This window comes from Rhinatrema bivittatum, chromosome 3 (genome assembly GCF_901001135.1).
Source record: "Rhinatrema bivittatum chromosome 3, aRhiBiv1.1, whole genome shotgun sequence".
In the NCBI taxonomy this organism is placed as follows: Eukaryota; Metazoa; Chordata; class Amphibia; order Gymnophiona; family Rhinatrematidae; genus Rhinatrema; species Rhinatrema bivittatum.
The window spans coordinates 38383100-38454696 of NC_042617.1; the positions used below are offsets into that span (position 1 = coordinate 38383100).

At 45.9% G+C, this 71597-nt stretch overlaps 1 protein-coding gene across 4 annotated transcripts; it reads left to right on the plus strand.

Annotated features, from left to right (window-relative positions):
* The first annotated feature begins 24554 nt into the window (after positions 1–24554).
* DUSP10 (dual specificity phosphatase 10) lies at positions 24555–58588 on the plus strand. 4 transcript variants are annotated; one of them, XM_029593155.1, is made up of 6 exons: positions 24555–24865; positions 25624–26008; positions 27076–27221; positions 27986–28824; positions 55472–55840; positions 57730–58588. In XM_029593155.1, exons 4-6 carry the CDS (start codon positions 28032–28034, stop codon positions 57993–57995), a joined length of 1428 nt encoding a protein of 475 aa, XP_029449015.1. In that variant the 5' UTR covers positions 24555–24865; positions 25624–26008; positions 27076–27221; positions 27986–28031; the 3' UTR covers positions 57996–58588. The 4 variants fall into 4 exon arrangements, with proteins under 4 accessions (XP_029449015.1, XP_029449016.1, XP_029449012.1 ...); XM_029593152.1 differs by lacking the exon at positions 27076–27221 and having other exon boundaries at positions 24556–24865; XM_029593156.1 differs by lacking the exons at positions 25624–26008; positions 27076–27221.
* The last annotated feature ends 13009 nt before the right edge of the window (positions 58589–71597 follow it).

The following is a 71597-nucleotide window of genomic DNA, read 5'->3' on the forward strand; positions in this document are numbered from 1 at the left end:
TGAGACAGCTAATGGAACAGTTCAGCCAGTCACCCAGTCGTGCTGACACACGAGCGCGCACACACGATCGTACAGCACCCGGGGTGACTTTACAAGAAAGCGCACACGCAGTGCTGCGTGTTTCTTCACTACGTGTGACGCACAGCACACAAAGGCTGAGACAGATAAGGCTGACGCCGTGTTCCTGTCAGAGACTGAGTCACGGTGACACGCAGAATCTCACCAGCCTTGCTGCAGGGCAGACAGACACAGACACACTCACCGTATCGAGTCTGTCTGTGGCACATCAATCCCTGTTACAGAAACCCTGTGACACGGTGACAAGAGGCAATAGGCAGCCTACTTTTCTTCTCCCATCAAAACCTTTCTGTAAACCTTTTCTCTCTCGCTCACTAACAGGCCGATGCGATAAGACGCGCGTTAAAGCAGGAGCTCATGTTGCGCGCCCGTTTCCCTAACGCCTGCACATCTACATCGCCTGGGTGCTTGATGCAGTATTTAAACGAGGGGCTGCATGAAAAAGGACGCGCTAGGGAAAAGTTGTGCATCCCTAGCGCTCAAAAGCAGTGGGCGCCCAGAAGTGCAATGGGCGCGTGTCCGTTGTATCTTTCTTCAGACTGGTTCAGAGGCCTAGGCCATGCCCCCGGAATGCCCCCGGGCCGGTACCACGCCCACGGCCCCACCCCATAACGCCCCCCCGACACGCCTCCGACACGAACCCCAAGCAAAGCCCCGGGACTTACGCGCGTCCCGGGGCTTTGCGCGCGCCGGTGGCCTATGCAACATAGGCGCGCCGGCGCGCAAGTCCCCTGCGCACGTAAATTTGGCTGGATTTACGCATGCAGGGCTTTTAAAATCTGCCCCACCCTCATATAAAATAGACACATCCCACGTGCTGCTTTGAAAGTTACCATCTTATTGTTTAATATTATCTCCTGAAAAAGTGTGTTAGTAGTTTCTCTCTGAGAATTAGCTAATGTAACGTCTGCTTGTGCAAAGGGTGCATGTTGTTTACACCTGCGATTTTTGCAAGGTAAAAAAGTGTGTATACATTTGAAAATGCATGTATACATACATGCACGGTTTACTCCCCTAGTCTAAACACACCCCTGGGAATCCTGATTTTAACCCGGCTAAAAGTACATGCACAAAGGAAGCTCATGCATGCTTTTAGCTAGATAGAGAAGGACAGTTTTAAGACAGGCCAATTTACGCAAGTAAATTGCTTTAAATATTGTCCTCAAACTAAATAAACGTTATTGTACTAGCCTTGCAAAACTCCTTTGGGTCACTGGTAATAGAGTGCCTTTGCTCATGTTGTCTTTTTGATTAAACCTGGATATTGTTAACATTAGCTCTATGAAATTAAACAGAAGCTGATAACGAGCTACATCTGCTTCATCATTTTGTAGTCCTGTCTCATAATTCCGTAGGAGTTTTCTCTGGGGATTGCTTGCAGCAGTCCTGGAAGTTAACCTTTAATTCCTGGAGAATCAAGGATAGTCCTGGAGAGCTGGCAACCAGAAAAGGAACATTCAATGTCAAGTGGACCAATTTAGAAAATCATCCACGCTCGACCTCCTTCAAATTGAATAAGATTTTGTGTGCATGTTCGCTAGGGTCTCAAACAAAACTGTGCAAAATGTGTTGACTGGATCTCTATTGGTTCCAGAGCTAGAGGCAGCTGAATGAAGGCCACTCATAGAGTACTGTGCTCCCGCAGCGCAACACTGTCTGGGCACTGCAGCCAAACAACCCCTGTTAGGGGCCTGAAATTTTGTGGATTATTACAACATCTGGTGATAAGTTCCTATGCAAAGTTTGGAACACAGCGTGAGTTTACCTCCCTTTTTATGGGTCAGCAAAGCACGTGAAAAATTTTACAAAATAAATTTAAGGCCCACTTTGACTCCTCATTGCTCCTGATTGTAAACTTCGATTCAGGCCGTAACTGGATCAGTAGTCATGGCCCATGACGTACATCTAGGATTTTCACTAAGAGGCTTTGCAGCCAACTGGAAGCAAAGATATAGTTACATAAAAACATGATGTCACCTTTTTATGCAAATTTTTGCCATTTTTTGGGTGGAAATATCTCTCCTGTGTAGTTTTTAATATGTTTTCTTTATAATGACATTTGAAAGAGCACGTTTTATGCTACAAAAGTCACCCTGTTTCGCTTGGACTCAGCCTTGCTTTGGTCAGAATTACAGTCCCAAAGACAAGCTTCATTTGCATAAGTGAATGCACTATGTTAAAAAGAGCCATATTTGGCACCCAACTGTGAAACATGCAAATGAGCTAGAGATGTGAAATTTTACAATGCAGCTCAGTTTACTGTGCTTACTTTACTTTTAGCTTTTGACATATTTGTTTAGACATATTTTCAGAAATTACTCATCAAAGTCAGTGCAAAACTTTGTATGCGGATTAGTTACCATGCATTGCTCAGTGGAAGCTGAGCCACTGCCAATTCAGCAAAATTGACAACCCCATTGCCTGGGGTGACTCCAGACAGCCAGATAAGGTACCAGCCACAGATTTCCAAGCTTTCATTTAAGCACAAGAAAAGGCAGAAGGTTCACCTAGAGCACCTAATACCCTTTCACCAGCCCTGTGTCTCCTATGGGACAAAGAAAAATTTGATACCAAAAAAAGCACAGGCACAGGCCAGGGCATGTTCCCAAAATCTCGTCACAACACGCTGCTAACATGACATTACCATAATTCCTTGTGAAGTTGATACTTTTGTATGTTCAGGATTGCATGCAGTAAATAACAAAGCACAATAAAATGTCCATTTTGAGGGGTCATTTATAAAAGTATGTCAAAGCAAGATATGTCATAAGCTACAAGCATGGTAAGCACAACAAGCTTTGCCGCACTGTAGAATTTCACATCTGTAGCTCATTTGCGTGTTACTCAGCAGGGCACCAAAGATGTCTCTTTTTAATATAGCGCACCCACGCATGCAAATGATGCATATTGTTGGGGCCTTCATTCTGACCAAAGCGAGATCAGGTCCAAAATGAAACAGGGCGACTTTCGTAGAAAAAAAGATGTTTTTTCAAATGATATAAAAAAGAAAAAATTTAAAAACTACACAGTAGAGATATTTGCACTGGAAAATTGGCAAAATTTGCATAAAAAAGTGACATGTAATTATTTCTTTGCTTCTAGCTCCCTGTAAAGTCTCTTAATGTAAATCTTATATGTATGCACCATGGCCCATGACTTCTGGTCCAGTCAGGGACTGAATCAAAGTATGAGTCATAGTAGGCCTTATATTACTTTTGTAAAATTTTTCACATAATTTGCTGGCCCATAATAAGGGAGGGAAGCTCACATTATGTTCCAAACTTTGCACTGGGGCTTACCACTAGGGGTTGTACTAATCCACAAAATTTAAGGCCTCTGAGAGGTGTTGTTGGACTGCAGCACCTGGACAAAATGGCCATTTTAGGTTGCGTGGAGCATGATACTCAGAAGTTACCTCCATTCAACTGCCTCTAGCTCTCCAAACAATGGAGAGCCACGTGAAAAATTTAGTCTGGTTGTTTGAGACCCTAGAGAACATACGTGCATAATTTTGTGAGATTTGGAGGAGGATGAGCATGGACCCCTGGTCCACTTGATATGGAATGACCCAAAAGCAGGATTCTGTATTATTTATTTAGTTTTTTATTTTTTTAAACATGTTATATACCGTCATTACAAGTCAGCTTGTTGGGTATAAATGGGGCTTCTTTATTTACTGCCCAATAATATGGCAAAAAATAACAGATTAAGAGAAAAAATAGGGTAGTGAAAAATAAAGTAGTAAATCAGCAAACTACTTTTTAGCTGAGTATCCCAATCAAGAATTCTTCAGCTGGACCTCTGTATTGAGGCAGGCTTCTGAGATGTGCTAAAGTAAATCTATTGCATACTAAATCTAATTTGGGGGATCAAAATCTTAAGTTAGTCTTATAGTGCACCCCCTCTAATGGTCAGGGATAAGAACTGCAGCTTGTAGGATGACCTTGCAGCTGATTTGTAGAGATGACTGCCTATAAAGCACAGAATACTTTCTGGTTCCAGTTACATCATTCTTTATGGCAGTGAAGTCTAATAGTATATTTGAATGCCTGAGGCCCTCAGATGCTTGCTTTTTTTTTTTTTTAATAAATATATAAATAGTAAATAAATACTGAAAGAAAAAAAAAATAGAAGTAAATAAAGAGTAAATAACTTAACCATTATCTCACAGTGGAAGCTCTGGTAAAGTCATCCTTTATACCTCAGCACTAGATTTATCAATAGCTACCATGCTATACTCATGGATCACTGACTGCACAGAATGCTGCAGCTTCCTATTCCACAGTATTTCACAAAACAGGCTCAAGTGCCTTCAGCACTTACAGAACATGACTAGTCAGACTGTCTGTAGGGGGACAAATCCTCCAACCGCGTTAAACCAATTTTGCAGAAGCTCCATTGGGTTTCAGGTGAGAGTAGGGTAAAATTAAAAACATTATGCTTTGTCTTCAAATGCCTTCAAGAATCATCTCTGGAGTATCTTTCTTAACTGATGCTCATCTATACTTTCTGAAAGGAATTTTGGTCATCCTAAAATGTCCTTCTCTCTCCTCACCCCCCCCTCCCCCACCACTGCCATCAGCAAAACTAATTATGTATTCAGGTGCTTTGCACCCAACATATGGAACAAAAGACCTCTACAACAGGGATAGGGCAACTATGCTCCTTGAGTGCCACAAACAGGTCTGGTGGTCAGGATGTCCCCACTGAATGCATGAGATATAGTTGCATGCAATGGAGGCAGTGCATGCCAGTCTCTCTCGTCATATTCCTTGTGGATATCTGAAAACCTGACTGGTTTGTGGTGTTCGAGGACTGGAATTGCCTATCTGTGCTCTAGAGTTATGCATAGACATGTTACTCACCTTCCACAAAAAAAAAAAAAAGCAAAATTTGGCTGCTCAGCAAGGCCTTCTCTTAGCAGAGACTATGGATGTGCAAAGGCAAAATTGTCATTTTGGTTCATTTATTTATTTTGTATATCACAAACACGTTTGTTTCTTTTTTTTCCGATAAAAAATGTTTCTTTTATTCATTTCCCTTTACAGTCAATGGGGAAGCAATGCAGCCTATTTTGGGCACACGAATGGGTCTTTTTAATCATTTCTAGTGAAACTTGTGGGTTGACATCATCAGAAGGGCGATGGGCATTCCAATGCACCAAGACTTTGTTAATATGACATGAAAAGTGGCATGAACAGCCCACAGACCTATAATGGGGCAAACTGATACAGCAGTGGTAGAAGTTCTCCAAGGCACCATGAGAGAAGCAAAGCAGCAGCAAGAGTGGCCAAGGCTCCAAAAGAAGGAAAAAAGGCACCAAGAACCCCTCCCCCCTCAAGACAGTACAAGAAAGCATTCAGTGTGGCATGAGCAATTCAAGGTACCATGAAGGGGGAATGAAGCACCTAAAGTAGTAGTAAAAACCCCAAAGCAGTCATAGAGGACAAAGAGTCAGAAAGTGTGGCAAGAAGACCCCGAAAGCACCATGAGAGGCACAAAGCAAAAGCAACCATCCACAGTAGAAAGACTAAGGCTCCAAATGAGGGGCAAATGGCATCATCCAAATTTGTACAAAGCCCTAGGCAGGGAGAAGCCAGCAGAAATCCATGGAACAGGCCTGATGTAGTTTCCATACAACATCAATAGGGGAAGAAGTTAGTGGTTTAAGCTTGGAATTTGTCTTGCCCTTTGCTGTGGTATAATCCCAGCCTTGTCAGTATCATCTGCCTCCTCCATCTGCTACTGAGTAGAAGGCCAAAGGTCTCTTTAGCCATTAGCTGTTCAATATCTTATAATTCAGAGAATCCAGCACATGATTCTTCTGAATCAGATTTTGTAAATACTGCCTTCATTACCTCATGTTGCTGGTTTTGGGTGTTGCACTTCTGCTGCCACTGTCCTTGCCCTTGCCCTGCTAGCATCAGCCTCGTATGGCTCTCCTGCCTTTGCCTCTGCTTCAAAGTAAGCAGGAGAGGAATTAGCTTGGTGGCACATGCTCTCCCAATTTTAATTTCTTATGGCTTGAGCTGGTTTCCATTCCTGGCTTTCTGCAACTAAAATTTGATATTTTTAAGTTTAGGGGTAAGACTCCCTTTTTTCTCACTGATACTAGTACCGCTTGTACTTCTCACAGGCTGGGCTGGCTCTGCAGCAACACCCAATCCTCTGCCATTTCCTCCTCTCCCCATTTCTTCTAGTGGCATAATAGAATTGGAAGTGGCTTTTGAGGTTTTTGATGCGACAATATACATTGGGCTGGATTTTAAATGCCCTGCGCGCATAAATCCGGCCGGATTTATGCACGCAGGGCCCTCGTGTGCCTATTTTGCATAGGCCGCCGGCGCATGCAGAGTCCCGGGACACGCGTAAGTCCCGGGGCTTCGTAAAAGGGGCGTGTCGGGGGCGTGTAGGGGGCGTTCCGTAAATGACGCAGCATTTGGGGGCGGGCCCAGGGGTGTGGTGCCAGCCCGGCGGCGTGGTCAAGGCCTCCGGACCAGCCCCCAGGTCGGGTGATGGCGCGCCAGCAGCCCGCTGGCGTGCACAGATTTACATCTGATTTCAGCAGGCGTAAATCTGCCAACAAAGGTAAGGGGGGGTTTAGATAGGGCCGGGGGGGGGGTTAGGTAGGGGAAGGGAGGGGAAGGTGGGGGGAGGGCGAAGGAAAGTTCCCTCCGAGGCCGCTCCAAAATCGGAGCGGCCTTGGAGGGAACAGGCAGCGCGCACTGGGCTCGGGGCGCGCAGGTTGCACAAATGTGCACCCCCTTGCGCGCGCCGACCCCGGATTTTATAAGATACGCGCGGCTATGCGCGTATCTTATAAAATCCAGCGTACTTTTGTTCGCGCCTGGTGCACGAACAAAAGTACGTGCTCACGCAAAATTATAAAATCTACCCCTTTATTGATACCGTACCACTCACTGGTACCATTTTAATACTGTCTATCTTTCACACACACTCAATCAAGTTAACAAACTGAGTTCACTTCAGTGCTTAGCAAGCACAGTGCTAACCTGCTAAGCATAGTTAGCAGCTTATTAGTAGTATAAACTCATTCTCTGTTTGGCTAGGACTATCCCTAAGAATCAGGCCGATACAGTACAATGCGCTCGGGTGGAGTGCACTGTTAACCCGCATTTGGACACGCGTTTTCGACGCACTAACTTTACCCCTTATTCAGTAAGGAGTAATAGTGCGTCGAAAATGCACGTCCAACCCCCCCTCAAGACTAAAAGTGCCCGCAACATGCAAATGCATGTTGATGGCCCTATTAGTCATTCCCGTGCGATACAGTAAGTAAAATGTGCAGCCAAGCCACACATTTTACTTTAAGAAATTAGCGCCTACGCAAAGCTAGGCGTTAATTTCTGCCGGCGCCAGGGAAGTGCACAGAAAAGCAGTAAAAACTGCTTTTCTGAGCACCCTCCGACTTAATATCATGGCGATATTAAGTCGGAGGTACCAAAAGTTAAAAAAAGTTAAAAAAAAAATTTAAATGGGCCCGCGGCTCGCGGGTTGAAAACCGGATGCTCAATTTTGCCGGCGTCCGGTTTCCGAACCTGTGGCTGTCAGCGGGTTTGAGAACTGACGCCGGCAAAATTGAGCGTCGGCTGTCAAACTCACTGACAGCCGCCGCTCCTGTCCAAAAAGAGGCACTAGGGACGCGCTAGTGTCCCTAGCGCCTCTTTTTACCGCGGGCCCTAATTTGAATATTTTTATTTACTGAATCGCGCGCACAGGAGAGTGGCCTGTGCGCGTGCCAGGAGAGCGGGTGCTCGCCCACTCTCCTGCGATTTTTACTGTATTGACCGAATGTGTGCAAAAATGTCTCTCTCTTTTACACACTCTCTCACACACACAGTATGTATGTGCAGTGCTGATTAACTCTTTTTGCACACAAAAATATTATCAGACCGAGAATAAGCTGGCAAGGCTGCTCTTCTATTTTCTCTCTGCAGTTAAGCAGTACTCTGTGCAGCCAGATACAAAAAAGAAAATTGCTGTTTGAGTGCTCCAGTGAACTGATAGTATACAGCAGTTTGGGGTTTTTTTTAATATGCACTAAAAAAATAGTGCACACTGAATCAAAATAATGCACACTATTTCAATTTAGTGTGCACTACATTGAAACAAAAGTTAACGAAGAAAAAAATGAAAAAAAATGGAGAAAAAGCAAAACAAATACGAAGAGCACCAAAATTTTCTGACTGCAGATCTCTGGTTTCTAACGCTCTCAGTCTGGCACTTTTCAGAAGCAGTAGATTTGGTAAGAAAGTAAATTGTAAAAATACAAATGACAAAGCAGAATATAAACATCTAAAATAAATAAATAAAACTTGTAGAGTGAGAATAATCCTATAATTTTATTTCTAACTTTTGAATGAAAGTATTTTAACAATAATAATTTTGTATTTATATTCTGCCTTTCATGATACTTCAACATGGATTACATTCAGGTAACTTTACAGGTACATTCAGGTCCTGGTGGTAAAACACAGCTGGGAAAAATACTGCAGCAGTTAAAGGCCCCCAAAAAACCATGCAATGGTGGCTCTGGGAATGCTAACGTGTTAAAGGGGCCAATGGCCCTGAATAATGTCCTCCCCCCCCCCCCAACCAAGGTGCAGAAAACCCCCCAGGGGTTTTCATAGACCCCCGCCCCACCCGCCTCCCCACCTTAACCCACTGACTGCATCCCCACTGTATTTACAATTTCATTCCTTGTGGCGTAGTAGTGACCTGGAGCGCCTCCCCCCCCCCCCCCCCCCCACCTAGGCTCCAGGCCTTGCGAAAGCCATTTTTCAAAATTGCACCACAGCTGCCCCTTTCATGTGATAGGGGGCAAAGGCCCAGGTTGCTGGCGCCATTTTGAAAATTGGCCACTGCTGATCCCAGAGCCTAGGGGGTGAAATTGTAAGTACAGAGGGTATGCAAAGGATGGGAGGCCCAGCCTCCAAGGAAAGTGATTCAATGTTTAAGGGGAGTGGTTGGGGGGGTTAGGGATGTAGCTTGTCATAAACTTTAAAAATGTTAATTTCTTCTTTTTTTTCACACTATGGCCACCTACAGGGGCCGCAGGAGTGTGTGTTTGTGTGTGCATGGAATACGAGGGCTATGTAGAATCCTCGTAGATTTTTTTCTGCACTTTGGGAGGGGAGGGGGGGTTACTAAGGACCATTAGCCCCTTTAACATGGGGCCTTGGGAACATCAGGGCCTGAGTCAGCATCCTGATTCACCCAGGGTAAATTAGAATACTTGAATTGTAGATAATGTCAACTCAAAAAATGCGGTGTTGCATTCAGTGGCTCATGGGAGGGCCCTGCGAGCTACCTCATTCACCCCTGACGTGGACAGACCCAGCCCGTGGTCAACACACAGCCTCCTGCTCCAAACTTTGCCTAGCGCGGTTTGAGACGTTACCAGCTGCCGCTCCCACCGCCTCCCCTTATGCGCACACATATGTGTACATTATATCGGCCCCGCGGTGGGAAACACTGAGCAGCATCCTCCAATGACGTCAGGCCGACCGGCCTATTTAAGCAAGGGCCTTGCAGCATTACAAGCCTCAGCAGTGGGTCTCCTGCCTTAGCAGCGTGTGTTGCTTTTGAGTTCCTGGTTCCTGTGTCCTGCGTTCCTGATTCCTGATCCAGCCTTCCTTGTTCAGCTTTGCCTTTGGTACCCTTCTTGTCCAATGTCTTCTGTGTGTCTTCATCAACCCTTGGCATGACTTCCAGATTCTGATTTCTTGCTTGGATCTGACCACGATTGCCTCTCCCTGGACTTGAACACCCTTGTCTGCTACCTTCCCCAATCTTGATCTGTCTCTGACCTCATTAGTGTGCTGCCTGCCCTGAGCCTGGCATGACATTGGACTCTTGCTCTAATCACCACTCTAGGGATCTGCCTAAGTCCTGCTGGCCTCCAGAACCCAAGAGCTCCACCTGCGGGGGAGGCGGCTGGTATAGGTGAAGCTCCAGACTGTCCCGCTACAGGGCACATTCGCAGGCTGCCGGCGTAGGCCTTATAGGTTCACTTAGGAGGCTGTGTCAACTATGCTGCTATTATACTCTCCTCCTCCAGAGGGGAGGAGCTAGCAATCTGTTATCGCTCACCCCGCCAGGAGGGCGGAGTTAGCAATCTATTCTGCTTTTCTCCTGAAAGGAGGAGGAGTAAAAGAAAACCAGTGGGCTAGTCTGGTGCTTCAGCAGGACTGCTGGGCACTATTATGCGGAGGGTCCCTCGTCTGATTCCCAGATTGGGTTTTCCACACTCCGGGTTAATTGGGCAAGAAATGGTGTAGAGGCAACATTCACAGGCCCTGCAGGGGGAGAAGGAGGCATGGTCATCATTAAGGGAGGCGCCTAGAGGCTGGCTTTAAGAGTTTATGATGCACAGGGGTCCTGAAGGAGCTCTGGAGCATGGCCCCCAGCTTCAGGACTGCTGCTGCCTAGTTCCAAACCAGGAGCAGTGGAAGAGCGGGTCTATTAAAATGGGGGAAACCACCCTCCCCTCCGAATAGTTGCACATGGAAGCTCATAGCATGAGAATCCCAGCACTGGTTTTGCCCAAACTGGAAGAAAAAGAAGGGACTACTGGGGCTAATTTTAGATTAGGGAAAGAGGCAAGATTGCCATAAAGGCCCATATTAATTGCATGCAAATGAATTTGGGGGTGAGAAGTTCATGTGGCCATTATCGCAGAAAAACTTAACTACAGCTCTCTGAGGTGTTTACCTAGTTGTTTTCTTTTTTTTTTTCCAATAATGACTGTGTTGACATTTGCACATTAATTAGCAATGCAATCATAGATAATGAGCTGATTTGCATAATTATGCAGCTCACTACCTATCTTGACATAAATTTTGTGATCATTTTCTCAATAGCTAAATAACATGCAAAATTTAGCAAATAGAACAGTCCACATTGTTTGCCAATATAATGTGCGTTAACACATTCAGGGACACCACCGCACATTAATAAATTGATTTCTAGGAGAAAGAGAGAGATACACAGGCTGAAAAAAAAAACATACACACACACACACACACGAAAATAGGATTCAGGCTTGGGGGGAAAATGAACATCTATATCAGCGTTTCCCAGCCCTCGCCTGGAGGCACACCTAACCGGTCTGGTTTACAGGATAACCACAATTAATATTCATGAGGTAGATTTGCATACAATAATCTATCTCATGCGTATTCATTGTAGTTGTCCTGAAAACCAGATCGGTTAGGTGTGCCTCTAGGACAGGTTTGGGAAACACTGATGTAGATGCTGGGGGTGAGACACACTGATACGTGTACCAACCACAGGGCCATAGGGTCGGCTGCCCTCACCTCCCAATGCCAGCCCAAGGCGGCCCCAGGCTCCCTGGCCACAGCAGGGAGCCGGTATCTACGCTGCACCGCTCCGCTGCTTCCCGCCGCTCTCCTCGATGTGGCAGCCCTCCCTGGGCTGAGCCGTCTCGCCGACGCAGCCTTGCCCGCACCGCCGTCTCGGGCTGAGCGCCCCTCTATGCACACACGCGCGCACCTTCCCCGAAAATTTAAAGGGCCCACGGCCCTTACTGATGACATCACTTGCCTTCTCCTACATAGGGCAAGCTCTGACAGTCACAGCTTGCCTTGGCAACGAGACCCTTCGCTCTCCTGAGCTGCGTTCCCGTGTTCCTGTGTTCCGTTGCTCCTGACTCCGGACGCACCTTCGGCTTCTGACCTTCTGCTGTGACCTGACTGCGAGTGTCGCCGCCTGCCGCCCCGACCTTCAGCCTGGACCTGACCTCGAGTGCTATTGCCTGGCCCCCTCCTCACGGGATCATCCGCACAGAGGCCCACCTGAGTCCAGCCGGACCCCGGTATCCAAGGGCTCAACCTGCCAGGGGGGAGGGGGAACGAGGACTGGTACTGGCAAAGCTCCAGCCGGCCTCCGCTTCCCGACCGGCCTCGCCTACCGTACCGACGGAGGCGGCCTGTGGGGGGTTTCTCCCACAGGCAGCGCCAACTCCTCCTGGCTCCGAGGGTCCACTTCCCCCAACACACACACACATTCACAGGCTGGCTAAAAGAGACACATCCACTCAGTCACAGGTTGGGAGAGAGAGAGACGCTCACGCATGCTCTGGGGAGACAAGACACACACAGAAAATCTGGAAGAGAGAACAGGCACACACATAGGAGCTGTGGGAGTGACACGCCCACGGGCTAAGTTTCACAAACACACACACATGACGGGCAAGTGACACAGTGGGAGAGTGTCATGCACCAAGGGAAAGAGAGTCAATGACAGTACAGGCTGGAGGGAATGACACATGCACATACATGCAGGGAGTGACACCGCCGAGGCTGAGCGAGAGGCGCACCCACAGCTGAGGGAAGTGACACAAACTGGGAGAGCAGCACGCGCACACACATACACACACACACACACATCTACAACCTGGGGGGGGGGGGGAGCAGGGGTATGACTCACACCCCTCTATCCAGGATAAAGAATTTGGCGGGAGTGAGAGCCGGGCTGGGGAAAGGGAGAAACGTTCCGGATAATTAGAAAACACACTCAGGCTGCCGCAAAGACAGAGGAAGGCAGACGGCGACTCTGAGAGAAGAAGGGGCAATAAAAGATTACTAAAGAGAGTAAACACTGTAAGAGGAGAAAGAAAAAAACAGACAGGCAGATGGAAGGAAGAGAAAGAACCGAAAAGCAGGCAAAGAAAGAAAAAAAAAAAAGTCAAACTGAGTTGCTGAAGTTGAGAAAATAATTTTGTTTTCTGAAAACGTGGAAATGGAGATCAATAAAGGAAAGCCTGTAAAGGCGACACCTTTTTATTGGACTAAATACAATTCTTGATGAGCTTTCAGGAACAACAGAGCGAAGGCTGCATCACTGACTTTCATCCGGACAATCCTATTGGCGATCCCCCTCTCCTCCACAACCAGAGCCTTGCACTGAGCCCTGGCCTTTTATTCCATCTCAGAGGGAAACAGGAAAATTGCACCCATTGCACTTCAAAACCTGATGAGTCTAGGGGCTCAAGCAGTCCCTAGAGTCTCACTTCTTAACTTTCGCCCTTTATTCCATTTGTCATTCTTATTTTTGGTTGCAAACCATCTAGGTTTGTTTTTTTTAATTTTAACATTGAAGGGCGGGTAGAAAGCCCGCTTGCCTTGCGTTTGGGTTTCGCTGCAGCCCCAGATGTTTTCTGTTTGCAGATATAATGCTGCAGGGTGCTGAGAAGCGCCTGCCTGGCACAACTTAGTCTATTTAAGCCAATAGGGGGGAGGGGGGCTGCCTGTGGTAAGCCTTTCCCGTTTCAGATCTTCTGACACTTTTTAAGAATGATACCAGGCGGGTGGCACCATACACAGACAGTACACTAACTGATTTATTGAGCCTTGAGCTTTTGAGGATGGGGTCCACTTTGTCAGATGCGTGAAGTGAAGAAGAAGGTGGGTAAAATAAAGGAGGATGGAGGGAGATACAGAGCAAAGAGAAGAGAAGTAGGCAGGCAGGGTGTGGAAACAACGTGATAATAGCATTAGAGTCCAGACTACTGAGGTCAGTGTGAAAAGACAGAAGGAGCTGAGTACAGTTACTCTGGTAGAGAGTTGTGGTGAGTCATGAAGCCATTGTCTCTGTTCAGACCTTGGCTGATGGGGTTAAGTATTTTGATGAGCTCCAATTCAGCAGTTTCAGGCTGGAGTACTTCTTTGAAGTTTCTCTGTTGGAGTAGGGCAACCTTAAGGTCAGACAGAGAATCAGGCCGATACAGTAAAGTGAGGCCGCGGTTACCCTGCTTCTAACCCGCTTTCTACTCACAATTTGGCCGCGTTAGTCCAACCGTCGATTCACTATCCCTTTTAACCCATCCTTACCACTTCTTTAAATCAACGGGAAACCCTTTCCGCCCGCAGCATGTATATGAGATGTAAACGATCGGATTAGCTATTCCCTCCCATACAGTAACGCGTGCCCCAATTATCACCTTTTTAACCTGCAGTTTTGCCGCGTGTTTAACCTGCTAATTTACCGCCTACCTTTACCCCTGCGTTAGTGTGGAGTGTCAGGCAAGCCCCGGCAGAGAGAGAGCAATAGGCAGGCTCCGGTCAAAATCGACTTGACATGCTATTAAAGCAAATGTGAATAAAGTGCAACAAAAGTAAACTTACTGCATGTGAATGACAAACAGTCCTCTCTCCCCCCCCCCTCCCAAAGCAAGGCGCACGGCGAAAATCGACTCGACATGTTATTAAAGCAAATGTGAATAAAGTGCAACAAAAGTAAACTTACTGCATGTGAATGACAAACAGTCCTCTCTCCCCTCCTCCCGAGGCGCGCACCGCGGCTCCCCTCCCGGGGGCAGCCGGCGGCGAAAGCCGCTTCCAGCAGCCCCCGCCAGCGAAGGTGGATGAACGCACGCCTGTACGTGCAATGTGGGCGCTCAAGGCAGTGAAGGCGCATGAGCGCACGCCGTGACGTCACGGCGTGCGCTCATTTCGACCCTTTACTGAATAAGGGGTAATGCTAGCGCGTCGAAAACACGCGTGCAATCAAGAGTTACTTGTATCGGCCTGTCAGAAAGCTGTGGTGGTTGGTTTATGAGCTGCTACCCAACTCCTGTCATTTGTGCTACACCAGAGTAACTCGGCTATCCCTCTGAATATCTGACACATTTCAGTCTGGATACAGAGCTGGAGAAAAATATAAGACACCTAAAAACCCCTCTGAGGTCACTGAAAGTGGCTCAACTGAAGCCAGGCACCTAGTGTGCCAGGAAATCCCCCACATCTCCAGATAGTCAGCAGCTGGAGACAAAAAAAAACAAAAAGAGACAAAAGAAAAGAGGGAGATGGGGAGTGGAGGCTTCATTTACAGTTATTGAGATTTATGGATCGCCTAACTCAAAAATTGGTCTAGACAATGAAGATAAAAACATACATAATAACTGCAGTTAGACAGTTCAGATATAAAACCAATAAAATCAATACAAAAAAAAGCGTAATGAGATGAAAACTAAAATGTAATGAAATCAGCGGGATTGCTCTCACTTGCCCACGGCTCTCAGTCTGCTTGGTGGGGACACCTCACTACCCTCATGCAGGAGCCAGTGGGCTTGCCCGTTGCCCAATCACGGAGGGAAAGGGAAAACAACCTAACCACAAAGAGGGGGGGGGGGGGGAAACAGGGAGGCCACCCTAAATATACAGTGTTACTGACAAATGGGATGGGCGGAGGGGGGGGGGGGGGGGGGAGGAGAGCACTCTGCCCACCAGCAGGCAGACTCTTCCTCTTTGCTGGTAGACACTGCCCAGAGGTGTTCTAGTCTGCTCTGATACGGGGGACTATGCCTGGCCAGCTCTTCCCCCCCCCTGGTCCGCCGTATCACCTCCTTGGCCGTGGCCGGGAGGAAGCTGATCTGACTGTCCCTTGCTCATATCAGATAGTTAATCCAAACTGTATGAAAAGGAGGATAAAAAAAAAGAAAAGAAAGAAGTGAGTCGCTGACACCTCGACCCAACGTGAAAGACATCCTCCTCCTGTCTGGAGAAGTGACGGGAGGAGGCAATTGCGTCGGAGGTGGACCCTTGGGCTGAGGTGGGGGTTAACGCAACCCGTAGGTAGGGACCTACGGGTCCCCACCGTCGGCAGGTGGAGTGGGCCGATAGGCAGAGGCCGCTGGAGCTTCACCTATACCAGCCCTCGTTCCCCGCGGGTTGAGCCTTTGGGTGCCGGGGCCGGCAGGACTTAGGTGGGCCTCGAGAGAGAATAGGAAGGGAAGTTGGTTCAGCCCAGAGACAGCAGGCGAGGTATGGTGCACACCCACTCTGGACTGGGTAAGGTTCTGGAAACTCGGGTGCCAATGAAACAAAGGCAGACTGAGGGTGCTCGAGCGAAGGTAGGCCGAAGCCTAATAAGTCTACGTCCAAGGAGTAGGCAGAAGAGGCGTCCAATGGCAGGCTTGAGTCAGGGCCGGCAGCAATCCAGGGGCTGTGGCAAGCGATGCTGAGGTCTGATCACAGAGACACTCAATAGCGTAGACGGGCAAAGCGAAGGTCAGGGTCTGGAGATAGGCTGTAGCATAGTCAGACGAAGTGAAAAAGTCCATGTAATCAATCCGAAGCATAGACAGGATAGGAACGAGGAAACAGGAACCAGGAACAACGAGGATCAGAAACGTAGAGTAGAGACGAATCTCTAGTAGCAACGAGTACTCGTCCAGTGAGGAGACCTGTTGCAAAGGCAACGCTATGGAGCGGGGCCTGAGCTTAAATACTATGAAGAGGTTGACATCATCTGGGGCCGCGTCCAGGTTCCCGCCGTGGTCCCTTCATAAGAATCAGTGATGGGCACGCCGCAAGTGGGTGGCGTCTCTCCGCAAGCCACGTGGAGAGGCCCGACGAGCAGTGGCATCAGGACCGGGAATGCCGGGGACTATGGCAGGGCCGGAGGCACCGGGGGAGGCCCGAGGATGGAGCTGGAGGCCCACCGCCACTAGCGAGGAGGAACCAGAAGCTGAAATCCTTGTGGAAAGGTGAGAGGGCCGTGCCGCGGGTCTGCTGCGGACAGCATGCGTAACAGAGGCTACCTGGGTGAAACAGGCTAAAAGCTTGTTGGTGGCCACGGTGCCGTGTACCAGCCGATGTACCTGGGAATCAATTCCTCCCAGTACAACTCCCAGCAGGGACACTTCCTGTCAGGGCATATTGAGGTGGGAGGCGAGGCCGTGCGGACCACCAGCAGATGGAAGCTCCTTCCGCAACATGGATTGGAAGAGTGCTGGAAGAATTTCCCACTGCCTATGAAGGAGGGCTCAGGAGGCTTAGGCTGAGACTGAGAGGGCTCGTTCTGCAGCAACCTAGGCCTTATTCTCAGGACAAGAGGGGTGATGGGCATAGATGTGCGGGATCCCCTCAGCCTGCAAAGCTCTCTCTAGCAGAGCTAATCATTGACTGAAAGTGAGGCTCTGACCCGCCTTTTGATAGCAGGGGAAGTCTTCAGTAAATTGCCAACTTTAGTGATTTCGAACACGACCAGCTGGCAACCCACGGCTGGATCTCCTGGCTGCTCCACACACACACAGAGCAGAGTCCGTTACGGAGTTGGCTGGTTCTCTGGTCACACCCAGGATGCTCTAGGTTTTAAAATTTCTCGGTAGAAGACTGGCAGCTTGGAGAGGTGGTGGGCATGCCCTCTTGCTTCAATGTCAAACAGCTGCCAGTCATACCTCAGCCCACCCATTTGGCAGAAAAGATGGATGGCCAATGGGTGCCAAGCAGAGCGGGCTCTGCCTACAACAATCTCTGCAAGGTCTGTAAGCGAAAGGTATGTACCTGACTTTTCAGGCACGTTAATCCTTGTCCGCTCTCTCTTAAGGGGAGACTCAGGACACCCGCAAAAATCCGGTGCTATCTGCCTGCCCAGAAAAAGTTAAACAGCTGTTTCTGGGTACGGACCGAGAAATTCCAGAGTTGGGCTCGGAGCAGTGAGGCGATGCCACTGCATGTTGCTCACCAGCTGATTCACCACTAAGGCCTTTCCGTGGTAGGACACCAGTTAACTTTATGCACTCCGTGCTTGAGTACAGGAAGCGGAGGAGACCCCCAAGTTGATGAGCAAACCCGAATGCCTGCAGTGTTCCCATGAGCTAACCATCATCCATCCTGTCAAAGGCTTTCTTCTGTTGAGTGACAAAAAATCCACTGACAGGCCAGCCTTACAGCTGAACATGTCAAGTCCCAGACCAAAATAATGTTATCAAAGATGCTCCAGCCTGAGCCTGGATGGCTCAGCTCTGCCAAGATGGATGCCAGCCACAGGGAGAGCACTTTTGTCTAGAATCTAGGGGTGTGCAGAGGTAAAACATTTGTTTTGTTTTGTTTTGTTTTTGAGGAGGGTTTTCCCCACAAATTTCAATTCGTTAAATGTTTATTTTGTTTCTTTAGTTTCAAAAAATGAAAACAAACATTAAAAAAACAACAACCCAAAAATAGTAAAAAAAAACAAAAAACAAAAAAACGAGGCCTCCTGTCCCCACAACCCAGCCCTCCAACCTGGAAAAATACCAGAGCCAGGATCCTCTCTGGTCCCCACTTAGCCAGTCCTGGAGGGGATTCATTGCAGAAGCCTAGGCCCAGGCCGAATCCTCGGTCTTGCATAGGCCTAGGCTGCGGTAAGTTGCTGCAACCTTGGCCTAGGCCCTACTCAAGGCCCAGGCTTGGAAGCCTGATCCCGATGTCTGTCTAGACCACATGCTAGGGCCTAGGCCGGATGAATCTATACAGCAAAAAGGCAACCTCCACTGAGGAGGATGCACTGGAATTAATTTACTCCAGTACATCCCCAGTGAACAGTGCCATTTGAAGATGAAAGAAGACTCCTATGAGGCATGGGTTCTGGGCTTTGCACCTGTGTCGAGGCCCCAGTGTCGGGACCTGGCTTCAGGCCTGGGTCTGGCCAAGGCCCATGTGTTGGGACCTGGCCTCTGGGCCAAGCTCTGGCATTGGGCCTGGGCAGAGGCTCAGGCGTTGAGACTCGGCCTCAGGCCTGGGCCTAAGCCAGGTCCTTGGTCTAGGCCGAGGTCCATTTGTCGGGATCCAGTCCTTGGGTTGAGACCCAGTGACGGGCCTGGGTCCCGTCCTTGGCCTAAGCCAAGGCCCAGCATCAGGACCCAGCCTCCAGACCGTGGCTCACCACTGGGCCTGGACTCAGTCCTTGGTCTAGGCCAAGGCCCAGTCATCAGGACCTGGACTACTGGTTGGGCTCTTGCATTGAGTCTGGGCCTGGCTGTAGCGTCAGATCCCCGATGGATCAGGTAAATGGAAATTTCCCAACCCCAGTAAAATTTTTCAGGGGGATGGGTCCTGGGCCTTTGCTTGGGTCTCGGCCTAGGCAAAGACCCCGGCATCACGCTTGGGTGCAGGCCACAGCCTAGGCTTAGGTGAGACTCTGGCCTTGGCGCCAGCATTTGCTAGGGGATAGGCTGAGCCTTGCTGCTTTGGGCCTCGGTTTATTCCCTAGCAGGCCGATACAGTAAGGAGCGGTAGGAAGAGGTGCCTTACGGCCGGGCGCACCCGCGTTTGCCGCACGCACAGTTCGGATCACCTACCGCTCGATACTGTATTGAAATAGCTTGCAAATGCAAGCCGCGTCCGAGAAGCGTCCGTGAAGCGTTAGGCCCACGCAATCCATTTTACTGTATAGAGCACTATATAGCGCCTATACAGTAACCTGGGTGCGCTGGTACCTGTCATTTCAAATGACGTTTGAAATGACAGGTACCAGGGGGGATTGCGAGTCCTCTCCCCCCCCCCCTCCTGAAGCAAGGCAGGGCGAAAATTAAAACAAAAGTGAATAAAGTGTAATAAAAGTAAACTTACTGCATGTGAATTTTCTTTGAACAGTCCTCTCTCTCTCTCCTCCTCCCGAGGCGCGCACTGCGGCTCCCCTGCCTCCCGGGGGCAGCCGGCGGCGAAAGCGGCTTCCAGCAGCCCCCGCCGGCGGTGAATGAATGCACGCCTGTGCGTGCAATTTGGTCGCTCAAGGCGTGACGTCACGACGTTTGGCGTCACGGCGTGTGACGTCGGCGTTCGCTAATGCACTGCCTTGAGCGCCCAAATTGAATTCATTCACCTTCGCCGGGGGGGGGGGGGGGGGGGGGGCTGCTGGAAGCCGCTTTGGCTCCCCTGCCCCCGCCGGCGAAGGTGAATGAATGCTCGCCTGTGTGTGCAATTTGGGCGCTCAAGGCAGTGCATTAGCGAACGCCGACGTCACACGCCGTGACGTCAAACGTCGTGACGTCATGCCTTGAGCTCCCAAATTGCAGGCACAGGCGTACACAGGCGTGCATTCATTCACCGCCGGCAGGGGCTGCTGGAAGCCGCTTTCACCGCTGGCTCCCTCCGCCTGGATGAATCCACGCCCGCCGGCGAAGGTGAGTGAATGAATGCGCTCCCGCCGCGTACGGGCATGCATTCATTCACTTTCGCCCGTACGCTTTCGTCCGCCGCTTTCGCCCGCCCCTTTCGCCGCCGGCTGCCCCCGGGAGGCAGGGGAGCCGCAGTGCGCGTCTCGGGAGGAGGGGAGAGAGGACTGTTCAAAGAAAATTCACATGCAGTAAGTTTACTTTTATTACACTTTATTTACTTTTGTTTTAATGACATGTCGAGCCGATTTTCGCCCTGCGCCTTGCTTCGGGAGGGGGGGATTTTGACCGGAGCCTGCCTATTGCTGTCACACCACACTAACGCCAGGGTAAGGGTCCCGGGGGGTGAGGGGGTCGTTTGCCCATGAAATTTCGTCTCTCTGACCTGACGCTCCACACTAACGCAGGGGTAAGGGTAGGCGGTAAGTTAGCAGGTTAAACGCGCGGCAAAACTGCAGGTTAAAAAGGAGATAATCGGGGCGCACATTGCTGTATGGGAGGGAATAGCTAATCGGAGCGTTTACATCTCATATACATCCTGCGGGCGGAAAGGGTTATCCGTTCATTTAAAGAAGCGGTAAGGATGGGTTAAAAGGGATAATGAATCGCGGGTTGGACTTACGTGGCCAAATTGTGAGTTAGAAGCGGGTTAGAAGCAGGGTAACCGCGGCCGCGCTTTACTGTATCGGCCTGAAAGTGAGGCCCCTGCCTTAGGCCTAGGCCCTATGGGAGATTTTATTTTAAATGAATAAAACAAATGTTTTATTCAGGCCCCACAAAAGAAATGAATTAGCCCTATTTTAAACGTCTAAAGCCATTATTAAATTCAAATGACTTCAGAACAGTTTTACAGTCCTTAATATTTACCAGCACTGACTATTGCAACTCACTATTTCTATGCCTTCCTCAATCTACCATTCGGCCTCTCCAATTTCTGCAAAATTCAGCTGCTAGGATACTCTCAGGTTGTAGAAAAAAAGATCACATCACTCCAATCTTGAAATCTCTGCACTGGCTTCCCATTGAGTACCGAATCCAATATAAAACTCACTCTGCATCCTAATCTACGGTTAGCAAACATATTGGATGAACACTGTCATTCGACTTCACACTCCGCAGCGAAACCTAAGATCCGCCAATAAAGGGTTACTTTCAATCCCTTCAATTTCCCCAGCTAGACTCACTCTAGTCAGAGAGAGCGCCATAGAACTTGCTGGACCTAAATTATGGAACACTTTAGCAGTGGATCTAAGATTGCAAACTTATCTTAAGTTGTTTAAAAAAGCTCTTAAAACCTGGTTATTTGAGCAGGCATATAAAGCAGGCTTTGGCTAAAATCTGATTATCTCCTAATGTCACTTACCACAATCTCTTAAAGGCTATTTTACTTAACTTGCACATTTTTACTGATTTACTGGCTGTTCTTATGGCCATGATTTGCTTTGCAATTTTTACACTATTTTATAGACTAATTTATTTAATTTGTATTTTTAATTGATTTATTATTTGTTCTTAAGACAATAGTTTTACATTATGCTTTTATGCTTTCTTTACTGTGTTCTTATTATTTTTATTTTGTTTTTATATATTTTACTGGAATGCGTACATATTTTTTAAATGTTTGTAAACCGTTGTTTCGGCTAGTATAAACAATGGTATAAAAAAGCCTAACAAATAAACAAACAAACAAACAAATAAATAAATAAATAAATAAAATACATATTTGTTTCATTTTGCAAATTCAGTTTATCCGAATGCACATCTCTACTGGGATCCTATAGTTCATGTAGAACAGGGAGACCAGGCGCCAGTTCTGTATGTCCTGTGGGTCTCAACCCTTGGGTAAAATAAATAAACAAAATGGTTAAAGCCACTCGGCGGCAGGACAGGTCAATCGACTGGTCCATCAGGGCTTTGTTCAGGACCCATAGGAGACGGGTACCAGCAAGTCAAAAAATTGACTAAAAAACTCAGTTATCATCCCGTTGAAGCTTGGGAGCACTCCATGCAGCGTTTGGCTGAGGGCATCTGTGAGGTCCACAAGGCAGAGGGGCTTATCCAGCCTTCTCTTGGAGCTCTCACTGACTTTGGGAAGCCCTTCCCATAGGGTTCAGGGAGAAGACAGCAGGGTAGCAAGCAAGTTATTTGCTTTTTATTCCCTCTTTTCTTCTCCAGCTTATAAAAGAAGGGCGAATCGTGGTGCGTCTCTGCTAGGAGCTGGAACCGTGACCGCATGTATGCCCTTCAGCCTCATCGCTCCTTGAAGGCCTGGAAGATATGCTTCTTCTCCCCCATACTCAAGGTTCAAAGCCTGTCCCCACCGTCAGAGAGGCAGTTTTCAAGATCGATCACTTCCCTTGAAAGTCACACGATCTCCTGCCGTTTCTTCCCTTTAATGCCCCTGGCATACTCCTGACAAGAATTTCCACTATTGACTGACTGACAAAAAGTCCACCTCTTGGCAGTGTCAGTTCACCCAAAAATCTGACTGCCACCACAAGCTTTTCCTCCTCTTAAGAAGAAGCTGTTAAAGTGCCAGTGGGTTGCCCTCAGCTCAGCAGGACTGAGTGTTATCACCATGGCCACCAAATTATGATCCATGAGGGGAGTCATTTCCATTGTGCACATCATGGCTCAAGATGTCAACCAACATGAAAAGTACCACCAGTCAATGCAAGACCAGGACACATGTCCTGAAGGTAGCATAGGAGCCATCGGTGGTCGGCCCAGAACTAGTAGGAGTCCCTGAGGCCTCAGCGGCCATTTCTGTGGGGCAGGGGAGTGATGGAATCAATAATGCGGGGCAGGGATGGTGGTATGCCTTCCGGAGCAGATGAAGTAACTCTGTGGCAGGTCCTGGGGATGGTGAGGTGGGGTGGATGCAATCTCTTGCTGGTTAGTCTGGGGTACTGCCGATGTGTGTGCCACAGTTTCAGCACTGGAAGCACCTGGCTTCCTCCACCTCATTATATACTTTGTAACAGACCCTTCAAAGGAGACCATTGCCCACCTATTTGCATTCTCCTGGCTTTCTAGGAGGTGTCCTCAGGCCTGCCACCTGAAGGAGGTCCCATGCCTCAGTATTTTGTTTTTATGGCCTGTCTTCAGAGAGGTGATGCAGCTTTATGATGGCATCCGGTAGGAAGTGTGGTACATTTGGCAGTGCCATCCCCGTGCAGTGTCCCATGAGGAGCTCCACCTGATGGAACACCTCCTCCCCCACCAATCCCTGCTCTATGGCCTTATTGACCGTTATGAAAGTTCTTATAAAAGGTACAGCCTTGCCATATATATCTTACTGGCTGATATCAGTTGGTGGGGGAGCCGACCACCTTTACCAGGGCCAAGATTAAGTCATTAATTTCTTGGGAAGCCAGCATGGGGCACTGATGCCATGTTTTAATGAAAGCCTGACAACCACCGACTGCCGACGAGGAAATGTTATAATGGGTCCATGTAGCTGACTTTTTTTGGGTCCCTTCTGGGGCAGGGGCACTGCCACCATCGTCTGCATGTGCCTGCTTTGCTCCTAATCTTGTAGGTGCCAGGGTGAGGGTAATGGGAGGGATGTTATTCATTCGTTCTGCCCCTTGCGAGGGAGGGGCAGGTTCAGGAGAAATAGTGTTCACCTTCCCTTTCCTCTTTCTTGGGAGGGGCTGAGTGGGCACACTCATTTCTGCAGGGCAGACATAGCCTACCTCTTCTTTTCGCTGGCAAGGTTATTCCCCCCACCGTGAATAGGATTGCCCGCAGGGCCAGCGGCCTCAAAAGCCACCACTATGGTGGCCATTGGACCTGCCATTTCCTGGGGTACGTTTTCCTTTTTGCCTTTTGGGAGTGGCCCTGGGATCTAGGCAGGGGATGTCAGCATTGGAAGATTTGATTTTGTTTCCCGCCCACTGGGTGCCTGGGAGCAGCTGGATCCCCTCCCATGCTCCTTCCCGAGCTCTCCGCAGCAATGCCTGCACCAGTCTGTACATTAGGGGGAACTGAAGAAGGCGGCTGGGGGAGGGCCAGCACCTCTCCCATGATGACCACTAAGACTCCTCCCTGGTGAATGACCAGGTCAGCCATATTGGGGGGGGGGGGGGGGGGGGAGATAAAAATAAGGGGAGTACATTCAAAAGAGAGAGAAAAATATCAAAGAGGGGGAAGGGGGTAAACCTAAAACAGATAAGACATCTAGGGCCAAACTCAATAAGGGAGGGAAAAATTATGAGGAACCTAAAATAGAAGGAGAAAGGGGGGGGGGAGCTGGATTTCTGGCACAGACTCTCCTCTTTTCCTTCTCCCTTACTTCAAAGGGGGGGGGGGGGCGGCTCTTTCTTCAGAGCGTTAATTTAGGATGAAAGAAAGCAAGAAAGAAATGGGGGAGGGGAGAAGGAGAAAAAAAAACTTTCTCCTTGCTGTTATGAGCAGTTCAGGCAAATCCTGGGCAGCCTCGGCGACACGTGCCTGCCCTCCCTCCCTCCCCACAGCGGGCATGGGGGTGGGTGGCGTGGACTGTGAGCGTCATCGTGCGTCGGGGGCCTGAAGAGGTAGCTTTAGTTAGCTGGGCTGTGACAGCCAAACTATCAGAGCATGTTTTTGTTTTTGTTTTTTTAGGGGGGTGGCAGGGGGTATTTTGTTTAGGTTATTAAGATGTTTGCATTTGGGCTTGGGTACTGCGGACCTCCAAACATATATGGTCTGACTCGATTTATATCTGAATGCAATAGTGGCCGGTGAACGGAGGCAGGTCCAGGGTATCTTCATACTATGGCAGGGCAAAGCAAACTCCAAAGAAAAACAATGAAACAGCCAGCACCGGAAGAGTTGCTGGCTCAGTAGTGGGACTGCCGGTTTGGAGAGGAGAAAGACAATAAGGTGAGTTGTGCCGTGAAGCACAAATAAACAAACGAAACAGTGCTTGGATTAAGTACAGAAAGAAACTGAAGAGGGGTTCGGTAACAGACAGGGGGTGCTCAATTACAGAACTCAAAAGCGAGGAAAGGCGCGGGAACGCAGGAGTCTAGGAAGTGGGCAGGGGGGGTACAAAACATTAGCTGCTAGCCCCCATCCCCAGTTGTTATTTTAGGAAGGCAGATGCCTCACAGGCCAGCAGCACCTCCCGTGCCTCCTGCTTCTTCTGAGGAGCATTCAGGAGGGCTTCTGCGCTGTAAAATGAAACAGAACAAACGTGGGAGAAAGGATAGGGAAGAAACAGCGCTTGAAAAAATCCCGAACAAAAAAAAAAACCCAACTCCCTACTTTGCTGCTGCAGCAGTTTTTGGGGCTAGTAAAAATGGTGGCTTCTCTCTGGGCAAGGGAAAAATGTTTTCCTCCTTGGACCCCTATCATGGGATGTTTCTAAAGGCATCGGCTGTATTTGTTCCTTAGTGAATAACTTGCTTTCTAAAATAAACATTCTAGGAAAAGTGAAAGATCTTTATCATCCTGTTCAAAGGACAAAAATCTTTAGTTTATCTACCTATACTTATCTCTCTGTATAGGTATACAGATATAAATGCATATAGTCAGAGAAAGAGAGGCAGTACGGGGGGGGGGAGGGAGGAAGCAACTCATTTCATTGACAAATTCAGGCGAGAAAAGGTTAACCACATCCTGCTGCTTCCCCTGTGCAGGCACACGGTGCACAGCTGCTCTCCGCCGGCTCAGTCTGGCTCTTTAAGCCTTGGGATTGGCTGCTAATGACATCACCACTCACGCTCCAACACCAAAGTGCCCGCTGCCGCCTTTGATCCCGCAAGTCCTGTGCACGCCCCCGACTCCGCCCACTGGCTTGCACCGGCCGCGACTCCGCCCAGGGCTCCCAGCCGGCGGCCTCCGATTGGCTGCGGGCCGCATCAGTCTGACTCAGCCGAAGCCTACATTACTCTTGAGCAAAACAGAAAGTAACTACAGTATGTTGCAGCTGGCGATCAATGAAGCCCGAGTGAATGGGGAGGTATAAATCAATAGCTGCGGAGAAGCACCAAATGTTGGACGGACATAGACCGTTTTGACGAAGTAAGTGGGAATCTGGCATACTCAGATATTCAGAGCAATTTAATTTTGTAGAGTCACTATTATTGTTGTTGCAAACCGTATAGTTTTGGTTTTTTTTTTATTTTAACATTGAAGGGCGGGTAGAAAGCCCGCTTGATTTGCTTTTGGGTTTCACTGCAGCCCCAGATGTTTTCTGTTTGCAGCTGGGTTTGTAGATTATAATGCTGCCGGGTTGTAAGAGATTGCTGCAGTGTGATGAGAAGTGCGTGCATGGCGCGTGTTACTAACCTTGCTTACTTGAATGGCTTTTAGCGTCTGTCTTTCTTTTTTTTTTTTTTTTCATATTCAAGGGAAGGGGTAGTGCAGGAGTAAATGGAGAAACCCTGCTATTCTGGCAAGACTGAAGCCCTGCTCCGACTTTTCATTTTAAGTATATGACCTTCTGCAGCAGGGATGCAGATCGGGTTTTTTTTAAGCCAAAAAGAAAAATGCCCTAGGACAGGTTTGTCTCTTTATTCATATAGAGGAACGGGACATTAGAAAATGTTTTAGAAGACTGACAGTTCATGATTATTCGTTATTAAAGGTCAGGATTATTTTATCCTATATCATTTTTTGTTTTGTTGTCGTTATACTGTGACATGCGTTTTGCTAGAGATGATCGGGAGATGCAGCAGAGAAAATAATTCAAAATTCCTAGGGAAAACGTAATAGTAAGAGTGTGGATTTTAGAGAAAAGACTGGGGTCCTGCATCTGTTTTCCTCCAATGACGTCTGTTAAATACGAATACAATTTAAGCTGGCAGGATAGTAAAGTGTCACTGCCCCTTTTGTGGTATACATTTAAACCTAGAAGACACACTCTTAACTTTATTTGCACGTTTTGTTCATTTGCCAAGAGGTTTATAGATTCTTAAAATTGCAAGGAAGACTGATTTTAATGAATGTTCATTTGCCTGTGTGCATTCTAGGTGTCTAAATTATTGCAGAGATCTTGCTACGGGAGGTGGGCAGGGGGCGGGGTGGGGAGCGAGATCTTATTTTGGAAGTGTGTAAAACCTTCCCTTTTTGGTTTAATGTTTTCCCAGGAATGACTGGGGTCTGTAGTGTACAGGCCTGCCTGACTGGCTCTATGTGCACAGCACATCCTATTGCTGTGCTGGGTTGGAGCAAGAAAGACAGTGCAGTTCAGTGACATAAGGCCGCCTGCCTTCATTGGATCTCCTAGGTCCCTGTGAGTCTTGGGTTTCTCTTTATTAATTGCTTTTGCTGGTTTGTGACTGTGTTGTGAATACATGGATGAGGCTTTATTTAAAGACTGACTTTATTGCAGCTTGCTTAGCTAAATTGCACATCCTCTATTGGTATTTTCAGCTGGCGGGGATTGCTCTGTTTTGAGAGCCCAGCCATTACATCTGGATTCTTCCTAGAGTGAGAAGTTTATGATTACATAATTATGAATTTGCAGATATTATCTAAAACGGAGGTAGGCAGTGTCAGTCCTGGAGTGCCATAACTAGGGCAGGTTTTCAGGATATCCACCATGAATATGCACGAGGTCTGTTTGCATGCACTGCCTCTGTTGTATGAAATCTGTCTCATGCATATTCATGGTGAATATCCTGAAAACCAGACCCGTCTGTGGCACTCCCAAGACCTGCCTGCCCCAAATCTAAAAGCTTTTCAGCAGCAATTGCATGTGAAGATTTATTTAAACTGGAATTCAGTGGCAGCCCAGGCTGTTTTGGAGTATTTATGGCTTACGCTGTTTGCGTTTTGTGATATATATATTTCCTCTAAGGCAAGTGTTTTGTCTTTGTATCTGTTTATGTACATACTTATCTCATATTTGTTTTAAAAGCTTTGTTCTCACTGCAAAGAAAAAAAGATAGTTCAAATGTTTTAACGGCATGTCGGTCCTTTTTGTTTCGTTTACATAGATTTTATACACATGGAATTATGAACCCTCATGTATCGTGTTCCTTCTCTTCTTTACAGACTGAGATCTTGAGTTCTTCTTGAATTGCCAGTTTTCAGCTTCCTCATGCCTCCATCTCCTTTAGACGACCGGGTTGTAGTGGCACTGTCAAGGCCAGTAAGACCTCAGGATCTCAACCTTTGCTTAGACTCTAGCTACCTTGAATCTGCCCCCTGTGCGAACGATAACCACAAAACCCTTATCAGCACAACGGTGGTGTCTCTAACGGCTTCTAATCTGACGTATATGCCCTCATCCAACGGCTCTGCACGCTCCATAAATTGTGGATGCAGCAGTGCCAGTTGCTGTACTGTAGCTACTTATGAGAAGGACGGTCAGGCCCTGTCGCAGCTAGCCGCCAGCACGGCCGTTGGAGCCCCTACCGCCTGCCCGCCCAACCAGATGGTCAACGAGAACGGCGGCACCCTGAGCCCGTCGGGCGGCGTGGGAAGCCCAGGGTCCGGCGCCACCAAACAGTTTGCCGGTGTGAAAATCATTTACCCTAATGATTTGGCCAAGAAAATGACCAAATGCAGCAAGACTCCTCTCCAGAGCCAGGGGCCTGTCATCATTGACTGCAGGCCCTTCATGGAGTACAATAAGAGCCACATTCAGGGGGCAGTGCACATTAACTGTTCGGACAAGATCAGCAGGAGAAGGCTCCAGCAGGGCAAGATCACGGTCTTGGACTTGATCTCGTGCCGAGAAGGCAAGGACTCCCTCAAGAGGATCTTTTCCAAAGAAATCATAGTGTATGACGAGAATACCAATGAGCCCAGCCGAGTAATGCCTTCCCAACCTCTCCACATAGTGCTGGATTCCCTGAAAAGAGAAGGCAAGGAGCCACTTGTTTTGAAAGGTACATTCGTTTTTTTATTACTTTTTTTTTTTTTTTTTCTCGTTTGCCAAGCCGTTAATTGATTCCCTCGGTTCACTGCAGACTTACCTGAATATTCATGTTTGATCGGAACGATGGCTTCCGAGTCCTATCAAAAAGCTTCAAGCGGTGCTCCTTAAGCTACGAGCCACTGTAAAGAGTAAACCGCTCGCTGCTGTGCTATGGCCGTTGAATGGAAAGTGCAGTGAACATAAATTTTTAGCTACTGATCACTGCCACCAGAGTGAGCATTAAAGGTGCTTAGTATCCTGGGTATTTGACTCTTCATCTGGGCAGAGCGATCAGAAATAAGTCCCCCCGTGCGGTTGGGTGAAAGCTTCTGATCCCTTTAGGACGTCACCGTCCCGAAGAGGGAGTCAGATACTTGGAACGGGGGGGACACACGCAATGAAGCACCATTTATTTCTCATTCTGAGCGGACGTGCGTGACCACCCCCCCCCAATTGGTATTCCAAACCCACCAGGGCTTTTTCCTTTCCGTTTGCTGCTAGCAGTCGCTGATGGAAAAGATGGCAATCGCAGATTTGTTTTTTGGTGGCCCGTTTTATTCGGAGGGCTTCCCCATAAAGCTTGCCGAGACTTTTTTGGCTCTTGGTTGCGCTGATCTCCTCCTGGCCCTGGGGTCTTCTGGTTTTGCACAGGAGGCCCGAGATGGCCTCCTTGTGCCCAGGCAATGGGACTTCAGCTCACTTGCTCTTCCAAAATTGGCTTTGCACACCCATGGCTAATGGAAGATTAGATTCCTAGTGACAAGTAGGTCCAAAAGGGTTAGGTATTCACAGGCACTGCGGCCTGGCTAACTCCTGGTTGTCCTCCTCGTGGGGGGGGGGGGGTTTTAACAGGCACATCTGTTGTCAGAATGGTAAAGGCAGCCTAGCTCTGTATCTCTGGCCTTTTCCAGAAGGCTTAGAATTAAAAAAAACTAAAAGGACCCTCTGCATAAAAGAACTTGTAAGTAAAACTGTGCTGCCAAAATCACTGAAATGTCGTCCAAACTGTAGCAGTGCAGGTGCAGCAGGAATTGGAGGGTGGGCAAAGCTCCGAGCAGAGCCTCTCACTTCCTCATGGTCCCTCCCACCCGCTTGCCTTTCCAGGGCTCTTGAGCAGATGAAGCCACCTGCTCTGACTTCATGGTATAAGATTAGTCTGTGCAAAAGATAGAAGAGTGTCCTAGTGCCCGAAAAGGCAGCAACTTTTTTTTTTTTTTTTACGTTTCTGTAGCAGCTAAATAATACATTTTAATAATATTTTGTATTTGCAGACCTCCTGCAGATTTTTTTTTTTTTTTTTTTAATAATAATTTGGGGTTTTTTCTGATAACAGTACGGCCCTGGCCCAAACAGCCCATGGTCTACGTGGGTTTTCTGAGGCAAGGGGAGAGATAAGGGGGGAGCCTTTTCAAAACGGCGCAGGCAGGTTCGCAGTCTCCAGGTGCTTTTTTTTTTTTTTTTTTCTTTCCGGGCAGGTTTTTGCCAGCAGTTGTCGGAGGGGAAAGCTGCACAGGACAAGCTTCCTGCAGAGATCTCCACCTGCTTTAGCAGTGGTTTGTTTGTTTGTTTTTTGGCTAGAAAGTACAAACGTTGTTTCTCCCCCTGCCTCGGGAATTCCTCTGGGAGAAAGTGCACGCGCACTGGTCCCTGCAGTTTTCCCGGTGTAGGCAGCCATTCAAAACTTTCACATTTGCCCTCTCGGCATCCTGCCCAAGGGGAATTCCTGTGCTTTGTCCTGGATTGTGCTTGGTGTTTTTGCTCGGTAGCGCTGCACTTTTAGACATCTTCAGGTTCTTTCTTCGCTAGGTGGGAGAACCCATAGGTTGCATCTGGGGGGGGGGGATTCTCTCAACAGCCGTCCTTGAGGGTTCGCAAAGAGAGTTGGTTTCCCGGATAAGCAGAAGACGTGAATTGACCATGAACTAAAGCTTAGGGCAATGCAAGTAAAATTCCTCAGCCCAGAAACTCGATGGCAGGAAAAGACCCTATGGCCTGTCTAGGCTGCTCAGCTCTACAATCCCTGCCACTCACTCAGAGATCTCCTGTGCTCGCCCCCTGCTTTCTTATACTGTGTCCTTGTCCCCACCACCTCCTGTTCCCTGCAGGTAGGGTAAACATGTTTTAGATGTTGAAGTCTGGCCCCCTTGTGCTTCACAACCAAGACCATGAATTGGGGGTGGGGATTTTATTTTAGCAAACTTAGGAGACTGGGGAGGAAGGGGGAAATCTTCAGTACTATTTACATAAAACTCCCTCCCCAGGCACCAACATTTAAAATCTCTCTTTCTGGCTTCAGCTCTTTCTTTTGGGCCCCTGGCTGCTGTCCCAGGACCTCTCCTGCACCTTCTCTGCCCCAACAGCCACTGCTCGTTCTGATCTGGGGCCGCCATTGCTCGTTCATTCCTGCCTTGGCCTCCCGAGGCTGCTCCTTGCCGTGGTCCTGGATCCAGCGCTTGGGATTTTTCCAGCCCGGTTCCTAAGTATTTGTTGCGCGTATTCGTGGGGCCCTCGGGGGGACGGGGGACTGGAGCGAGAGGTCCCGCTCTGCTGTGGAATTAAGCTCGGAGACGTGCAGTTTTTTTTTTTTTTTTTATTCACTGGACTTGACAGAGCTGTGTTTTTTAACGGAGAGGAGAAAGGAGGGGGGGGGGGCTGAAATTTCAAAGGGCTCTGCTTTTATTTTGAGAGATTTCTCCTGCACATTGCAATCTAGGCATAATTTACTGCTGGGCCCATCCGATCCTCTGTTTTTGTTTGTAAATATCGGTTGCTAAGCCGGGCCGGCCAAGTTTACATTCCCACCCCCGATCCTCTGCAATGCTCTCCATGTTTGGTTCTGCAGCTGTGCTGGTGCAGTATTGCGCTGGAGAGGAGCTTAACCGATCAGAGCCCACCCCGGGTTTCGGCCTGGACGTTCATAAGCACCAGAGAGACACAATGCGGGGGGGAACCGTTTTGTGTATAGGGGGAAAAAAACCCCACATAGTACATCTGGCCCTCAGTCCCATCCCCCAGTTTCTACTCCTGCTGGGTGCTGAGCTCTGTACAAGCCACATTTTTAACCTTACGTTCCCCAAAGAGAGAAAAAAGTTCCACAGTATGTGGGAAAAAGTGTGCAGCCTTTCTTCTATATCATATTCTCTCTTGTTAGGCAAAATTATATTGTCTACAGTGTTCTGCTCGGCCATATGAAGCCACAATTGAATTACCGTTGCGAGTATGTCGATTGGCTACGGGGTGGCTCAACGTTTTTTTTTTCTCCTTGCCCTGCGTGACCGCTCTAGCGAGAGCCGGCCGTCGTTCACGTAGTCTCCCAACTGCCCGTTTCATCTTATTCCTCCCTAACTAACCCGTTAGCAAATATACGTTTGTAGACAAAAAAAAAAAAAATACAACAACCAGCCCCATTTGTTGTAAAATCTTTTATTGATAGTAAAACCCCCATTGGGTTTGTTTTTTTTTTTTTTTGCAGTGCTGATTGCATCTCGGTGGTTAAAAGTGAGAGAATCGGAGGAGAGCTCATCGTGGTCATTTTTTATGTTCACTGCCATCCGTCCTCATTAGCTGGCCTGTGCGGTACGTGCTGGATAGTGGCCCTATTCCATGTCGTGAGATGGGGGGGAGCTTGATGTCTGCTCAAGAACTTTTAAAACTAGAAAGGCGCCTTTTTTTCTTTGCGTTCGCCTCCGTTGGTGCAGATGGTTCCGCTGCTCGTCTTTCCTTCTGGGTTGTCCTGTCTGTCTGTCTGTCTGTCACGTATGGTTCTCTGCAGTGCCTGCGATGAAAGCACTGTTAATGGCCTGATTGTTTGTCCATGAAAACCATCCCTAAAGTGGCAGGAAAGCCTTCTTTTTTTTTTTTTTTTTTTTTTTAATTTTTACTCTGTAAAAATTGCTGGGATGATGTCCTTGGAGCATCGGCTAAACGGAGACATTAATACCAGGGGCGAAATCTTTTCTTGCGCAGATCGAATCTGTGGTCCAGAAGAGAAATGTCGTCATACTGTTCTGTTATTACGCCAATGAAAATGTGAGCAATCTGATGTTATGAAAACATTGTGTGTCGTTTTTCCCCCTACCTGTGGTTTTTTTTTTGTTTTGTTTTTTTTTGCCCTTTAAGGCTTAGGTCTCCTTAAAGACGCCAAGGCTGGATATCGCAAAACCACGATATCCTGATGTCCTAGAACATCTAGATATCGTTTTAGTTTGCAACAGGGCTGTAATTTTCCTATGTCCCCACTGGATGTGGGGCCATAAAGATTGTTTGTTTGTTTTTTTTCTCTTTCTGAAATGAGGGTCCGTTACCGCTCAGAGCGGATAAGCCTAGGTGATTCTGCTCTTGCTCTTTTGGTCAGAGAACTGACTTCAGTTAGTATTGTCTGTTTTTTGTTTGGTCAAAATGGAGCGGAGCAGTCTTTGGCTGCTCCGCCCCGGGGGCTGTTGCAATATAGGGTGAAAAAAATAAAAAAATAAGGAGGGGCGTGTAACGGCCGAGTTGGTTCGGATACAACTGGGTTGACCTTGATGGGAGGGTGCGCTGCATGAGATGGCAGCAGTTGGCTTTTCAGCCCCATTTCTTTTGCATATGATTTGATTTTGGTAAATGCAGTGACAGAACAGCAGAACAGTATTTACCTCTGATTGGTGGCATTCGTTTTGGGGTGTGTGTTTTTATTATCTTGCTCTTAGGTCTGTGTCCACAACTGTGCTGCTTAGTGACTCTTCTCGGAGCTGACACAAGGCAATTTTTTTTTTTGTTAAATGAATTGGTCATTTATCTTGAAGTATGGAAAATAGGTTTTCAATTTCCTGGGCCTTATTTAATAAGGATTTTCCTAATTTTGTGTTGGGATTTATGTTTACCAGATTGGTTCTGGTTCCTTGAGAACAAGCTGGGCCGGTTCTGTTTTGTTTTGTTTTTTTTTTTAAATCCAGAGAAACAGAACTACAAGTCCATAGATGAAAGGGGAAAATCTAGGACTGGCTCAGCTTGGCCTTCATGACTTGGAGCCCTCTGGCAGGTTTCTTGCTTCTCTGTAAAGGCACCAAGTGTCTCCAGTTTGTAGCATTGACTTGTTTTTATGTTCCGCGACCTTCTGACACGAAATGTAATAAATACAGAAGATTAGATCCAAACACTGAGACAGAACATGCAAAGTGAGCACTAACAAAAAAAAAAAATTCACTCTTGGACCATACAACTGGAGTTCACTCCTCATACATCCGTCCAGACACATGCTCACATACTCAGATCCTGCAGCCGAATTCTCCAAGCTGCAGGATGGATGTGGTGTGAATTCTACCCCGAGGCAGACACTGCCGAGACATTGGCAGACATCAGGCGGACCCCGGAGACTGAAGGGCTCGTCTAGGAACAATGTTGAGAGAATCATATCGATAATCAGTAGTTCAATTTCTGACGGGTAATGATTGAAACTAGCCTCAATGGTAACCCACCCCCAATAATCTTTGGTATATAAGCTATGAATCCTGTGTGGCTTATAAGTCTTTTATGCCAAGTCCATGTTGGTGTTGTACACTATCTCCCAGCAGCGCAGACCCCTGGAATATGTCTAACCAACTTGTTACAGCTATTGATGAAGTCGTGAAAAGAGCTCACTAAGCACGTCTCTGGCAACTTGCAGCTAAGAAACACCTACAAATAAATAAATCCTCTCTGGGAAATAAAACCATATTATGAAGATGATAGGAGTGATCTCGTGGTGATAGGGTTGAACTACAAGCCAAGAGGACTCCTAGAAAATGGTTTTTTTTGAATATGCTGCTTTTTACCAGTGCCTGTCCATAGGGCCCACTGTAAGTCACTTTGTCTGTCTGTGTATCTCAGCTTGCCAAGCTAATTGGGTGTAAGTTAGTCCTGTTTGCTTTCTCCTTGTTAGGATTTTATACGAGCTGGGTGTGCTCTGCTAGGCTGTTTTTCTTTGGAGGTGGTCCTGCATGTTTTTAGGACTTGGCACTTTTGATATCACCTTAGGATCCTGTTGGGAGGTGCTGTAGGCCATCCTTGCAGCCCATGTCCTACTTAAGCCTCCTTTTGCTTCTTTAGTTCACTTGTTCTACACCTCTGTCCCTGCTGTTTCCTATTGCTGGAGCTCGCGTCTCCTTGCAGCATGTCAGATCCCCTCTATCTGTCGCATGGGTTCTTAGTGAGTTAGGGGCCACACACAGACCTGGTTTTCAGAATATCAATAACGGTGAATATGTACCAGATGCATTTGTGTAGCTGGGTTGCCCCGAAAACCAGACCCTTTTGTGGCCCTTCAGGGCCCCGACCTGTCTCCATCTCATTCCAGAAGAGGCCGCTTGCAAAAGAAAAGCCTCTGTGATCCCGCCACATTACCACTCTGTTATTCATGTCCCTCTTCCCTTCTTTTTCATAAGAAGTGAGCTCTTGGTAGCCAGGGACTGCCTTGCCCATTTCACCTCTATAACTTGCCGTGCTTCTTCATCGGGCCTCCATGTTGACTTGTGTCTATTCCTCATGTCAAGTTCCTAAGCCATTTATCTAGGTGACCCGGCCTTTTCTGAAAATTGCCCTTCTCCAGCCAGCTTAAAAGGATTGTCGGAGTAATGCTGGAAAAGGCTGGGATCGTTGCGTACCCCTGACCCAGGTGCCTGGATCAGGGGGGAGGGAGAAAAGGGAAGCGGGCACTGATCCATCAAACTTTCACTTTTAAAGAAATTCTTAGGGAAAAGGCTTGGCCTGGCAGGGAGATTTTTATAAATTTTGTTTTACATTGACTTAGGGACTGGGATTCAGGCCCCCAGGTCTATTTTTTTTTTTGAAGGCCATTTGCACAGAACTGGTTATATTCATTTGAGTATAGCTGGTTAAGACTAAAATGATCCAGCTACCTTTAGCCAGATAACCTTAAACCTAACTGGTGATATTCACAAGATTGCTGGTTAGGTTTAAAGTTATTCAGCTAAAGTTAGCCAGATAACTTCGTTTGGGGATATTCAGCCAGATGTTTATCCCATTAAATATCCTAGTTAATTTATTCAGCTAACATTAGCTGATATGTAATCTACTTTGGGGGGTTTTAATATTGACCTGCCCGAGACCAGTTTTAAGACTTGATGGCTACTGTTTAACTTCAAACTGCTGTATGCTTTAATGCTAAATAATAATTATTTTACATTGCTTGGAGAAAACTTGATAATGTATCTGTCATCTGGCCTTAAAAGGAGCTACAAATACAATGTAGTCCTTTGTAAGTCTAAACTTGGGACTGAAGTAGAGAAGAATATGATTTGTTAATCCATCCCTCATTCCGCTTTCTAGCAGAGCCTTTTTTCAATAGTAGATGCAAGCCATTTTCCTTAAATCCACAAGCCACTAACTGAGCCCATTTGGAAGCCCCTGCTCTTGGGGGGGAAAACATCTGCCCAAAAGACAGACCATTTGATGGCACAGAATTCAAAAGTTAAAGCAAAGGGACATAAAAAAAATCTCATTCTGTATGCAGCTAAGTAGACTATGTAAGAGAGAAAAGATAACATTTTAAAAACTAGTCCCTCTGCACAGCAAAGCTGCAGGGCCGTGCAAACTAATGCAAGGTCCTCAGGTTTATGCTGCTTCTCCACATCCAGTGGAGATGATTTGTCCTCTGGCCTGTGATTTCTCCTCCCCACACCCCAGTTGCTCATTGAAGGCAAACTCAACAGATAGGGAACTCGCCTTAACTTAAGGAGCCATGATAAGAGCTGTCAGCCCGGGTTTTAGGGAGACGAGGGACAACTACTGTCTTCCAAAAGAAGATTAAGAGTATCAGCAGGGGCCCTTTTCATCTGCCCTGTGTGCTGACCTACCTTGCGCTCTTCAGAATGTGTCCCAGAACAGCGCATTTGAATTAATACTCCCTATACCTCTGGTTCATTATAAGTAAGGTTTTAGGAAACAAAGTCCGTATGTAAATTCCCAATCAGAAAAATAAGTTATAGTATTACCTCAGGAAAACCGAATTTAGTGCACACAAATACGATTACAAATGTCAATTATAGCCCTTTTTATGCAAAACAATTCTTGTGTGAATTTCAGCAGTCTGTTCTTAATTGTTCTCCTAACACGTTTGCAAGCTCTTATCATCCTTGCTAACAATTCCTCCCCCCAGTAAATATTTTAGACCTAGGAGAGAGGAAGCCTGCCAAAATGGGAACCACAGGCTCTCACCGCGCACCTGAATGCTAATCATGGACGGAGTATTTTAAAAGCCATTTATAACACCCTCTATAATTGTTCCATAGAAGAAGAGCCCGGGAAATTCCATCAAAAGGAGTCAGGTTTGATGCACACTCCTTCCCCTCTGGAACGGCAACGATCCAACTGCAATAGAATCGTAACCAGACAGCTTCCAGCCAAATTACTGCTCTTTCCAGGGCAATAAATCCAGGCCATGAACAGTACAGATAATATAGCTTCAATTACTGCTTCCTTTAGAGCAAGTATTAAACTGTTGGACAGAAAAATGAAAACCCGCATTGTGGCAGAGAGAACAGTCATGTAGGGTGAGAAAAGTGTGTCTTCTGTGTATCGATATCCACACACACACATAATGCAAAATCTGGTCCCAGGGGATGCATCCTCCCGTGCATAGGAGAAGACCGCAAGCCCCCCCCCGACAGACACAGAATGGGCCGAGAAAAGTCACGGCAAATAGGCCACAAATGTAAACTGTTTTAGGCTCAGGATCTTAAACTGGGACACTTTAATGGGCCCTCAGCAAAGGCCCTCAGCAAAGGCCTAAGGGAAGAATGTTGATGTAGAATCGGAGGAGAGATCAAAAGAGGACAGGACCATCAAAACGAAACCATATGGCTTATTTTAGAAGAGAAATCAAGCTTCCGATCTGGACCACTTGGGGGCGGAAAGTGGTTTGTAGTTCACAGGTCTAGTACGCTTTCCTGTATAGCAGCCTGGATAATTTGCCCCCAGTCCATCGGCAGGGATGTGGCTTGTAGTATAATGATGCCTGACTGCTAATGGGCAAAGTGTTCAACAAACATCACCGAAAAAAAAACTTAGCAGAATTCACTAACTGCTGAGCCGCGTGACCAGAGATACTTGATGGCCTGCTGTAATAGTGTGCTGCAGACATGTCACCATACCAAAGTCATTTATAATAGATTTTACATGAAAAAGGATATTCAAAGTAGAGTCTTTTGAGGTAAAAATATCACTTACAATATGTTTATTTTATTTACCTGCACTGCTGTGGTTCCAAGCAGAAAAAATGTGCAAACAAAAAGAAAAAAAGACACTTGGAATTCATATAGCATTAGACCTTTTGTAATACGTCTTGGGCATGGATTTGGCCCTCAAATTCACAAGAAAACAGAATTTGAATACAATAAACTTTCAATATCAAAACAGCACTAACTTCTAGAACTCAAACAGTAACAACCCTACCTATGAAATGATAACACTTCAAATATTACACCAGGCCCTAAAACATCAATACACCTGCTATTAGGATAACAGAACAAGCCAAGCTGCTGTAGATCCCTACATAGAAATTTCACACTAGCGAAATACTTCACGTCAATTATATACCAGAACACAGGCTCTCACCAAATACAGAATAAAGTGGTATACAGTATAAATAAAAACTTGCAGACAAAAATTGAACTGGAAACTGCAAGAAACCAGGGTGCATAGCAGTGCAACAATGGAAAAACAGAAATATTACCAGTGCACATAAAACAATAAAATCAAGAAATATAAATAACAAATAGTGGTAAAATCAAACCAATAAAAAGAATAATTCAAAACAGCTAATGAATAGAATAACATCAATACTTAAAAAGTCATATAAAAGATTTTAAACACCAATAAAATATTTCAAAACAAACACATCAAATAATACCCAATAATTTAAAACTAATAAAGATTTTAAAAAGTCCCCTGCTCTCCATACCTGGGGACACTTGATTTCCAGAGGCCCTGAAATGTATGGATTAGCAGGAAGAGAGAAATGGGGGGGGGGGGGGGGGGTTATGCACAATTGTTCTCCTCTCTGTCTCTCACCCCCCTCCACATACACATTCATGCTTTCTCTTATGCACATATACTCGCTCGCGCACACACTATACTCTCTCATTCTCGTGCATCTATATCTCTCTCTCTCATACTCTATGCTCTTTCACTTTCCTTCACACACTTTTTTTTTTCCCCTCTCCTCTTGAAGCAGCAGCAGCTGTCTCCTCCTTCAGCCCCTGCAGCTGATGGGATGACTTCTTCAGGCCGCAGGGGCCAATCCAGCTCTGGCCTCGAGCTCCTTCCTGCAGGGCAGGCTGCACCACTCCTCCTCCTAAGATTTGATGAGCAAACCATCCTTCTGTCTGGAAGAGGAGCGGCACTGCCCTGTTGGAACAAAGGCCCTGCTGTCAGTTCTGGCGGGGCCACACGGCTCCTTCTCCTAAAGCCCTACCAGTCAAGCTGCCGGTTCCAGTGGGGACGCACTGCTCCCGGCGGCACCGTGGTGCCCTTTGGATACCAGCACCTGTGGCCAAGGCTATATTGGCCTTAGGCACGCCATGGCTCTGGACAGCACTGTTTGACAAACTCAACATCCTTTTTTAATATGTCACAATTTGGACCAGTACTGATTGCTTTTAACAGAGAACATATTTCTAGTTTTGATGGCTTTGGTTTGTGTGTAAGATTTTTGGATTGGTCAGAGTCTCTTTGAGCAATGTGTCTCGATGAAAGATTATCCTGGTTGGAATTGCCTTTTCTCATATGGAGATAGATGGAGGAAGAGAAGATTTGAAAGAAAGGATGGTTTGCTCATCTAGGTTTCCTCTATTTAACATGCACTACCAAACAAGGCTGTACTGATGAGGTTCGGCCTTCAAATGGTGTTTTGGGACATGCACACACCTGGGAACTCTCAGGATTTCACCCGGAGACTCGGGGGAATTTGCATCAGTTGCAGGGTCTCGGGAGGAACACTAGAAATCTCAGGGCCTCACCCGTCCCTCAGAAAGCCTACAGAGAATAGTGAGCCGGGAGCAGACACTGCAAGCAGCATGTGGGGAGAAACTGGAGAGAGGCTGCAGCACACACAGAACTCAGTCTGCAGCTGTGATTCCAGGACCTGGGAATCACTCAGCTGAGCGCAGAGCGAGGATGCAGAAGTCATGAAGCTGAGACTTATAAGAGGAGAGAGCAAAGAGAGCGCAGGGGTCAGGGAGAGAGGAAGTGGGAGTATGCCAGGTCATCTCAAGAAGGGAAACAGGTGATGGTGGTGGGTGGAAAGAAGAGAGAAACTGTGGGGGTGGAAGAGAGAAAGCTGTGGTGGGGGGAGTGGAAGAGAGAAAGCAATCTCAAGGTGACCACAACTCAAAAGTTCCCAGGTAGAGACATGTATGGTTAGATATTGGCATGTTTTATGGTCCGTCCCCCCCTAAAATACATTGACTTGGATGAATATTTTTTGCATGAGAAATAGAAAAAAATATCTTTTGGGTAAAAAAAAAAAACAAAACAACCCATGGAACTGTCCTCCTAAACTCAGGCCATTTAACTTTGTCTTAGATGCCGTGAGTTCCCGTGTAGTAAAGCTGCGCGATACGGTCTTGTAACTTTAAGGTGAGACTAAATGACTGAAAGTGTTGCAGGCATGCAGTTGAGTTTGAGTGGGATTTAAATCCGGGCCCTGTTCGGCATGGGTTCATACCATCAGCAGAAAAAGGGAGAAACCCCCTGGATGCCAATTCAAACTAGTGGCAAAGCCGATGCATGGCAGCACATCTGGGATTTATTGGCTGGAAAAAGGCCAAACTGCTTAGCTAGTTGACCGGCTTGAACTTTCCTAGCCACTAAAATTGGGAATATGCTGCGGCCTTTTTCTCGTGCAGCTAGTTTGAGAGCAGCGGGAGCGGGTGTCTGGGAGCCGCTGCCCGGGGGGGGGGGGGGGGGGGGGGGGAAACGAGAGGAGGTGGGGGTGAGCGGGACACACCCACCCTCCTCCCCGGGGAGGCTCCCTTTCTCTGAGAAGAGCTGCCGTGGGGGCTGGCGTTGGCCGCGGTGACTCTGAAGGCATGGGGGCCGCCGCGACCAGCACCAGCCGTTAAGTTTAGATACATATTTAAACAAAAACCAACAAAAGACAAATACCTATTTTTGTATGTTGACATAGGAAGTATGTGTGTGTGTCTATATATTTCTCCCCACCCACCCATAGCTATAGAAATCAGATGCTTTAACATTGTTATCCCCTTTGACCACTGGGCACTCATTACTTAACCTACGGGTTTTTGGTATTCTTGAAATCCAATCCAACCCCACTGCTTTCACCAAAAAGTAGGATGAGCATCAAAAGTTGTCTAACCATGGCTCTGAAAAGACACTGACCGGCCGTCCTATAGCATGAGACAGACCGCTGAAGAGAGGAAATGACATCATGGATATGTTAAAGTCCACATGAGCACAAAAAAAAGGTTTCAAAGTGTGTTTGTGTGGAAAAGGGTATGGGGTTGATTTTAAAACCCCCTGCGCGTGCCGAAGCTGGGAGATAGGTGCGTGACTCGGCCAGACGAGCGTTGAGTGGATTTTAACACCTGTGCGGGCACGTGCGTATCTCCCACCACGTGCACAAATCATTAACAAAAAACCAAAAAAAAGGGGCGTGGCAGGGGGGGCGGGTCATGGGCGGGCCGAGCCCGTAAAATGAAGTCGGCCCGTAAGTATCTGCACGTACGGTCCAGTGCGCGCCGGGGCTCCCTGGACAGCGTGTAAGTCGTGTAACAAAAAAAAAAATAGGGCAGTCAGCGGGATTTAAGGGTTGGGGCTAATAAGGTAAAAGGGAGGCAAGTTAGCTGGGGGGGGTTAGGAAGTCCTCCCCTTTACTGGGGCGAACTGGGAGCAAGGACTGTTGCATCGGTGCAGGCAGCTACTACAATTCCCCCCACTTACGCCCTCGGGGCGGCATTTGCACACACCGGCTCGCGTCAATATAAAATCGTGCGTCCTTGTCCACGTGCTGGCAAACCCGCTCACATGTGCGCCCGCACGCAGCTCTTAGGATTCACCTTGGTGTGTATAAAATCTTAAAATGCAGTAGGGTGGAATTAGATTATATATAATCAGTTACCACTCAGGAAGAGGTTCTGGGCATCCTAGTTGATATTACATTGAAATCATCAGCTCGGTGCGCTGTGGCGGTCAAAAAAGCAAACTATGTTAGGAATTATTAGGAAGGGAATGGCAAATAAAATGAAGGATGTCATAATGCCTCTGTATCGCTCCATGGTGAGACCACACCTTGAATACTGTGTGTGTACAATTCTGGTCGCCGCATCTCAAAAAAGATATAATTGCGATGGAGAAGGTACAGAGAAGGGCTCCCAAAATGATAAGGGGATTGGAACAACTCCCCTATGAGGAAAGACTAAAGAGGTTAGGACTTTTCAGCTTGGAGAAGAGACGGCTGAGGGGGGATATGATAGAGGTGTTTAAAATCATGAGAGGTCTAGAACGGGTAGATGTGAATCGGTTATTTATTCTTTCGAATAATGGACTGGGGGGGGGGGGGGGGGGGGCGGCACTCGAAGTTAGCATGGGGCACATTTAAAACAAAATGAAGAAAATTATTTTTTACTCAGTGCATAATTATGCTCTGGAATTCATTGCCAGAGGATGTGGTTACAAGACTGGGTTTAAAAAAGGTTTGGATAAGTTCCTAGAGGAAAAATCCATAAACTGCTATTAATCAATAAGCAATAGTAGCTTGAGATCTATTTAATGTTTGAGTACTTGCCAGATACTTGTGACTTGGATTGGCCACTGTTGGAAGCAGTGGGCTTAATGGACCCTTGGTCTGACCCAGTATGGTACATCTTATGCTCTTTTGTTCCTACATGTAAGTATAGTTAGACACTAGAACAAGTTACCTAGGGAACTAGAGGTGCCTCAGTCATTACTGGATAGTTCAAATACTGTGAATCGTACGCAAGGCGGAAGGTATATGGATACACTATTCATGCAACTGGTAGCATCGAAAATATCTGGAAAATTATCCTTAATAAAGGTATGGGGTTTTTTTTTTATTTTTGGACTAATACATTTCAGCCATTCTCAAGGCCAGTAGCTTTGATGAGGAAGGTCATACAGATATATCGAGTTCCCATTGCACCTGATAGTTTTGTGCTTTTCATTTTCACATTTTTTTTGTTTGGTCCATAATTAAGTTTATGTTTCCGTGTTAATGAAGCCTGCGCTGCAAATATTTCACTTAAAACAGCGTGACCGGACCAAGTTCTGCTCTGCCATTACAAAATGTTTATTTCATTCCCTGTAATGTTCATTTCAATCCCTCGGGACAGAAGGCTTTTGCTGGGAGCGTTCTGGTATGTGCGTAAGATAAATGTCCGTCTTCCCGAGGTCATTTGCAGATCACAGGCGGTGGTTTTCTTTTGCTGTTCTTTGTAGCCACCCGTGATTAATAGGCTTGGATTTAGTGATATTTCATTATTTCATTCGATATTCTCTTAAGGCAAAGGAAAGTTTTTTCCTTTTAAAGCAATGAGCGACCTACCCTAGCAGGCATGGGACGAGCATATGGAAAAGAACTGCATGAGTAGATGCTTTTTAGGATTTATGTATTATGGAAAGTTTTGATTAAAAAAATAAATGTGGACAGTATTGCATAGAGAATAACGTTTTGCAATTTAAATGAATTCATAGAAAGCATGAGCTCTGTTTGGGTCTGCGTCAATGCAAGCAGACTCCTTGCTTTTACCTATCCAGACGTAAAAACTGGTGCACGTAGAGGAATGGTGCAAGGTGGTCATCAATAAAATGTCTATTGCAGGATGAAGGTTTTTAACATTGCTGCATCGCTGGGGCTTAGCTCAGCCCTTGGCAAAGATGAGTACACTCTGCTCTCTTGACCCTCCTCTGTGGGGCAATACTGAATGCCTTCGGCGTCAGAACCGCCCGCAGGAAGGAAGATTCTGCAATACTCGATGCCATCGCCGCGTCATGAAGAGGGCGCAACTCAGCACAGACCTGTGGTTATTGCAGGGCGGCCCACATCCCAGAGCCACGGGACGGTTTACAAAATCCTTCCTGACGCTGCAGAGATGTACAGTCCGGACTGTAATTCTGTAGTTTGTTTTTTTTTTTATTAATCTTAACCAGTTAATCTTTGTTTCCAGGCCACTGCTCTGCCACCACTGTGTCAATTTTTCATAAATAAGGATTCATTCAAAAGCCCATGATCACTGGATTCTTAGCCGTAGGACAAAAGGATCATGAAATTTGACCTTTGACCATGCTTTTGAGAGAGGCTGCAACTCTAAAGCTTACCAGTTGCAACCTCTTCCCTTCCCACCTGCTTGGCTGATCTGCGGCCGGGCAGAGGTCTGAAGGGGGGCCGGTATGTGCTTATGGTCCTGTGGCAGCCCTGAAAAGGAAGCGTGCATTGGAGGTGTAGGGATAAAGTCAGAGAGCATTTAAGAATCTGTGGTGATGCTGCAGGAAGGAGAAAGTGGAAGACTTAGATGAGCTTTGTAACCTTTACCTTCCTTCTCAAACTGTAACCCATGGGCTCAGGTCCTCGTTAGGAGTCAAGTTATTCGTGGGGCTTAACCTGTTCGCTCTTCCTATGCAATCCTGTAGCCCCGGGTTTCTCCAGTATCCCCCATGGCGGGGGGGGGGGGGGGGGGGAATCTCACTGGCCCTAGGCAGTGGTTTTTCACTGTCTCTGTAGCCAATAGCAATAATTACGCAGGGCTCATAATGAGGTTCCAATATAACTTTACTGAGAAGGTGCACTGTATATGTATATGCACCTACAGAGGGAGATTTTTAAAACGTTGCTCGTGCAAAAATGCCCACTTGTGCGCGCATGTGGGCCAAGCACGAGCAACGTGGATTTTAAAAAGCCGCGAAGCACGCACATATATCTGCGCGCCTCAGAAATAGGAGGGCGGAAAAGGGGGTGGAGCATGAGCATTCCAGGGCTGGGCCAATAGCTGCACTCGAAACTCCAATGTTTTAAAACTGGAGACAGTGGTGCGCGTTGGCTTGTTATTTATTATATACCGACATTCGATCTGAGATATCACACCGGTTTACAGTCAGGTACTGTAGGTATTTCCCTATCCCCAGAGGGCTCACAATCTAAGCTTGTACCTGAGGCAATGGAGGGTAAAGTGACTCGCCCAAGGTCACAAGGAGCAACAGTGGGACTTGAACCCTGGTCTCCTGGTTCGTAGCCCGCTGCTCTAACCGCTGGGATTAAGGTGACATGCAGGTAAGGTGCACTGACATTAAATCCTCCACCGAGAAAGTATAGCATTATTCTTTTTTAATCTATTCTTTGAAATGAATGATGCATTTTATTTGCAGTTTTTTTTCTCATGAGTGAATCTTCGGGCAACGTAGTATGCATTTGACATGGAGCAATAGCACGTTTAGACCATGTCGCACCAGAGAGTGCTCGCTCTCGATCCCGTGGGATGCTCTGCCAGAGGCTCCGCGTCTGGCCAAAGGTTTGCAAACCTTTAAAACGTTGCTGAGAATTTGGCTGTTCAGGCAGGCATGTGACCAGGTGTTAGGATTTTATTTGAACCATTGTTCTCTGTAGCCTTAATTGACCTGGTCCCACTTTTATGTAATTTTTCTGCGCTGCGACTGTGTTGTAACTTTCTATGCTCGTTTTCTCTGTACATCGCCTAGGGTTTGCTTTAGGCGATCCATAAATCCAAATAAGGCTAAAGAGAGAGGAGTTTCCCTTTTTAGGGAGGGGCAGCTAAGCTAAATAAAGTGGGCAGCTTGCTTTCTTTATTTTGTGTTGGCCTGGTAGGCTGGAGTTTTTTCCCATGGAAGAAGCAGCTGCCTTCATTCTCCAATGAGCTCACACCCAACCTGAGCCCTGCGGCCTTGTGAGCGCTAGTGCAAAGAGAGCCCTCCTCGGTGCATGTTGATATCCAGGCAGGGCTTCCTTTCCATGGCTTGGAATCCTCACGGGGGAATGGGGAGGGCGGGTTCGACCCTGGAGTGACGGGAGCCGAGGCCAAGAGGCTGCACTTTGGGTTAAAATGGGCCCCTCTTGCAGACTGCAGCCACAGTGCGGTTCCGGTGCCAGTGCTGTCTTAATGGAATATGACATGACTTAAAGAGCCGCTGGCCGTGTTTACAGTAAATGCAGTCTTTATTTTCATGCCCTGTTTAAATGTTTGTCTACTGGTTTTCGCCTTTCTTCTCCAAACACACCAGCAGCTTATGCATCTTAACTTTATTTTATTTTCACTGCTGTTTAGCAGTGAAAATGGGGATTAGGTCCTCTTCCTAGCGGTGCAGTATATTGGTATGTATGAGGATTTCCCTTGGACAGGTTGCTCTAACCTTTTCTAGTATACTGCATGTGGGCGCGCCGTGTACTCGACAACTGGAAAATGCAAAGTAGCACGGAACAAGTATTTACACTGCTTGTCTTGTCGATGAAGTTGAAAAATAACCGTGCTGTGTACTGCAACATAATAAAGGCATTTATAAAGAGCTAGGTCAAAAACAAAGCAAACCTACAACAATTACAGTTAATGTAACGTATACGACCCCTCTCCTGGGTCTCTACCATAGTAAAGGGGGGTTCGCTCAGTCTCGGGGGCTGAGTCCTCACTTTCTCCTCTCTACCCCGGTGAGGTTCTCTGAAGGGGAAGGGAAGGATTTTGCTTCAGAGCCAGGCATTATGCTAGGTTGCCGGCTGCCAAAAAAAGTTTTTCGCACAGTAGCTGCATTGCAAACATCAACTTCTTCCTTACTAGGAAACTACTTCAAAATATATTTCGTGGTAATTTGGTATGGGGGTGGCATTTATAATACATTAAGGGATACATTTTAAAAGCCTGGCACGTGCCAAAGCCAGGAGATACGCACGGAGGTTGGGCCGGCGCGCGCCGCACGGATCTTAAAAGGCGCCCGCGTGGGCGCAGGTCTCCCGGTACGTGCACAAAAAAATGTTTTTTATGAAAGCGGGGCATGGACGTTCTAGCATTTATGAAGGAAGCCAGCACATAAATATGCGCGAGCCGGGGTCCCCTGCCGCGTAACGTTATTGCTGCCATGCATGGCGCGGAAGAAAATAAAAAAAAAAATTTTAGGCTAGTCAGCGGGGTTTTAAAGGTTGGGGCTAATAGGTTAAAAGGGAGGTTAATTATCTAGGAGGGTTAGGAAGTCCTGTCCTTTACCTGAGTGAGCTGGGAATGAACTGGGAATTGCATCGGCGCGCATGTCTACTAAAATCCCTCCACTTGCGCGGTAGAGCTGGCATTTGGTGCGTCCATGTAAAAATTGTGCGACGTGTATGCGCGTACAGCCTGTTTTATACCTCGCGCTGTAAGATAGCAGCGTCTTTTGGCGCAGGCTGGCATACACGTGTACATGCGCACCCACGTGGCTGTTTCTCTTATTAGCAGAGAATGGATCTTCCTCTCCTTCTCCTGGAATATCCTTTCTTCACTCCTGGATTTTAGGTTCCCTTAGGATGGATTTTTCTGGCTTTCGCCTCCCTAGTGGGACAGCCCTTTGTCTCTTGTTTCCTGTTCTCGATCTCTGCTGCTCTCTCCTCGGACTGCTCTGTGTGAGTGCCAGATGAATAGCTCTCTTATTTCTCCTCCCTTATAGATTTAATACCTGGATGGCACCTCAAATCAGCAGCTGGGTTAGCAGATGCCGTTGTCCTCTTCCTCTCCAGATAATGTTGTAGTTAACTGCCAATGCCTCATGCCTGCTTCAGGTCTCAGTTCCTTGGGAATTTTGATCTGATGTTCTCTTCCCTTGAACACAAACCCAGGAGTGTAGAGATTTACTAACTTTGGGGGAAAGTCTTCTCCCCCAGATATTGCATCAGGAACAACCAATTACAGTGTCATGTGCACCATCACAGGAGCAACTTGTGTAGCACCACCTTCAGTTCACTTCCTCCATGTCCTAAATTTACTACCTTTCTCACTAAAATATTCTCTCAGACTACTACATAAAACATTAGACTGTACCATTGAGGCCACTCCTGTGGGGGAGGCCAGAGGGTAAATAGTTCCTTACATGTATCCTGGGGCAGTCGTTCTCAAAACTCATTTCCCATGCCTCCTCTTCCCCCAACCTGTCTGTTTTCAGAATATTCCAAATGAAGATTCATGCCAGATATGCATACATTTTCATTACAAGCTAGGTTAATTTGCATATGCGGATTAATCTGAAAACCAAACCTGTTGGAGGAGCCCAAGGACTGGAACTGAAAACTGATGTCCAGCAGTATGTCCTTTTTGAAAGGTCCCGTAATATACAGTTTGGCATGAGGCATTCTAAGGTCATCGCAGAGTTGTAGAGATCTTCACTTTTGGGCTCTGTTTTCAATGTGACCTTTTTATTCTGTGTGCCAAAATGTTTGAAAAAAAAATATATATTGGTTTGTTGACCTTCATTTCCATGCATTATGAGATTTGAGGTCGGAAGTCTATCTCCGAGCAGGATTACAGTTCTCAGAGTGCAATGAACAGAAGTAAACAACACAAAAATGAGAATGCAGTAGTCTTCACCTCACCCCCATACTTTCTATTAAAGCAATCACTATGCTTTGTAATGGTGCAGCTTTGGGGTAGGACTCGGAGTGGGTTAATTTGGGCAGCAGGAGACACTAGGTAGCCATGTTAATGCAACTGTAGTGATGTCTAGAAAATCCTTTGCTTACAAGTTGCACACACTCGCAATCCAAGGACAATTGTGCTGACTCTCAGAGCTGCAGCATTGGCAGTATATTTACTTTTTTCTTTGTACAGATATTTAATTTTGCAGTTGAACAGAATAACCACTCCCGACCTTATGAATCAAAGCAGACCAGGCCTCAAGGCAGCGAAGGCGCATGCGCACACGCTGTGACCTCAGACGTCCAGCCGGTCACTGCGTGTACGCATGCGCCTTCGCTGCCTTGAGCATCCATATTGGACCTACAGGCGTGCACGTATTCATCTTCGCCGGCGGGGCAGCTGAAGCTGCTCTCTCTCGCCGCCCTTCTACTGCTGCTGCTGGGGGCTTGCGTGGCTGCGGCCAGGGCAGGTGAGCGGGGGCTGGGGGAAAGTTTGGGACTGTGAAATTTCAACTCTCTCTGCTGGGGCTTGGATTGGGTTGGTTTGGGACTGTAGGAGAGCCATCCACTTCCTGGTACCTGACATTTGAAATGACAGGCACCAGCGCACCCAGGATACTGTATAGGCACTGTATAGCGCTCTATACAGTAAAATGGATTGCGCTTCATGGACACTCGTTGGACGCGGCTTGCATTTGCATGCCATTTAAATACAGTATCGAGCAGTAGGTGATCCGAACTGTGCGTGTGTCAAACGCGGGTGCGCCGGGCACCAACGCACCTCTTTCTACCGCCCCTTACTGTTATCGGCCCGTCTGTGCTGAGGGCAACCACAAGGCAAGGCAATGTGTCAAACGTGTTTTAGTCATCTTAATCCTATTTAGGGATTTGATTACTACCAACATCATTCATTTGGAACTTTTTAAACAACCAAAAAATTGAGATTCAGTTTTCTGATCTTTAAAAAATTTTCTTTCCTGAGGAAAAAATATTAGCTTTCCCTATGCAGCTGTTTCCTGTGTCCTGGAAGTGTAAACAGCCAAAGAGTAACTTTTTCAGTAGGAAATAAAAATAAATAAATAAATAGAAGGTAAGAAAAAAAGTATACAAGAGGAAATATAAGAAAATTAAATATTTGTATAATAAAGGAAAAGAAAACAAATTAGAAATAAAATCAAATGTAGTAATCAAGAAAGAACACAGATATACATTTTTGTACTTCCAAATGTAAGCATTCTTTAATGTATTTGTTATTTCAGGCATTTTCTTCCCCTAATATCCTTCCGCCCCCTCCCAGTCCCGTTTCTGCATCAGGCATTCTGTATAGTGATGAGATGCAAAAACCTCTTAAGAACTAAAATCTGGAGAATGCATTGACACGTTTCTTTAATAATTTTAAAAGTGTGTGTGTATAGTATAAATATTTGTATGTATGTATATATATATATTTTTTATTTTGCTTTTTCCTTTAGTTTTATTTTAAGTTTGTTTTTTTTTGGCTACTAGCAAAGTTAATTTGAACTTAAACGGCTGCTGGATCTTTTCAGAACAAGGAAACAAAGCTCTTCTTGCGTCCTTGTGGAAACACACACACACACAAACATTTGCATATGGGCAGGAAGGGTAGTGTTGTTGGTTGCCTTTTTTTTTTTTTTTTCCCAGTTAGGCAAATGCGGGCCCGAGCCACCTGTTGGCATTACATCATCGGTTCCCTAGAATCCGCGTCTTGCTCTTCTTGGGTTTGCATTCAGAGCGTTGATGTCATGCCAGCTGATGTCATTGTGGGCCTTTGTGTCATTGCTGTGGCAACCGGGCAGGTGGGGAAGCGTCTAGTTGATGTCATGGCAAAACGAGGTGTATGAAGGAAGGGCCCCCGCCCCCCTTTTCTGCATGTCCTTTATGCTTTTAATCACTCTTCCTCCCTCCCAGCTCAACCTCCCCCTGCCAAAACAATAAAACACTACTTTTCGAATCCTAGCCTCATAAAGTGCCCTTGAATTTAAAAGGGCAAGTTGTTTTGTCCTCCTTGACAATGGCCCAAGTACCCCTGAAAGTGTGCACCCTGGCTAACAACTGGCTAACGATTGCTCTTAATTGAAATAGAAAGTTGGATTCCCAACGGGTTTGCAGTTCCTTTTCTTCTCCAATAACTGCAATAACTGCAATAACTCCAATAACTGCAATGCCCAGTGTTTTGAGTCATTTCTTTATAAATGTGCAGGGTGAGGCTGACGAAAAGGGCTTCAGGGTTCACCGGCATCGCTGCTTTTCTGCTTCCCCTTGCAGCCTGCGGGAAGAGCTTTCGCGTTATAATTTTCTTCCCTACTGAAACTATTATTAGGTAACGGAGCCACAATTAAAACGTTTTAAATGTTTAATTAGCGAGCGTTGCTAATTGGTTTTCACAAAGAGGGCAGGATTCAGCGCCTTTGGCACAGGGGGTGTAGATGTGTAATTTTACCCTCATTGTCTGGAGGCGATCGGTCCCTGGAAGGAAATAGCAGGCTTAGATGACGTTTTCAAATCTATAACGCATAATCTATCCCCAAAGGGGAAAGTACCTCTAGAAAAAACTGGCCCAAATTTCTAGGGTACTTTTTTTTTTTTTTCCTGAGGTAGTAGTCCAAAGCAAAACGGTGCACGGGGATGGTAACTTTGAAACGCGCGAAGGCCGGCTTGCGTACCGAGACACGGCCGTGTTAGAACATACGCACGTCTATGCGCGCACGGTATAAAATAGGCTGGACGCGTGTACATGTGCGCGTGGTTTTAAGGTGTGTGCGTGCAAATGCCGCCTCTGTCGCGTCAGTAGGGGGGCTTTAACATATACCTCGTGTCGACGCAATTGCCAGTTTCCCCACTTCATTCCCAGTTCACCCAGGTAAAGGATAGGACTTCCTGACCCCCTAGTTAATTAGCCTCCCTTTTACCCTGTTAGCCCCCTGCCCTTAAAGCCCCGCTGACTAGCCTAGTTTTGTTTTAGGACTTAACCGCCATCCTTAGCAGAAGTAAAGATACGCAGCCGGGGTCAGTGGCGTGCGCTTAAACACTTACACGCACATTTCACGGTAAAGTCCCAGAACGCCATGTCCCACCCACACCCCGCCCCTTTTCCACGAAAAAACTTTTGTGCATGTACCAGAAGATACGCGGACGCCTTTTTTATTTTTTTTTAATCCGCGTGGTGCGTGGTGGCCTGACTTCTGCGTGCGCGCAGGGCTTTTAAAATTTGCCCCTCAGTTTTCTTTTATTATTGGCGCAAACCTTGCGGTTGCAATATCCGCAGCATTTGCATCAGTCAGGGCCAGCTCTAGGGTAGGGCGAGCTGGGCTGCTGCCCCGGGAGACTGTGCCGTGAGGGGTGCCGACGGCCAGGATCCAGCACCGACGCCGGCTCCTGCGGTCTTGCGCAGGTGCGGCTGTGTGTGAAGTCCCGTAAGCCGTGACGCGCCTCGCATCGTGCAAGACCTCCCTGAGCCGTCCTCGGGTGATCAGGAAGGGGCAGCAGAAGCCCAGGCCGCTGCTGCTGGTGCCCCACCCTGGCTAGTCCTACAGGCGTGTTCGGAACTTGGCCCTGCACACGCAGGAAACGCCAGCAGTGGTGGAAAGCAGTGGTGGTAGAAGATCTGCCATTATGCAGGGCATTTTGCCCGGGGGGGGGGGGGGGGAGAAGGCAAAGGGAACGTCGGGGATGAGCAGATGCGGAGGGCAGCAGCTGGGGAGGCAGGAGGGAAGGGAAAGACCAGGAGGCAGCAGATGCCGGAGAAGGGGATGGTTAAGTCGGGGAAGTAAGTGCTTTTGATGGGGGGGGAGGGGAGGGTGTTTAAGAGGTAGGGAAGAGGATGCTGGCAGATCCCTGTCCCTACCACTCACGTGTAGAGAGAGCTTGCATGCAATTCCTCCCCTCAAATCCACACCAAGGACCCAGGGGTGGGGATGGCGCACCATCAACAATTATTGCCGAGGGCGCCATTTGCCCTAGAGTCGGCCCCGATACCAGTGCGCGGGGACTTTTGATTATTAACCCCCTAAATTAATAAGCAAGCTTTTGTGATAGCTGAGTAAATATCAAATTGCTATATTTGTTCCACGATTATAGACATACTAATTTGCATCTGTATTGAATGACTATGTAGAGATTTAAAACCATAGCTGAATGGTTATAAATCCCCCCCAAAATATGATGTTGAAAATTGGAAAAAACTCACGTTTAATCTGCCCTGCTTGTGGGTTGGGCAGCTTAGAAAATGAGGCCAAGCCAGTTCCTCGAGGAGTGTGTGTGTGTGTATCTGTCTGTCTGTCTGTCCGGTGCATCTGTGAACCTGAGGCTCTGAAGCTGCTCCAGGCCTTCCCTGGTTTTGATTGACCAGAGAGGGGAGTAGCAATAAAAACCGCGGTCTCGTTGAGGTGTTTTGCTGAGTTAGAGTAGCAGCAGCCCTGGGGGTAATCGCTACTTTAAAAAAAAAAAAAGTGCTTTCTCTTTTCAGCCGAGAAGGCGCGATTCGCCTTCAGTAATCGCAGTTTAGAGCTTCCTTCCGTTTCTGAACCACGGGGAAGAGAGAAACATCTTATTAAAATCGAGAAGCAGGTCCCTTCCAGAAGGGGAAATGCATGGCGGGGTTTCTTAAGAAAAAAAAACCCCCAAAATGTACCGTATCCTAAAAACAGTCAGACCGAAGAGTGAAGCAGTCTCTTTGCCCTTCCAGCGTGCAAACAGTGCTGCTGAAACATTTTAAAAGTTTCCAAGCTCCTCGTCGGCTTACAAAAGCGATGCTCGGTATAAGGAAAGGCAGGTTATCCGACCCACATCCTGGGTCTAAGACGGCATTTTGTGTTACATAAAACCTAAAGATCTCATCTAGGAGGTGCACTTACACTTTCAGGCTCTGACTGTCAGGGCTCTAGTAAGACCCTACAGGCTTTTTGAAAAAGAAAGGGCATGAAGGGAAGAGGTGAAAACGTTTGTGCCGCCATCACTTGGAGATCTTTTCTGGGCGCATCTCTGACCCACATCATGCTGTTCAATTTATTTTTTTTCCCTACCCATAACATTTTTGTTTCACTCGGTGACCTGCTGGGTTAGAGCCGCTCGGGTTGAAACCGCACTGTGTCACGCTTTTTTTTTTTTTTTTTTTTTCAGACCTAGGGCAAGTCAGGTCCTCTCTCCGTTGCTTCACGTGCAAAACTAAAATTGTGAGCCCTGTGAGGACCGGGGAAGTGTACCCTTCAGTACCCGAATGAAATCCGCTTTGAAATAGCTAACCGGTCATAAAAAGTGGAATATAAATTTTAAAACCTTCTTGTTACCATAGGGCTAGATTACAATTATGGGCCCCGGGTATAAACTGTGTGCCCATATCTGAGATGCTGCACAAATTCCATGCCAGCTGGTCCTCATTTTAAGCCCGTCCTTGAATTTTATTTTATTTTTTTGTTTAATTATTATGGGAAAACCTGAGACGGATGCTGCCCACACTGGAGTTCTTGCATGATTTAGTGATCTGCTGTGGTCAGGGAGGAGCAGATTAAATGTGAGCATTGGCTCCCGTACTACCGGGGGGAGGAGGCAGGAGCCTTGTACTTCAGGCTGCATATACTGGCTGACAGGATCTGAGCAGCAGACGGGCCTGCCCTGTTGCTAACGTCTTCCTGGCTGTGGCTCGGTGAACAAGAGGATAGGTAGAGTGGCTTTAAATGCACCGAAGGGTCAGTCAGCCGGCAAGACTTGACCTGCCAGTTGTGCAGACTATTGTTTCTGTCGAGCGTGGTAATTCAGTGGTTGGTAGGGTGGGTTGTTTTGTTTTTTTTTTTTTTACAGGCCACACTGTGTATTTGTGGATTGCATCACAAGAAAACAATTCATGGCCATTTGTGTCAGGGCAAAGTGTATCAAACCGTAACTCTCTGAAGGGAAATGCAGCTCTCTGAAAACCGTGCCGTCTTTGCATCCTTGCCAGGCTGTCCCAGGCACCGGTCTGTGAGTGACAGAAAAGGGGGGCGGCATCCTTCGCAGGCGTGGTATACGGCAGGGCGGGCGGCATCTGAGAGAGAGAGGAGCCGGTGGTTGTCACAAGCCTTCAGTTTCCTGATTCTGTTTAGCTCACTAGAAAAGTCCCGCGTGCCAGCAGCATCCCCGATTCCTTTTGCAAAGCATGCTGAGAGTGTGTCGGTGCTTCTTCCTTCAGAGAGGCTAATCTGAAAAGCCAGTGGCAGATGGATACAATGGAAGGCTTAATCTGTCCCTTCAACTGACAAGAGTTCCTTACTCCTTAGTCACCATGAATCTGTCTGGAATGGATTGCTGTGTTTTTTTGTTTTTAATCAAGAAATAGCTGTTTCAGTGTATTTTGGTGTTTTTTGTTTATAATCGGAGTTAATGAACAACGAGAGGTGAGGTGGATAAAATACATTATACACCAAGGGGTATGGAAAAGTTTGGGTTTTTTTTTGAGAAACTGGAACAGCCGATGTATACCTGCAGGCATTCGTCAATGTGGATGGCACAAGTCACCGCTCGCTTAACCCTGCCAGGTTTTAATTGGTTGTGGCCCTGTGTAATATGCTAGAAGCGACTGGGAAGTTCACTCTGTGCTGAAACGTGCTGCGTGGTCAGCAGGTTATCCCTGACTTGCCTTATAAGCGTACACCTCCTGTGTATCATGGTCTGAATGAAACACCAGCAGGCGGAGTCGGCAATTCATTTTTTTAAAAATGATTTATTTAGCAGCTTTCAGTCAAATATGACCAACGTTAACAATGCTGACAAATATATTCAGGGGATTAATAATTTAAATACCCCAAACTACTAAACCAGTAAGAAAAATATATTCATTAACTCCCAAGAAATTAGATTTCCCCCAGGAAAAGGGGGGTGGGGAGCGAGTCCAAGAGAGAAGGAAAAAGCAATACTTTTTTAAAACTTGAGAACGACTTGCAAAAGGAGCGTGCGATTGCACCGTTTCCTCCGATTTTATTTATCTGTTTTGTTTCCTTGTTTATTTTAGGTGGGCTCAGCAGTTTCAAACAGAACCATGAAAACCTCTGCGACAACTCCCTCCAGCTGCAAGAGTGCCCAGACGGAGGAGGAGCCTCCGGGGCGCCGGCCGCACTACCTCAGTCCATCCCCACCACGCCGGACATCGAGAACGCACAGCTGACCCCCATCTTGCCTTTCCTCTTCCTGGGCAACGAGCACGACGCCCAGGACCTGGAGAAGATGCAGCGGATGAACATCGGCTACATCGTCAACGTGACCACCCACCTCCCCCTCTACCACTATGAGAAAGGCATCTTCAGCTACAAACGGCTCCCCGCCACGGACAGCAACAAGCAGAACCTTAGGCAGTACTTTGAGGAGGCCTTTGAGTTCATCGGTAAATATCCCCGAGACGCGTTTTAACGCTTTAAAAGAAAAGATCCGGGTTAAAGGAGGGATTCAGCTCCGGCAACTCCCAGGTCGGGCAAGCTGTAACTTTTTTTTTTTTCCCGCATGGACAAACAAGCAATAAAATGATTGCGGCTGCTTACCATTTCTATAGCACTGCCAGACCCGTGCAGCACCACACGTCCTTGGGGATGGGTCAGCCGCTAGCTCCATGGCATTTGGACAGGCCCGAGCAAGTCCCTGTTTTACCCCCTTTGCAGCTTTAGGACGTGTGGTGTTGAGGCCAGATTTTCAGAAGCATTTACACCCGTAAAACAAGGTTTTACGCTCGCAAGCGGCCTTGTAGAAACTTTTCCCCGGGGGAGCTGGGCATGTAAAGAATGTGCGCAGAAGTGGGACTGAAAACGAAGTATTCCGGGTGGGGATTTAGCATTTACCCTCGTGCTTACATAACTCTACGTGCCCATGTTTACACTCGCTAGCAAGCAGGTGTAAATTGTCTGTGTTTGCGTGTATATACCACACCACATTGAGTTCATGCACGCTAAGTTTCAAAGCAGACTTGCGCGTGGAAGTCCATTTCGGGAAATTTGGGGCTACAGTCTTCGCATACTTTCTACACACGGACCTGGGCCCCCCCAGCGCGGTTTTCTGAAATTATCCTTCCTGTGTCTCTAAAGCAGGACCACAAGTCCTTAGATGAAATGGTACCGACCCAAAAACTGGCTCGGACAGTCCTGATGATGTGGAATCAGAGTTATTCTTATTATTTTTTTTTCTTTTTTCCACCTGAGGGCATTCTGTCTTGGGGAGCTTCAGAACAGAGCCGATTGTTTTTGTATGCAATGAGTTGTTGCTCAGTTTTGACATAGGGAGGGTAATTTCAAAGGCATTTCCTTGGGTAAAAGTGTACGTGTAGGGCCTCAACCCGCATTCCCTTGCCCGCAATGGCAAGAGGCTTTCTTCGGGGGGGGTGGAGGGGGCAGGATTGGGGAGGGGTTTGGGATTGCACCCATGCATTTAGGCTTTTTTTTTTCTCTAAAAATCCACCCGCCCAGGTTTTGCGGGTGGTGGTGTCGTTGTCCTGGGATAATTTTTCAAAGTGAAAGCTTGCACGCACCTTCACTCTGAAATTGGTGCAAAGTCTGTGTGTGGAGGGGGGAATTACCTAAGGAATTTGCACCAATGTGAGTAGCCTGAAAAGGGCCCCCTAAGGGTAGACATTTTATAGTTTCTTAAACAGACGGAATACATGAATTGTGTCCTAGCTTGCTTTAAAATGTTGCATTGTCAACTTCAGCAATCTTTTGATAATGCAGTATTTAGAGCCACCAAAAATCATGAAAAAAAAGTACAGACCGTACCATAGAGCCACTAATGTTACTTCCTTGGTCATCAGCTGATCCAAAAATACTATAGGAATGTCTGAATACATTCATAATGTTAGAATACCATTTGGCTCCATTTAAGGTGTAGGACATTTTGATCTATCTCCTGCTTTTGCCCCATCGCCTTTTGGTTCTTGTAGTTCTGGAAATGAAGTCCTACTTTTTTTCACAGGGAAATTAGAGTTTATAAGTCCATGCATATGCAATGGGGCAAAATTAGGACTCTGCCAGCGCTGATCTGCGTGAAGTAGCAACCCTACCGCAGGTAAAGTATTTACGTTAGGTGATGTGAAGCAATTTGTCAGGGGTAAAGTTTTTTTTTAGTTTTTCCCTTTCTACTCTACGTACCCAAGTTTGGAAGGTCTTTCATGAAAAAAGGAAGCCAGCGATGTGAGATGAACGCTTAATTGTTGCCAGAAAGTAGGGGAAAGAAAGGATATGTAAACTGATGTCCTCCTCATGCCTTCTTTCTGCTTCCTTTTCTTTTCAGAGGAAGCTCACCAGTGCGGGAAGGGTCTCCTCATCCATTGCCAGGCCGGCGTTTCCCGCTCTGCCACCATTGTGATTGCTTACCTGATGAAGCACACGCGGATGACCATGACAGATGCCTACAAATTTGTCAAGGGGAAGCGACCGATCATTTCTCCCAACCTGAACTTCATGGGGCAGCTACTGGAGTTTGAAGAGGACCTGAACAACGGGATCACGCCACGAATTCTCACGCCAAAGTTAATCGGGGTGGAGACTGTGGTGTGACGACAGTCATTTGAAGAAGGGGTTTTGTTTTGTTTTTTTGTTTTTCTTTTCTTTTTTCAAGGATCATCGTATTATCCTTCCGATTATCCATACTACCATTTTTACTTTTGTGATTTTCATGGATAAAGAAAGAAGAGGAACATTTTGAATTTTAAGGTCTGGAAACAGCAGATGAAGTCAAGAGAGAACTTCAGTTCATTCAGCACCTTTCAAAACAGACTTCTAAGGAACTGATGATATTTAGGAGGCTGAGCAAGGATTTCCTTTAATTTTTATTTTTTTAGACAAATAAAAAAAAAACTTAGCTTTCTGCAACTCGTAGAGCTTATGGCTAAATAGTCTGTGCAGGTTCATAGACCGAAGACATTTTCTGACAGGCAGTCAGAGAGGCAGAGAAGATGCCCTTTGGATGTATAATACAAGGTGATCTGCTTTTGCAAACCAGATGTTTGTAAAGGAAGCCAAGAAGCGAAACTCTGTGCTGATATTTGCGAAAGGACATCTCACTGTTGACCGAAACCATTAAAAAAAAAAAAAAAAATACCTGTTAATACTGTGCGCTTTATGTTTTTGTTCTATTTTTCTATTTGAATTTAAGAAGTTTCAACAACATGGGACTTGACCATTCTATGCCTTCAGTGGCTTAACGTGCAATAATTTTGTTACGAGTGCGTGAAAAACGGTGAGAGCTGGGTGCTTTAATATAAATAGTGAGCTGCACCGGCTTGGTTAGAAGGATTAAATAAAAAGCAATCTTTTTTTTTTTTTATTTGATTCTGGATACTGTGCCACAAACCTTGTTACATATGTATATCAGAATATTAAAACAAAAAAATCCAATAACAAAGTTTATTTAAAATATTTTTCGCACAAATATTGGTGTGTTTCCATTCTGTGTAAAATTTCATTTTTGACTATAAAAATGAAAAAAAAAAAAAAAAGTGATTCGTCTGAAATTATTTGCGAGGTTTATTTTTTTTCATTTCTTTAGTAACTAGCTTCCGCTTTCTGTTATCCCGATCGGGTGAGTGGGTAATGGCATTGGTTGTAGCACACGCTTCTACCTGTGGCTTGCGTTCTGCACTTGACTGTAGCGTAAGCCTAGTCATCTTCCCATTTTTTTGTGGGATACACTGTCCAGACATGGAATGCTGGGGAACCTTTTTAAGCTCGAATCTTAAACCAACCATCTAGGATTGCCAGCTTCAGTATAGCTTCATTCATTTTCAGCTAATGGAAGCATCCGTGGGTGGAGTTTTGGGGTACACGTCCTGCAGGGTCACGATGGCTGGTCCTTGGGACTTCAAATATCGATTGCAGGTAACGGTAACAATTTTAATAATAAAAGCGCTATTTATTAGGGATGAGCGAAGCCCGAAGCGATACGTTTTCGGCCCGCCGCAGGAAATTTCGTGTTTCCCGCAGTTCGGGCCTTCAAAATTCAGGGAGACCCGAATTTCATTTTAGTGCGCAAATTTCGGGGAAAATTCCTTCGGGTTTCGTGCTCCCCGAACCGGGACGAATGCACATCCCTATTATTTATACCATCCTTTTCAGAAAAAGTTCCTTTAACTGCACTTTTCATCTGACTTTTGACCCTTGCTAGGCCGTCTTGGGCTGCAGCTTACAGAATCCCAGGCTCGCTGTAGAGGACAGAGGTCACAGAAACTTCCAGAAGAGGAAAGAGTTTTTTAATTGCACAATGACTCCAAAATACAGGCGATGTTGCTTTTCTTTCTTTTTGCTTCCATATTATAATAATGCTACAGATTTGCTGCAGAGGATTTTAGTGCAGATAGTAGTTTGATTGTATTGCAATGCTGTTTTGAGAAGAAGACACTGCTCGACCACACAGGCTCCTCTGGAGAACGCCCTGGATATTTTATGGTAACTCGTTCTCATACCGGCACCTTAAGGTATTTGCATGCTTGGACTATATGAAAAGTGGTGACATTAATTTGTATTTTTAATTGTCAATATTTTACATAGAAACTTGACGGCAGAAAAAGACCTTACAGTTTATCAAGTCGGCCCGTCTACACTAAGATCCGTCTGTGCTTATCCCCTGCTGTCTTGAATTCTAATTCTGTCCTTATTTCTACCACCTCCACTCTAAGGCTGTTCCATGCGTAACCCCTGTTCCAGTTTTGGAGCCTAGACAGCAGGGGCACACGGTCTCTCTCTCACAGTCCCATGGGCTCTGGGGTAGGGTTCTTTCCAGTGGGGTGAGAAATCAATCCTTCAAGGCCCAAGGGTGTTGGGCTTGACTCCTGGAGATGTATCAGTTCAGTTTCACCTGTAAGGGGTGTGAGTGCCAACAAAACACTCTGGAAGCTCAAGTAGGGTTTCCAACTGGCTCCAGATTTTCAGGCCAGGTTGTTCCAGGTGCTTTATAGTCTTGCTTTTCTCAGGGAATGCAATAGGGAAATCCAGAATAAGTCCCAGCGTGCAATGGGCTAAAACCAGGCCTGGATCAACCTGGTCTGAAAATCTGGAGCCAGTTGGCAACCCTAGGCTCAAGCTGAGTATCTAAAATAAATCTTTACTGTGGAACTTCTTAAATGGCAAAAAGGAAAAGCGAGGTTTCCCTGGGGGGGGCAGGGGTATCCTAGTTGAGTGGAAAGAAAACTCCCCTTCCAAAAATACTGATGGACAAAAGTACATGGTCTCAGTCTCTGCACAGCTCCCCTGGGTGAAAGCTCTGAATTGGGGGCCTCTAGAGTAATAACAGGTCTTGTTCACAGTTTTCTTCTTCAGATGCCACTTAGAGTCTCTTGTGAAAAGTCTAGGCAGCAGGGAACAGCTCACTTGGTTGTCCCCTCTTAAGGGCTGGTAGGTTGGCAGCAAAACTTTCCCTCAAAACACAAGGCCAAATCTGGAATTTTCCTGTAGCAAGTCACCCCTGATTCATCCACTCTGTGTGAGATGGGAGAGCAGCGGCATCTTCCCTACCTCCTGATCTAACCTAGCCAGGGACTTTCCGAAAATACTCCGAGCTAGGGCTACCAGGGCTCTGGCAGGAAAAAATTCTCAAAAGTTAAGTTCAAAAATCCCTTGAGCAATTCATGGGACCAGCACCACTAGAACACGTGCCCCTCTTCTACTCCGGGTAGGACTTCAGGCTTTGAGGCCTATTGCACAGAAAAGGGGAACAAACTCAACTCTGCAAACAGTTCCTTCACCTCTGACTGCTAATCAGAAATGCCACACCTATAGCTATGAGGAAAGTTTGCTTTTATTCTCTGCAGATGCTATTCTGAGAATGGTGCACCTTCTACTACCTAGGAGGCAAACAAAAAGTAAAAGTGACCAATTACCTTAAAAATTCTTTATTAAAATGTCCAAATAATGAGAAACAAAATATGCCCAACATTCACCGACTCAGGCCAAGTTTCGCCCCCACATGGGACTGTGTCAGGGGCTGTAAAACATTTATTAATAAAAACATTAAATGATAAAAATCTACATTAAAAATATACAAAATGCACAATCTGACCACATACATAAGAACATGCCATACTGGGTCAGCCCAAGGGTCCATCAAGCCCAGCATCCTGTTTCCAACAGTGGCCAATCCAGGCCATAAGAACCTGGCAAGTACCCAAAAACTAAGTCTATTCCATGTTACCGTTGCTAATAATCACAGTGGCTATTTTCTAAGTCAACTTAATTAATAGGTAATAGACTTCTCGAAGAACTTATCCAATTCTTTTTTAAACCCAGCCACACTTAGGGCCGGATTTTAAAAGGATTACGCGCGTAACCCTTTTAAAAACCCCCCTGCGCGAGCCGAGCCTATTTTGCATAGGCTTGGCGGCGCGCGCAAGCCCCGGGACGCGCGTAAGTCCCGAGGCTTCGCAAGGGGGGCGTGTCAGGTGGGCGGTGCGAATTTCGGGGCGTTCCGGGGGGGGGCACGTCGAGGGCATGGCGCTGGCCCGGGGGCGTGGTCGAGGCCTCCGGACCAGCCCCCAGGTTGGGTGATGGCGCGTGCAGAGTTATGCCTGCCTCTGGCAGGCGTAACTTTAACAACAAAGGTAGGGGGAAGGTTTAGATAGGGCCGGGGGTGGGTTAGGTAGGGGAAGGAAGGGGAAGGTGGGGGGGGGGTAGAAGGGAACGGGCAGTGCGCACATGGCTTGGCACGCACAAGTTGCACAAATGTGCGCCCCCTTGCGCGCGCCGACCCCGGATTTTATAAGATACACGCGGCAACAAATTCCAGAGTTTAATTGTGCGTTGACTGAACAAGAAAAATACACTCAAAATAATTCTTAATAAAATAATGTCTCTCTTTGAACCCACAATCCAGTGGGAGCACTGAGAGGAGAGGATCACCTTGCTGGTGGCTGAAAGGAATCAGTAAGTTTTTGCTTGGGACATTGTCTTTTTTTAAAAGTATTGGGGCAAAGTTAATTATTTGTTAATATCATGTAGTGTGTTTGTGTGTGGCAGCTAGTAAGCAGTAGTTAGTGTGCTTATTTTTTAAAAGTCTGGGAAGCTAGTAAGCAGAACTGAGTGTTTGTATACTAAAAAAAAAAAAAAAAAAAAGTAGCCAGGAGCAGTGTATACCTAAGTAAAAAGGTTGAAAAGTTCAGCTCAGTTACTCACCTTGGAAAGGTGTTGAAGTAGTGTGATTTGGTTTGATTAGGTACCAACATTTGTTAATCATGAGAGCAGTGAGTCACTCCGTCTGACTAAATGAAGATAGACTGTATTTCCCAACCCACCCACCCACCCCTAGCTCATTTTTTAATTTATAGGCAGGTGCCACTTTAAAAAAACAAAACAAAAAACACCTTATTGAGAGTTTGATCATACCCGTGTAGGCCACTACCAGACATAGTGAATTCACTAATACATTTAAAGGACATTAATTAGACACATTCCTACTCCCATAGCAACCTAAAACTTAACTAGGAACTGAACAAATTTGAGATGAAGGCAGCAGTCCAGCAGCAAGAGGGGGGCTTCCCAGTCTTTTGCATCGAGTGTCACATGTATGATTTTTTTTACCCACCAGTGAGAAGTTGTACATGTGCATGCGATGCAAAGAGCTCCTCGCTCTCAGAGAACGAGTCCGATCTCTGGAGGCTAGAGTGGCAGACCTGGAGGAGCTGAGGCAGACAGAGAGGTATATAGATGAGACCTTCAGGGACATAGTAGCCAACTCCCAACTTCAGACTGGCAGCCCTGGTGCTGCCTTGGAGGAAGAAGGTCTCATGATTGGAGAGCATCAACTAGGTGCAGCAGGAAAGGATAGCAAGGACCTGCTCTCCAGGTGATGCATTGTGCTGCCTTAGAGGAAGAAGGTCTCATGATTGGAGAGCATCAACCTGATGCAGCAGGAAAGGATCCTGTAGCAAGGACCTGCTCTCCAGGTGATGCATTGCACTGAGGATATCCCCCCAAGGCCTACTGCCCAGGAGGGAAGGGTTAGGTCGGCCGTCATAGTTGGTGATTTGATTATTAGGAATGTAGACAGCTGGGTGGCTGGTGGGTGTGAGGATTGCCTGGTAACATGCCTACCTGGTGCGAAGGTGGCGGACCTCACGCATCACCTAGATAGGATTTTAGACAGTTTATAATTTCTGGACTCAAAGCCAGGGCAACAAGAACACTTTTTACTCAGCAAGAGGTTTTCAAATTCAATTTATTTGGCTTCTTAAAAGACAAGTGTTCCTGTGAGATGCGATATGCCCTCTATCTGTAATAACTAGCATCTCAATGAATATATGACATGCCCTGACTTATATAATCAAAATACAGCACTACCGAAGTTTCCAGAATCACGTCACTGCTCAAAAGCTCAGTTACAGAGATACATTATGCTGTTGTCATGACAATCTATCCTGTATAGGAAATGCTTGTGAGGACCTCCCTCAACTAAAAATTCTTCTAACCCTGTTCATCCTCCCACCATAAAAGTTCCTTTATCAATCTGGCTTTGATGCACTTTGTTCCTTTTGTTCTTCTCTTGATATTCTTTGTTGTGTAAACACATAGCAAGTCTGTGGTTTCAATAGGAAACTCAGCATGAATTCCGTTTTCTGGAGCCAGGACTTAATTAAAACTGTACCCTCAGGGGCATCTTCATTTACCTGGCTCCTGTCCATTGAAATAGGCATCTGCAAGACAAAAGCCTGCATCCTGGTTTCCTGAAAAACAAGTCAGAGTACCAACGACATAGGAAAATGTGGGAGGGAAGTTCTGGAAGCCAAATTTAGACTCTTAGGTAGAAAGCTTAAATCCAGAATCTCCAGGGTAGCATTCACTGAAATGCTTCCTGTTCCACGCGCAGGTCACCAGAGGCAGGCAGAGCTCCGGAGTCTCAATGTGTGGATGAGATGATGGTGCAAAGAAGAGGGATTCAGTTTTGTTAGGAACAGGGGAACCTTTTGGGGAAGGGGGAGTCTCTTCCGAAGGGATGGGCTCCACCTTAACCAGGGTGGAACCAGCTTTTAAACTAGAACAAAGGGGAAAGTCGACAGTCGCTCAGCAGCGCATGGTTCGGAGAGAGATATCTTCAAAGGATACTAATAATGCATTAGAATTAGGGCATCCCGACAGTGAGGTTCCAATAATAAGAAAAGTAGTCTAACTGCCTGTAACTAAAAACTCAGCTGAGCTAAAAAAAAATTCTAACTTATACCTATCAATTAAAAAGCAGAATGAAAATACAAACAAAAAACAAACTTTGAAATGTTTGTATGCTAATGCCAGAAGTCTAAGAAATAAGATGGGAGAATTAGAATGTATAGCAGTGAATGATGACATAGACTCAATTGGCATCTCAGACATGGTGGAAGGAGGACAACCAATGGGACAGTGCTATACCGGGGTACAAATTATATCGCAATGACAGAGAGGAGCATCCGGGAAGCGGTGTGGCGCTTTGTCTGGGATGGCATAGAGTCCCACAGGATAAACATCCTGCATGAGACTAAATGCACAATTGAATCTTTATGGGTTGAAATCCCTTGTGTGTTGGGGAAGACTATAGTGATAGGAGTATACTACCATCCACCTGGTCAAGATGGTGAGACTGATAGTGAAATGCTAAGAGAAATTAGGGAAGCTAACCAAATTGGTAGTGCGGTAATAATGGGAGTCTTCAATTACCCTACTCACACAAGGGAGTCAGCGGTTAACCACAACATATAATCTATCACAGGAAATGTGGAACCCAAAAACAAAGTCAAAAATGGCCTAAGAAGGTGTCAGCAAGCCTTGACGTTATGTGTCACTCTCAAGCAGACACTAACCGGTCTTATCTATCATTCACCTTCATCATAATTTTAATGCAACAAACTTTTTTTCTTTTTTCTTTTTTTCAATTATTAAAAATGTCCTCCATTCTTGATAAACAAATGACTCTTTCAAATAGCATTAATAAGAAAAGCTTTTCTTATTAATGCTTATTAAAGCTTTTCTTATTAATGCTTATTAAAGCTTATTAAAGCTTTTCTTATTAATGCTTATTAAAGCTTATTAAAGCTTATTAAAGCTTTTCTTATTAATGCTTTTTGAAAGAGTCATTTGTTTATCAAGAATGGAGGACATTTTTAATAATTGAAAAAAAGAAAAAAGAAAAAAAGTTTGTTGCATTAAAATTATGATGAAGGTGAATGATAGATAAGACCGGTTAGTGTCTGCTTGAGAGTGACACATAACGTCAAGGCTTGCTGACACCTTCTTAGGCCATTTTTGACTTTGTTTTTGGGTTCCATATTTCCTGTGATAGTCTTCAATTACCCCAATATTGACTGGGTAAATGTATCATCGGTACATGCTAGAGATATAAAGTTTCTGGATGGAATAAATTACATTTTTACATTCCAGGAACAGACAAGAGAGGGAGCAATTTTAGATCTAATTCTCAGTGGAGGACAGGATTTGGTGAGAAAGGTAACGGTGGTTGGGCCGCTTGGCAATAGTGATCATAATATTATCAAATTTGAATTAATGACTGGAAGGGGGACAGAAAGGAAATCCACGGCTCTCGTGCTAAACTTTCAAAAGTGAAACTGATAAAATGATAAAAATTGTAAGAAAAAACTGAAAGGAGCAGTTACAAAGGTAAAAAGTGTGCAAGAGGCATGGTCATTGTGAAAAAATACCATCCTAGAAGCACAATCCAGATGTATTCCACACAAAAAAAGGTGGAAAAAAGGCAAAACAATTACCGGCATGGTTAAAAGGGGAGGTGAAAGAAGCTATTTCAGCCAAAAGATCTTCATTCAAAAATTGAAAGAATGATCCAACAGAAGAAAATAGGATAATGCATAAGCGTTGGCAAGTTAAATGTAAGACATTGATAAGACAGGCTAAGAGAGATTTTGAAAAGAAGTTGGCCGTAGAGGCAAAAACTCACAGTAAAAACGTTTTAAAATATATCCGAAGCAGAAAGCCTGTGAGGGAGTCAGTTGGACTGTTAGATGATCGAGGGGTTAAAGGGGCACTTAGATAGGGCCATCACGGAAAGATTAAATTATTTCTTTGCTTCGGTGTTTACTAAAGAGTATGTTGGGGAGATACCCATTCTGGAGAAGGTTTTCATGGGTAATGATTCAGATGGACTGAACCAAATCACGATGAACCTAGAAGATGTGGTAGGCCTGATTGATAAACTGAAGAGTAGTAAATCACCTGGACTGGATGGTATACACCCTAGGGTTCTTAAGGAACTCAAAAATGAAATTTCAGACCTATTAGTAAAAATTTGTAACCTATCATTAAAATCATCCATTGTACCTGAAGACTGGAGGATAGCTAATGTAACCCCAATATTTAAAAAGGGCTCCAGGGGCGATCCGGGAAACTACAGACCGGTTAGCATGACTTCAATGCCAGGAAAAATAGTGGAAAGTGTTCTTAACATCAAAATCACAGAACATATAGAAAGACATGGTTTAATGGAACAAAGTCAGCATGGCTTTGCCCAAGGCAAGTCTTGCCTCACAAATCTGCTTCACTTTTTTGAAGGAGTTAATAAACATGTGGATAAAGGTGAACCGGTAGATGTAGTGTACTTGGATTTTCAGAAGGCGTTTGATAAAGTTCCTCATGAGACGCTTCTAGGAAAAGTAAAAAGTCATGATATAGGTGGCGATGTCTTTTTGTGGATTACAAACTGGCTAAAAGACAGGAAACAGAGAGTAGGATTAAATGGACAATTTTCTCAGTGGAAGGGAATGGGGGAGTGGAGTGCCTCAGAGATCTGTATTGGGACCCTTACTTTTCAATATATTTATAAATGATCTGGAAAGAAATACAATGAGTGAGGTAATCAAATTTGCAGATGATACAAAATTGTTCAGAGTAGTTAAATCACAAGCAGATTGTGATAAATTGCAGGAAGACCTTTTGAGACTGGAAAATTGGGCATCAAAATGGCAGATGAAATTTAATGTGGATAAGTGCAAGGTGATGCATAAGGGGAAAAATAACCCATGCTATAGTTACACAATGTTAGGTTCCATATTAGGCTACCACCCAAGAAAGAGATCTAGGCATCATAGTGGATAACACATTGAAATCGTCGGTTCAGTGTGCTGCGGCAGTCAAAAAAGCAAACAGAATGTTGGGAATTAGGAAGGGAATGGTGAATAAAACGGAAAATGTCATAACGCCTCTGTATCACTCCGTGGTGAGACCGCACCTTGAATACTGTGTACAATTCTGGTCGCTGCATCTCAAAAAAGATATAATTGCGATGGAGAAGGTACAGAGAAGGGTGACCAAAATGATAAGGGGAATGGAACAGCTCCCCTATGAGGAAAGACTAAAGAGGTTAGGACTTTTCAGCTTGGAGAAGAGACGGTTGAGGGGGGATATGATAGAGGGTAGATGTGAATCAGTTATTTAGTCTCAGATAATAGAAAGACTAGGGGACACTCCATGAAGTTAGCATGTGGCACATTTAATACTAATCGGAGAAAGTTCTTCTTCACACAATGCACAATTAAACTCTGGAATTTGTTGCTAGAGGACATGATTAGTTCAGTAGGTATAGCTGTGTTTAAAAAAGGATTAGATACGTTCTTGGAGGAGAAGTCCATTACCTGCTACTAATTAAGTTGACGTAGAAAATAGCCACTGCTATTACTAGCAATAGACTTAGTTTTTGGGTACTTGCCAGGTTCTTATGGCCTGGATTGGCCACGGTTGGAAACTGGATGCTGGGCTTGATGGACCCTTGGTCTGACCCAGTATAGCAAGTTCTTACCTCGTAATAGAATAACATATTGTGGCAATTTGGAAGGAATCATAATATAAGTATCTGAAAGTATGATTCTATGCATGCAAAAAAAAAATTGATTGTTAAGAAGAGAAGAAGTTAATTTTACTTTGGGAGTAATAATTATTAGTTTTTGATGAATTAGCCCTAATCATAAGGTACACTTTCCTTCCATTTCAATACACACATTATATATATATAATCTTACTTTCAAATGCTTATGTTATTGAGGCAATCTGGAAGGAATCGTATGTGTTATTCTGAGTTATTTTATTATGAATTATTTCAAGTGTATGTGGTTAGATTTTGCATTTTGTATTTGTTTTTCGTGTATTTTTTAATGTAGATTTTATCATTTCATGTTTTTTTACAGCCCCTGACGCAGACCCATGTGGGGGCAAAACCCGGCCTGAGTTGGGTGAATTTTGGGCATATTTTGTTTCTCATTCATTGGACATTTTAATAAAGAATTTTTAAGGCAATTGGTCACGTTTACTTTTTGTTTGCTTCCTGACCTTTTTTGACCATCTCCCATGTTGTTTTATGGGAGCGGCCTTCTACTACCTATCCCCTTACCCGAGCTTAGAAAGAGGATTAAGAATTAGGATTGGATAATGATGATTCATGAAGGGTTGCTACACAGACATCCACCACCCTTTCTGTAAAGAAATACCTCCTTAAACATATATAATGTAAATAGAACATCTTTGGCATTATCTGTTTTAGCTGAGGAATGAGTATGAAGTATATTTAGGAGAAACTGTTTAGGACTTTCTGTTACTGCAGTCAGGGCCGGTACAAGGGGATTTGGTGCCCTAGGCGAGCTTTCTCCCTTGCGCCCCCCCATTGCGCCGCCACCCCCGGTCTCGGCCCCGATTCCTACCTCATTCTCAATCACGCCCGTTGACTGTGTGATTTCCTGGGTTGCGAGCAGGTTGGGCACTGCTTGCAGCCTGCCAAATCTCCACTCCTCTTTGCCACTGCTTGCGGCCCCATATGACTCGCACCCAGTGGCGCCAAGGGTCTCCGGCACCCAGGGGCCAATGCATTTGTGTGCCTCTCCAGCATCCCCCCCATAATCCTTCTTGTACTAATGTTTAGGTCACAGAAAATCAGTGGTGTCGCTAGACAGAAGAATTTGGGGGGGGGGGAGGCCAAAATGACATTTCTTCATCACACCCACCTCTATAGCATGGATCGTGCTTTCAAACTGGTTACAAAAAAAGTGTTAATAAAAAAGTCCAAAGGGTCTTCTGCGTAATTTTAAAAAGCTGGCCAGTTTCACACTATAAAATTATTTGATAGCCTCATTCAACTAATTCTATAGGGCTATGAGAGTGAAGTCAGGAATATATAGGAAGGAACAGAATGTCAATACAATCCTGCATCTTCAGTTCTCTAACTCTGTGCATCCACTGAAATTCCCCTAAAGTTAAACAATGGAACTTGGATGTTTCCCTTACAGCTCATCATACTAAAAGATATTTTCAAATTCTGGTGTCACCTCACAGTAACAGCAGCACAAACACCTTCCACTGCCAGGCACATTGTGAACTAACACAAAACCCCGCAAAAAAGACACTCAAAATCTATACTGGAATCCCATCGTAACATAACAGTAATAACACCAAGGACTCAAACAACAATAACCCTACCTTTGAAAAAGCAAGGGTAAATATTTATTTTATTTATTTAACTTCTTTTAATATACCGATGCTCAAGACCATGTCTTATCGTACCGGTTTACATAAAACCAGGGTAAAAACCATAAATAATAGAAGTGAAAGTTACAATAAACGGGGAGAGTAATTCAGGACAATTGAAAGTAGAAGGAATTAGATTTAGATAAATATTACACTGGATCCTAGAATACCAATACACCATCTACTGAGGAAACAAAACGAACCCGATTACTAATGATCCCTATACAGACACTATATGCAAGCAGAATCTCTCATCATGGTCACATATACAGAGCAGAGACAGACCTCTCATCAAATACAGAATAAAGCCACATAAAGTATAAACAGAAATGTGCAGACAAAAACTGAACTGTAAAACGCATCACGCCAGACTCTATACAGTGTAACAATGGAAAAACAAAAATTTCACCATTCCTTGTGAAACAAATCAATAATATAAAGATATATAAATCATTAATCATAATTATAAAACCATACAAATAAGATAATTTCAAAACAGCTGATGAATAGAATATCCAATAATTAAAGATTAATGCAAATTTTGAAAGCTTTACCAAACACCAATAAAATATTTCAAACAGCAGACACATCACATACTACCCAATAATTAAAATGGTAGTCAATCAAGAAAAATGAACTTAAAAAGCCACCTTTACTTACCCTCTCCAGCAGTTCTCCTACTCCTTTCCCTTGCAGGCCATACCAGAAGCAGCAGTAGCTGCTGAAGCTGTCCTCACAGTCCTCTTCCTTAGGGACCACAACCAGTCTCTTCTCTCTCTCTCACACACACACACGTCACACCCTCAGGACCAGTTTCTGTCTCTCACACATCACTCATCTCCCCAACCAGTCTCTCTTTCTCTCTCTCTCTCACACACACACACATACCAGTCACCTCTCTGGCCAGTCTCTCTCAATCACACAATGCTCTCTTTCTCTCTTACTAACACACAGGCTTTCAATCACACACATGCTCTCTCTATTTCACTTACACACAAGCTCTCAATCACACACGTTCTATCTCACTTACAAACAGGCTCAATCACACACATGCCCTCTCTCACAGCCACAAGCCAGCCAAAAACATGCTTCATCTCTCTCGCACACACACACTGACACACACAAGCACCCTCCCTGACTCACATATACACCACACACATACAGAAGCACTCTCCCTGTCTCACATACACATTACACTCACAGAAGCACCTTGCTTTCAGACTTACAGCATTTTTCACTTTTACTAAAAGTGAAAGTGATGCTCCCAACCATTAAATAAGAAAACCACATTCCTATCAGAAGGCGAAATGACACCCTTCCTTCAGGTTCTGTCCTCCCAAGGGACATCCATCCACACCATACACCTTCTCTTGTTTTATGCTTTCAGGCAATAAAGCAAGTGTGTTTCTTCAAACTATCAGTCGTATGATTATTCATGTGGGAGATATGGAACAGAAAGACATCCTTAGTCAGCTTCCCTTTTAAATGGGAAGACTCCAGTCTTAGTCATTTAAAAATATACATTTTCTAAAAGTTTAAAAAAAAGCAAAACTGTTTCAGATTGGAACTATTCTAGTCTTCATGCTTAAATTATGCTTCAAAAAAAAAACCAAAACCCACCTGGCATTAGTATCTTAAATTTGTGATTTTGCTGAGATGAACATT

Excerpts from the sequence above, each read along its gene's own strand:
- DUSP10 (XM_029593155.1), top strand. The coding sequence starts at position 28,032 with ATGCCTCCATCTCCTTTAGACGACCGGGTTGTAGTGGCACTGTCAAGG. Across the intron at positions 28,825-55,471 it reads GGAGCCACTTGTTTTGAAAG|GTGGGCTCAGCAGTTTCAAA; the intron begins GTACATTCGTTT and ends TGTTTATTTTAG. Across the intron at positions 55,841-57,729 it reads GGAGGCCTTTGAGTTCATCG|AGGAAGCTCACCAGTGCGGG; the intron begins GTAAATATCCCC and ends TTTTCTTTTCAG.